This window comes from Callorhinchus milii, unplaced genomic scaffold, assembly GCF_018977255.1.
Source record: "Callorhinchus milii isolate IMCB2004 unplaced genomic scaffold, IMCB_Cmil_1.0 Scaffold4, whole genome shotgun sequence".
NCBI classification, from domain to species: domain Eukaryota; kingdom Metazoa; phylum Chordata; class Chondrichthyes; order Chimaeriformes; family Callorhinchidae; genus Callorhinchus; species Callorhinchus milii.
Window position 1 is genome coordinate 39296436 of NW_024704745.1, and position 72089 is coordinate 39368524.

General features: G+C 39.2%; 2 long non-coding RNA genes across 2 annotated transcripts; both read right to left on the reverse strand.

Annotated features, from left to right (window-relative positions):
* Positions 1-18251: 18251 nt before the first annotated feature.
* LOC121848017 lies at positions 18252-28868 on the reverse strand. The gene is made up of 3 exons (XR_488531.2): positions 28827-28868; positions 28318-28449; positions 18252-19241 (listed from the first exon to the last, which is right to left on the reverse strand). It is a non-coding gene; the product is annotated as an uncharacterized LOC121848017 (long non-coding RNA).
* A 2377-nt stretch (positions 28869-31245) lies between these two features.
* On the reverse strand, positions 31246-41333 carry LOC103184522. The gene is made up of 3 exons (XR_488529.1): positions 41195-41333; positions 32781-32854; positions 31246-31273 (listed from the first exon to the last, which is right to left on the reverse strand). It is a non-coding gene; the product is annotated as an uncharacterized LOC103184522 (long non-coding RNA).
* Positions 41334-72089: the final 30756 nt, after the last annotated feature.

Consider the following 72089-nt stretch of genomic DNA (forward strand, 5'->3'; position numbering starts at 1 on the left):
AAGCGATGAGGTTGAAGAAGGTCACAGAGGCAGGGTGAGGCATTATTACGCACCTTTAGTGTTGATTCCATGCAAACCCTGCAGTGAATACAACAACAGCAACAAGATTACATTTGTATAGCGCCTTTCACGTTGGGAGGATGTCCCAAGGCACTGGACAGTGTACAGCATTTCAGACCTGAGCTGGGGTCAGGGGGGGAGAAGGGAGGGGAGCGGAAGGGGGGTGACTGATGGCATGGTCGAAGAGGAGGGTTTCGAGGCGGAACTTGAAGGAGGCTAAGGAGGGGGTGAGGTGGAGTGATTGGGGGATGGAATTCCAGAGGTTGGGGGCAGAGTGGCTGAAGGCTCTCCCACCAATGGTGGGCCGGGTGTGTCGGGGGACGTGGAGCAGGCCGAAGCCGGCTGAGCAGAGGGAGCAGGTGGGTTGGTAGCGGGTTAGGGGTCAGAAGTAGGGTGGGGCGAGGCCATGGAGGGCTTTGTAGGTGAAGACCAGGATCTTGAACTGGATCCTCTGAAAGATAGGGAGCCAGTGGAGTCAGGCAAGAATGGGGGAGATGGGATCACGGAGTTTGGTGTGGGAAAGGACACGAGCTGCAGAGTTCTGGATTATCTGCAGCCTGTGGAGGGAGGAGTTGAGAAGGCGACAAGCAGGGCATTTGCATTGTTGAGACTGGAGGTGATGAAGGCATGAACAAGAGTTTCAGTGGCCTGAGGGGTGAGGTAGTGGCGGAGTCGGGCGATGTTACGGAGGTGAGGGGTCATGGCTTGGATGTGGGGAAGAAAAGACAGTTGAGGGTCGAATAAGACGCCTAGGTTCCTGACTGGCTTGGTGAGTTGTAGTGTGCATCCATGGAGGTTGATGCTGCCAGAACCTGAATAATAATAATAATAACCCTTGCATTTGATACAGCATCTTATCACGTCTTTGAAATGTCTCAAAGCACTTCACAGAGTATAATGTAAAGTGAATTGACTATATTTTGTGGGTGAAACGCAGCAGCCAATTGTGCACAGCAATATTTCATAAACAGTCATGGATTGAGTGACCAAATTATTTTTTATTTCTTTTGAAGGAATTATTCCCCCCGGAAAAGCGATCTGTAATTGAATAACAACTGGGTTCCTACTTACTGCTATTACTGTACCTGGTAATACATAATTGTGTGCAAGCAGTCATTGACAATAAAGCAAAAGGAAAACAGACATAGGCAGAAACAGAAGACGACAATCCTCTTTACAAAGTGCAGTAGTATATGATAGAGTTTTAAGGTACACTGTAGTGTCATATCTGGAAGGCATACAAAGTGTGGTTCATGAAGACTTTACAGGTTTGTAGTTTCCCTGTTAATGTGGAAACTTGAAGCAATGCATAAATATAAGTTGTTTTAATATATCATGATTGTAACAGTGCAGTGTTAATCTATTTCTTTTATATGATCTCTAAATTCAAATTGTGACTGTGTATTGTTCACACTGTTGTCTTCAAACATTGCTCTTCTGTCTGTTGCATGATTGAGTCTTAGTTAATATATGACTAATGTTCTTAATGAAAATGTATTTAAATTACATAGGTAACTTTTCACAACTGCAGCATATAAAACAGTGTAAGGAAACCCTGGAGTCGCTGCCTTTTACAGAGAATCAAGAAATGCAGGGACTGTAGTAAAATGTTGATGTTTCAGCTGGGTCGCTGCTGCCTCCAGTTTGTTTAACCTGTGCTGTAGGTACGGGGACACTGAAAGAAGGCAATAATATTTACTGTGAGTGAAAGTTCACATGAAAAAATAAGACAATGTAAAACATTATGCAGGGCCCACCAGTTCCAGTCTAGATCCAAGTACTAAACACAATGATAAATGTAATCTCTTGCTTAGCAGTGAACAAGGTAGGAAACAGGAATAAGAGCACCATGTGAAAGATGAGCATTTCTGGGTTTCGTCAACATCACTCCAGTCCCAGTCAAAGCCTGGAAGCAGGCTTCTAAATGCTTTAAGACTATCCATGTCACAAACCAGATTCACTCTTTTTCGCTAACAAATTTAATCCCAAGTGTCATATGCAGATTTGAGTGACAAATATCCCAGGACTTGAACCTGTGACCATCAGATTGGAAAACAAGTACTTCCATACAATACTCATGCTACTGAGCCTCTCTTACATTATTAGCACACTAAGGACTAAACTATGCTAAAGGTACATTTATTTTGTGAGACAGTCACACTTCAGTACCATCATTACTTCTGTATCTTTGGCAGAAGTCTTTTGTGCAGTGAGAACCAATCAGTATCATCTCCAAGGGCCTTTTAGGTCTATAAAGCAGCTATAAATTTCATTTTTGGTTGAGTGGACTTCCAGGTAATACTAGCCCCAAACATGGTCATTTTATACTGCCCACTTCGCATTGTCTTTAATTTACCAGCTTTTCTGTTTTTTGACAGCATACAGTCTGTTGCATTTTACATTAGGCTTAACTTCAGTTGCTGAAACTCTCTTCTCATAAGGTCCAATCCACTTAGCCTGCATTCTCTCCCATGCCAGATTCCGCACATCCATTTCTTCAATCCTCACCAGGCTCCATTACCTCTTTGTACCACAATGCGGCAACTTCAAAATCCTTATCCTGACCCTCACATCCCTTTTCTTCCCATTCTCTACCTCAGATGCTTCCAGGTACTATGTCTCCATTCCTTGGAACTCTCTCCCTAATGTATTTGCCTTGCCTGTTAAAAACATTGTATAAGCAAAAGTTGTACTCAAATTATTCATATCTTTTGGGATCTCTGGAGGGGCTTGATTGCTACTTCTTAACTTTCCATGTTACTGACCAGTTGTTGCCAACTGACTTCAACAACTACTATCAAATATGCTTATTGCTACTTCTGATTCTGTTGAAGAGATTATTAAGGGGTTCATATTCCAAGCATAATGTTTTTTAAGATACAGAACCTACACCAACCACAATAACAATTTGCATTTATATAGCGTACTTCACGTGGGGTAGTGTCTTGGACCACTTAGAACCCAACTGGCATATGCCAAGACTTTTGGATAATCTGTCCTTTTGAATAGGCTTAAATAGGCAGCTGTGTGGAAATCTGTATTCCCAAGCGAGTATTAGATATTGTAACAAAAAGATCAAATGTCATGATGTTTTTGGGCTACAAGTGTACATTTGATCATTCTAGTGTAACGCAAAGGAAGAACTAATTATTGAAAAAAAACTAAATGAACAGCAAGATAATATAAAAATGTGTCATTTCACAACAGGACCAATGTGTGGAGTAAGAAAACTTGCGCAACATTTTGCCCTTTTGGGAATCGAACCCAGGTCACTCACTTGTGAGGCGAGTACTCTAACCACTGATATACAGGACTCCACAAATTGGCTGAGAATTCATGAATAAAGTTTACAAGACTATGCCAAGTGTTAATACTTTAAGTTCATTCGTTCTGTTCGTTCTTTCAAATTTAACAAATCCTCCAATTTTACCTAATTAGATGGATCCAAACCATACTTCACTTTTATAATAATAAACCTTGCATTTGAATCAGAGGCTTTCATGTCATTTACTGTGAAGTGCAGTGACTGCATATTTTGTAGGCAAACACGGCAGCCAATTTGCTCACAGTAATATCCCACAAGCAGCCATGAAGTGAATAACTAATTTTATTTGGGGGACTCTTGGTGACTGGGAGAAACTCCCTTCTCTTTTTGAAAGAGCAGGCAGATGGTACCTGGCTTTAACATTTCATCTGAAGTTCGGAACCTCCGACAATACAGAACACACCAGGCACTTTTACAAGCTGCAAGGGAATGAAGGATAAGGGTGAGGTCACTGGTTTTCCTTTAGTCCATGGTGTGTCAGAAATGGCAGCTGTTGTAGCCCAAGAGAAACTGTCTTTTAATCCACTCTGAAAATGGAGATGACTGGGTGATTAAGTGCTTCTGCCAAATAGGAAGTAACTAAGCTTTCAGCGAGCACAGGTGTCAAGTGCATGACCCCAGTGCAGATGAGCTGCAGACCAAACTACACAACCTGAAGAGCAACCTCAAGGACACATGGGTGAAAAACAGAGGTAAAAGGTCATCCCTGTCCACAAGTCTGAAAGCTCACAGAAGCCGTCTTTTTTTAAAAAAAATCTATAAATCCTGTCACTGTGTGAATTCAATCTCTAATGCCATCTAGAAATACAACACACTTGTGTTTTTCTCTGGAAGCATTCTTCCACTTATGTTTCCCATAAACAGGTTGCATTTACAGTATAAAACTTTAATTATATATATTGTTTACCTTATACAAATTATCTTGCCTGATCCACTCTCCTCTTTACTTCAATCAAGCAACAGCCATTTAGATACATGTAAACACACACAAAATATTGTGACAGTTAATACACCAGTGACAGAACAAATTTTACATTTATACAGCATCTTCCACATCTGGATGCTGTCTCAAAGCGTTTGATATAGACACCCAAGCTGAAGGATGATCGAAAGTGCAAAGATGTAAATCTTGAAGTGGGTATGAAAGTGTGGCATGGAGGGAGCAAACTGGAGGTACGGAGACCAGTCCTAGTTAAGAACAAATTAAAATACTTTCCTCTATTCCATGTGATTCCACAATAATAATCATGGCATTTGGTACACCTTAAGCCTTTCATGTCAGGAGGACATCTCAAAGCACTTCACAGGATTTACTGTAAACTGTGACAGTGACTGTGAATTTGTAGCAGCAAACGCGGCAGCTCACTTGCATTCACCAATATCACCAGTGAAATCACCAATATCACCAGTGATGGGCTTCTGTGGTGAATAATAATAATAATAATAATAATAATCCTTGCATTTGATATAGCGCTTTTCACGTCAGGAGGACTTCTGTGGTGAAAATAGCCTAATTGGCAGGCAAGATGAGGTGGAATTTCAGACCTAACTATGTTTCAGCCAATTAAAAATGTTTGAAAAATGACTCCAAACTGAACTGGTCTTTTTTCCACACATGGAAAGCAAACTTGTTCAAAACCATTTTATGGCGAGAGCACAAGAAATGTTGCAGAAAGATAAAAAAATTATTTTTTNCAACAAAGAAACAAGCCATTAACACCATATCTTTATATTATAGCATGCATCGCATAAGAGAGTCCACAATTATTGTATAGCTAAATTGTCAAACATTCCAGCTTTATTTATTACTCTGTCAATAACTTCGGTCAGAAATTTACAGCAACAAGGCTACTGATCCAACCACTTCAAAGAAATATTTGTGCTTTTGATAAGTACTGTGTTTCGGAGAAATGTGGGCTTGAAAGTATCTCTGGTTTGCAATGGTTAGTAAATGAAGGATCTCCATTTAATGCAAAATTATTTAATTAATTTATTTTGCACAGGAGAGAACCAGTGTTCAGGATTTCCTGAGACACGTATGTCTTTTAAAAACGGGTTTCAAATGGCAGACTGAACTTGTTTTGAACTGCCCCTTCATCCTAATCCCTTTGATGACTGCTGCAGAAGCTCAAGGAAAACATCAAAACATCCTTTCCTGTGAAGGATGAGTCTGCAATGTTTTTATTCAAAGAAACAGTGTAATTTAAACTTCAGCCAGTGAATGGAAACCAAATTTGATTTTGCATTTCAATACGACTTAATTAAAAATAAGTTATTTCACTAACTCTGCTCTTACCCATGAAAGCTTTCATTCAACCTTTGGTGGAATATTTGAAAATTACAAAAATCAACTCCATCAGACATGCTTCAAGTATTCAAAAACCTCTGTGTACATTTGTTTTTAAACTTTTATTTATCCTGCCAAAATTTCCCTTTATATGTCCCTTTAATAAATCTTTAATAAATTAAAATGCTTAATGATTCTGATCTGAAATGAGTGGCTGTTTGATTTAATTCTAGTTATTTTACTTATTTAAAATGTTCGTTATTTTATTGCAGTGTGATGTGATCCCTGGTGTTCCAGCTGGCCTGAGTGATCAATAGTCACATTAGTCCAGATTCATGAAATTGACCTGAAAAAGACAAGAACATTCTGGCAATGAGAAACCAGTGTCTATATTACACTTGAACTAAACACTGGACTCCCAATCTCTGTTTGTATGTGCATGGCATAATATTTAGAATGGCATAAATCGTGCTGTATTTGCATTGTAACTTTAGATGGAGATTTCCACAATTATTTGGCTAAGCAGAAACTTTGGGACTCATAGGAGTCAATGTGCGTGAGGAGAACAACAAAGCAGGGACTTGGTGTTTTCACTACATCTTTTTAATAATGATTCCTATTATTAAAGGCATGGTACGATGATTGTTATTAGTATTAATCATTGAAAATGAACCCCACTTGTGTTTTGTAAAAAAACATATCAGCCGCCAAACATAGAAATCATGCAGAATAGCCATGCATTATTTTTGTTATGCCATCTCTTTCAAGTTGTACAATTTGCAGTGTAATTGTATATAAGCATAAATAACTTATTTGCAATGTAATTGTATATATTTTAAGGTGCTTTCTAATATTCTACCGTTCTGCTTGGTACATACAAGAGAAAGGATAACAAACACTTTTATCACTTTAAATGTTGCTTTATTGAACTACAATAAAAGCATACTTTGTGGCATTGCTATAATTCATTGTATATCTGTTCTAATATTAATAATAATTTTTACATTTGATACAGCGCCATATCATCGAGACGTCTCAAAGTGCTTCACAGAATATATTCTAAAGAGAATTGACTGTATTTTGTAGGCAAAACATGGCAGCCAATTACGCACAGCAGTGTCCCACAAACAGTCGTGGATTGGGTGACCAAGTGTTTTCTTAAGGGATTACTATCCTTGGAAAAACATTCTGCCAATCGACTAACAACCGGGTTCCTACCTACTGAGATGTAAACAGAGGTGTGTGGAGTAAGGAAACTTGCCCAATGTTTCACCCTACCTGGGAATCAAACTCAGGTCCTCTTGCTTGCGAGACAAGTGCTCCAACTACTAAGTGACAAGACTCCACATCAACATCTGTATATTGCATGTTTCACATGTTATTTACATTTCAAGTCTAGTTGTAAAATTTAAGAGGAGAGAGACTAAAGTCTACTTATCATTTTTAATTTTAAAAGCATAATGGGGTTTGTAAAGCTATTATAAGTCTTTATTTTTCTTTTGCAAATAGTGTGGCTGTTGAATTCGGAAGAGACTCTCCATTTCTCTAAACTCCCACAGCCCTATGGAATAAAAGCAGGTTGTGCTTCAGTGTTTCTCTGTGAGCCTTCAAACTATATCAAACGCCTGGTTAAGTGCGCTTCATTCAGCAAAGGGGAAATATTAATTGTAGTCTGGTGCCAGGAAGGGAGGGTAGTTTTAAGAGGAGAATAGAGGTGATCGGGGACTCAGACAGCAAATGCACATTCCAAAGGGAAGTTAATGGACAGGAATAGCAAGCATTCATTCAGACAAGGCAGAGAGGAATTTTGAAGTTGTAGTTTTTGATTTATAGATGCAGAAGAGTCAGAGATCAGGCAAGGGAGTGAATTCTTAAAAGACATTCCAGGAGGGAAATAAGGTATTAATGCTGGTAGTGGTGCTTAACAGTAGTGAAAATTTACAATGTGGCTTCAATATAAAATCACCAGTAAGATTAGGCAGTAAACTGCAGTAGAAGAAATGCATATTTATTAACAGCAACTTTTAAACAGACTATTTCCTGCAAGTCTGTAACCAGACCATGTCACACAATTGACTATGTTTCCAGACAAATATTTGAACAATTCAACTGACATCCCGAAGTGAGGAAGGACTGTGCATATCATTTACAACACGTAAGAAATACAGGTTGGTGGTTAAAGATTGTAATTTTTACCAGACTAAAACACATCTCAAGTAGGATTGGATCTCAAAAGCTGACTTTAGGTTTTTGTTACAACTACAAGAGAAAATTATCTCCCATTAGTTCAGGTTAGAGAAGAACTAATTTAGCCATACATTCAATATTTCTCACGCCGAATGTACCTGGAAGTGATCTCCCACCTAATAACGAAACCAATGACTATATGTGTGAAGTTGGGTCTGTGGCACTGGACTTGTGGATCATGACATTCACCCGCTGCTCAGTGCAATAATGGCTTATTCCTAAATCAAAAACTCGGAATCTCACCCACCCACTAATTGGCAGCCAAATGCCACTATCCATAAGCAGGAGTCCAATGCTGCTGATCAGTTTCATAGACTTTGCGATTGAGAACAGAGTGCATCCAGGTAACATTCAAAGTGATAAATCTTGAACATGTCACTAAGTTGACCCCATTAATTATGCAAATATATTTTTTCAACTGCTTAATCACTGGTGGATTAGTGATGGGGCTATCCTCATTGGTATTGTGGCATAAATCTTTCAGGGTGTATTGATGAGAGTGATGGTCTGCTTGCTTTAAGATTCTACTGGGGGATATAACTTTTCAGAAGATCACTGAAATATTGTTTCAAGTAAAAGGACTATACGGTGGATTTTTGTGGCTCCTCATAAAACACTCTCAACATACTGTCAGCTTGTTATTGAATGACTTGTAAAGCCAAAAGGCATTCATCAGCTCCAGGCTCTTTGTGAGTTGACAGTGAGGAGATGATCATTTTAAAGTCTGAAAGTGAATTGTCTTCCCAGTGGATCTCTCTCGGCGTGAGTCAGGAAGAGTAGATTGGTTTAATTAAAACCAGATTCCACATTTGCAGGTAGTAATAAATATTCCTTACATTTGATATAGCTCACTTCATGTCGAGAGTTCACCTTAAAGTGCTTCACAGCATATATTGTTAAATGTAATGACTCTGTACTTTGAGGGCGAGTTGCTCACTGATTCAGGTAATACTTGAAGGCTACATTACTATAGAGGGCATTAGCTTTACCTTATTTGCAAAAGAACTGAAACTAGCCATTGTGAAGAAGCCATACTATTATTACATTTGGTTTGATGAAAGCCCACCTGTCTGTTCATAGCTAACGGCTCCATTTTACGGTGGAGAGAATGCCATATATTCAAAGAATATGACTAGATATATAGGGATATGAGAAGTCTTTTTTTNCACATAGTCCACAACACCTTGTAAATACTTGGAAGAAAAGTATGAAAAGGTATGGGAAATAGCACACAAATAAATAGTTCAATTTGAAGGATATTAACACCAGCAAAGGGATAATGAGTGCTCTAACCACTTATTTAGTACCTTTTACATCAGGAGGACTTCTCAAAGAGCTTTACATTGCTGGCTCGACAACTGAGGATATGATTCTTTAGCATCCATCTGAATCAGGCAGTTGGAGCTTTGATTTAATGACTTATTGGAAGTTTCTAAAAATAAAAGCTGTGCAAGGGGATTGTGGCAAGGTTACCTCCTGGCTTTGGGGATCAATCAAGTGCAATTATTAATAAAAGCAATCAATCCATTACCCATGAGCATATGATAAACCTCGCTGATAACTCTGGAATCAAGTTCTCTTTAGAATAAAACAGCAAATGACAGCATTATATAAACCCAAGCCACATTTCTTTCTGGAGTCTGTCATACACTGATTACTAAAAATAGCACTTTTCCATAATATTTAGCAAAGTTACTTTAGGGAAAGTTATTATAGTACCTTGGGAAAACTTACACTGCACATGCTCTTACAGTAATTAAAACTGAAGAAAAGTGCCTTTTTGGTTGTTTTGCTATGGAGAATTCTATATGACAGATGATGAATGAAGCTGCAGCAAAATTGGCAATGGAAATATTTAATGAGAAGGGCAAAAATACGAGCAGAAAAACTATCAATGAAGTCTTCAGTTGTAGTTGGTAACTTCCAACTACACGGCACGTTCCTGTTTGCTCAGGTGATTGACTTCATTGCTAATGACTTCAACCCAGCAAATGGGCTCTGTCAATAGTCATTTAATTAACTACACCACCAAGCTTCAAATGGGGATCAATATACATTGCCATTCTCACCACCAATGACAGTTCTGACATGGAACAGGCTCCTGCAAACTTCCCTCTGTTGAAAGCAAAAGGAAAGGATTATTATGATTGGTCAAAGACTTCTTTAGTTGCTCTGCAAGTTAGAATCTATCCTACCCGCTGGTTCTGATTTTTGAGTGAATCCAATGGAATGAGAGGAAAAATTAAAAAAACTGTGTTGGTTTTGAATTGTATCCATGCAGTGGTTTCAAATAAAATCAATAATGTTGGAGATTAGGTATCCTCCATCTATTTTCAACTGTATGCAGAATAGTCCTAGGAATTTGAGAATTGAAATTTACTTAGATTTGTTACTGGAGCAAAAACAAATGTACTACAGTTTGTAGCTCTGTTCTCTCACCTACACCTTTTTGGAGTTCCAAAAGGAAGCCAAGTGAACCACTCACTAATGTGGAGTCCTGTAGCATTGTGGTTCGAGCACTTGCCTCCCAAGCGAGAGAACCTGACTTTGATTCCCGAGCAGGGCAAAACCTTAGGCAAGTTTCCTTACTCCACACGCCTCTGTTTACCTAGCAGTAAGTAGGAACCCAGTTGATGGTTGATTGCCAGATCGCTTTTATGGGGGTAAAATCCCTTCAAAAAATTAAAAATAATAACAATAATAGGATCACTCAATCCACGACTGTTTGTGGGACACTGCTGTGCGCAATTGGCTTCTGCATTTCGCCCACAAAATATGCAGTCAATTCACTTTACACTATATTCTGTGAAGCGCTTTGAGACATCTCGAAGACGTGATAACGCACTATATCAAATGCAGGGATTATTAGTAATATTATTATAACAAACGTGACAATCTGAATCTTGTTTATGGATATAAAGATGCCAAATTAGATAGATTTTTTTATAAATTGAACCCAGATTTATGATGTGTTTCATTCACATACATTCTATTCAATGCGTAACTTCTGCTATAATAATCAGGCATCAACAACAGATTTCATAAAAGTGCAGATGTATTCTACCACTGTCTTCCTTCAACTTGCAACTTCTTCACTTTCCCTACCAGCAGTTGTGAATTATCACACATCTCGCTATCACTGGGCTGTCACTTCTACTCTTAACGTATTCCAATTAAAGTGGGGGAAAGAATTAGATAAGCCAAAGCCGTCAACATTAGAGAGCTGATGCAGGTCGGGAAGAATGAGAACACTGAGTCCACAGTGACGACTACACCAAAGACCTTAGTCATAGAAGCAGAAGGTACATTAATGTCAATGGCAGATTCGGGTGGCTTGTCACCTGTATCCCCTGCAGCCCCAGAGTTAGTTATACAGCCATTGACGAGTTCTACTTCAACTAGGGGAAGACACTGTAAGATACTTGCACAATAGCACGGTGAAATTCATAACATACAACACTCAAACATTAAGCACCTGAGCCACCAGCACTTCAGAACTCTTTTAATACAGTTTGTATTCTGTTATGCTTTCATTGCGCAGAAAATAAAACCATCGTTGTACAAAAGCAGATCAAAGATGTACAATACATAGTGCTGTACAAATAAAGTAGGGGAAAGTAAGAAGGAATTTATAATTGTAATCCTTGCGTTTAATTTAGTGCCTTAACATGTCAAAACTCTTCACAGAGTTCCTGTACTGTGCAGTTTTGAAGACTAACGCAATTGCTCATTTGGACACATCAATGTCCCAAAAACTGCTATGAAGTGACTTTTTTAACCATGGGATTGTCAGCTGGGACATGTGAAACTCCCTTTTCTTTTTCAATAGTGCCATGGAATCCTCAATATCCACCTGAACAGGCAGATGGATGTCAGTTTAACTTATAATCCAAAGGACAGTAACTGCAACAATGCAATGTTTCCTCAATCTTGCATCGGAGTATCAGCCTAAGTTATTAGCTAAATATTAAATTATTGATAAATATATTCAACAAGACTACTTTATAACTAAAAATTGCCTGCGTGTGCATTCCCCTCTGACTCCATCGCGATGATTGTAGCTGAAGCCATCAGCAATGGCTATGGCTTGTGGTATTGGAGGGCCGATTCATGGAATAATAATAATAATAATAATAATCCTTGCATTTGATATAGCGCTTTTCACGTCGGGAGGACGTCCCAAAGCGCTTCACAGAACATACTGCAAAGTGAATTGACTGTATATTTGTGGGCGAATATTAACTTAACTATGTTTTTTTATTTGATGAATTAGGCCTATATTTCATAAACTGGCAATCTATTACCACAATCTGCAGTGGGAGAAAGTATTGCTTTTCAGCCTACTTGTGAACATTAATCTATAGAATTGTAACCAAAATTAATGAGGTCCTAAGAAGTCAGTTAGAACGAAGGGAGTAGATTGGGGCCAGAGGAGTTCATTAAACTACTAGCATGTGAGTGGCTGTGAGGCGCTTGCCTTTGAATCCTGCAGTCCTAATATCAGTTTTCTGCCTCCCTTCCCATCCTCCCCACTCATTCACCAGAGATCACAAAAACAGATGTCATGCATACACATGATCTAATATTCTGGCCATTGACCGAGCAAAAATATTCAGGAACTGGTCCAAGGTTCAGTGATCACCGGTTACACTGTTACTGAGGTCCTCCTCCCATACACATTGTCCTGAGCTCTGTGCTGAAACCCAGCTCTGCGAGGAAGTAATCAGCAAACACCACTGTCAAGAGATTTGTCCCTAATATGGCCCATTGGCTTCTTCGTAACTAAAATTAGGCAGACCCTGTAAAACAATGTATGATCTGATACTTGCTATATAGTGTCATGAAATTTTATCTGTAACCATGATCTCTAGTGACTGGTGATTATTTTGACTCTGATTCAACAAGAATTAAATACATGCACTCATTTGTGAACTATGCCCTGATAGTGGATCTCTGAGGTGGGGTAATCTGCTGGTACTGTTATTGCTGGAGAGATGTGCAAGCTTCACCAAACCACAGGTCATATTCTCTCTCTGCTCTCTCTTCCCTCTACCTCCAATTTTTCTTTTATTCATTTCAACAGGAAATTAGACATCTCAAGCTGTTCCTGATCTTGCAGTATGCAAGTGATGGCGACACTTTCTGACATGTCTCTTTGCAAACATTCATGAAAGAACACAAAAGGTCGTGGCCCACAATTATAGAGGTCAACCGTAGGTCAAAAGGTTCACAGGAAGGCCAGCGAGTTTGCCAAGCAAATAAAAAAGTGCAAATGAAGAGTCATTGTTTGTGCTACTAGTCCAGATAGCATCACTGGCAGACTAAAGTAAATATGCTACAGTTGTAGTCATGCTTTACTGTGCTGACCAGGTGGTACCCATAAGGCTCTGCTTGATCAACCCGAAGCAGTAAGGTTGATCTAATCATGGGTCAACATTGGACCATGCAGGTGTAATTAGACCATAAAGCAATAGACTATTTATAAAGTGAAGACCTTTCACTCCCTCAGGAGCTGTCTGTCATAAACTTCATTAACCCGCACTATTCATCATAGAATCACAAAAAATTGCAGAAAAGAAGGAGGCCATTCAACCCATCATGCTCATGCCTGTGCCAGCTCTTTTAAAGAGCTATCTGTTTAGTCAAATATTACTACCTTTACGCCAACATTTTTTTTCTCCTTGTCAGATAGTTACTTAATTCTCTCTCTTAAAATATTTTGGCTTCTGCCTCAACTATGTTTCCAAATAGGGCATTCCATATTTTAACAACCCTCTGTGTAAACAAGTGGCTCCCAACCTCTCCCTTTGCTCTTTTGGTAATTACTTTAAATCTATGCCCTCTAGTTACTGACTCACCATCTAGAGGGAATAATTTTTCACTGCTATGTTATCCAAACATCTCATCGAACACTTCCTCACAAAAAATCCACTTCCATTTTCTTACTTATGAGTCATGGCTCACCAAACATAACGCTATTTAAAACATGGATAATAGGGTAACCTAAAAGCCTCAAAGGCTGAGCACTTACCTCCAGACTTGCTGGCTATGTTTCAGCCTGAAGACTGTCTGTCTCCCTAATCCATCTATCTCAGACAGTTCCCAGTCAAGCTGTGAGAGAAATTGTTTTGCAGAAGAGAAGCAAACTACTCCAAGATGCAAGAAATAATGGTTTGCATTAACTCCAAGTGCAGAAAAACATCATTGTAGTATTTAGCCAGATATCTGAGTATTTAAAGGAAAATTGTACTTCATTTTAATCTTTGCATTTCATTAATTTACCCACAAGTGTAATCCTTTGCCAAGTACTCTGAATCAATAGCCACTGTCCTGGTCTCTCCAATCAATTCTTATCCCTGCTCAGGGCATTTGATTTATTAAATCTATAGAATTTTTTAGGAGCTATTGTCTAAAATGCCCTTTTTTNATTCAATCCCTTTTAAGTACATTAAATCTTCTTAAGGCAAATAAATGTAAGCAACAGGGCACTGATCATAAACCATGATTTGTGCATGAAATGTTGGGGGTGAAAACTGTGATGCAGTTAAAACTGAGAAATATAACACGATTAGTACCTCGCTAAAAATTATAATGAAAACAGCTAATAGTAGTTGAAACGAAAACAGAAGTCGCTGGGAACACTCAGCAGGTCAGGCAGCATCTATGGTGAAAGGAAAGTGAGTCAACATTTCGGGTCCACAACCCTTCGTCAGTTCTTATCTGCAATATTTTGTGTAATAGTTGTTGAAGTCAGGCAAAGCTATCAACTGTCAGTATTGTTCTTTCACCTATGGAGTGTGGCATTTCAATGATACCTCAAGGGACACTGACTGTGTGCAGCAACAATAATGATGGGGGCCAGAGATTTTGGCCACTTTCAGGTAAAAAAAATCAATGTGCTGAAGTTGACAGGTAGGGTGCAATTCACACCCTAAGGAACGTCCTCCCAACATGAAAGCTGCCAGATAGGTATAAATTGTATTGTATTCTAATACGAGTTGGACCAATCATTTCAGCAGAATGATTGTTGTAACCATTACAATTATCACATCCTTCAGTGCTCATTGTGTGGATTTGTATGTGTGGAATTTCATGTCAGGATAGGTCTGCCTTTGTTGTCACTGAGTCTTCTAATTCACCCAGCAGTGTAAATAGGGTGAATTTTACAGAATCAGAAGGGTTGCATATTACAAAGCAGCTTCCATTGAATCAGCTCTAGAATAACCCTTCTAATATGAACCGAAAAAAAAGACATCTGCCTGTGTCCACATCTTTCCATTATACTCTGTCTGAGCCTGTCCGACATCGAGTCCTGGACGAGAGACAACTTTCCTCAGCTCAACGTGCGTAAAACTGAGGCCCTCCTGATTGACTCGCGTCAGCGCCTCCGCACCTCAGGCGCTGACACCATCAGCATCCAAGGCTGCACTCTCCACCTCTCAAGGCCAGTCAGGAACCTCGGTGTTCTGTTCGACCCTGAGCTGTCCTGACTCCCTCATATCCGCGCCACAACTGGCACCGCCTTCCATCACCTCCAGAATATCGCCAGACTACGGCACTACCTCACCCCTCACGCTGCTGAAGCTCTAGTCCACGCCTTTATCACCTCACGGGGCTCCTAATAGCATTGCAGGATTCAAGGGTCCGTTTTTGGTGGCTTCATCTTGTGCCAGAATGGTCAAAGTCAGTGTACTGAAATTAATTATAGTCACAGGGCCTTCTGGACTATGGGAACTCTCCCCTCGCCGGCCTTCCCGGCACCTCCCTCCACAAGCTGCAGGTCATTCAGAACTCTGCAGCTCGTGTACTGTCCCGCACCAGGCTTCGCGACCACATCACTCCCACCCTCGCTCACCTCCACTGGCTCCCCATCCCCCAGAGGATCGAATTCAAGATCCTCATCCTCACCTACAAGGCCATTCAAGGCCTTGCTCCCTCCTACCTCTCCGACCTACTATCCCCCTACCTGCCCGTACCCTCCGTTCCTCTGGCTCCAGTCTGCTCCACATCCCCCGCCCCAACCGCCCTACCATCGGTGGCCGGGCCTTCAGCCTCTCAGCCCCTAGGCTCTGGAACTCTATCCCCCAGTGCCTTTGCCTTGCTTCCTCCCTTTCCTCCTTCAAGGTCGGTCTCAAGACCTTTCTCTTTGACCGTGCAATCAGCTCCCCTCTCGACTCTCTACCCCCTCCTCGTTCCCTCCCTTCCCTCCCCTCACCCTGACCATTTCCCCCCTGCTCGGGTCCTGACCCAACTGTACAGCGCCTTGGGACGTCCTCCCGACGTGAAAGGCGCTCTATAAATGGAATCTTGTTGTTGTTGTTGTTGTTGTTGTCTTCCCCCAGCTTGAGCCCTGTTCATTCATTCTGCTAGGTGTATTCGATTATGCCACCTGCTGTCTGTGCTGTTCGCCATATCAGAAATGTTCCATCTGAAATTATTCTGTGTGTGAATGTAGGATAAGACAATACAATTTAAATTTACACTAATTCATGTTGAGAAGACACCCTAAAGCACTTGACACTGCTGCACCTGAGCTGGGGGTGGCAGTTGAAGGGGTGGGGAAGGAACAGATGACCAAAATCACAGTCAAAGAGGTATGGCTTGATGCAAACACACAGTAACCTATACAGTGTAACCAAGCATGCGGCAAACAAATACAATTCTGGCTTGTGGCTTATGACAAGCCACAGAAACAATGCTTTTAAAGTTTTGTAGATAGACTTTCAAAGCCGAAAGCTTTTGAAAATGATACTTTCCTCCCGACTCCAGCAACTGGGAAAATTCAGCAGATTGTGAGCACGGGGCTCCTGATAGCATTGCAAGATTCAAGGGTCCGTTTTTGGTGGCTTCATCTTGTGCCAGAATGGTCAAAGTCAGTGTACTGAAATTAACTATAGTCACAGGGCCTTTTGTTCCATGTTAATGATGCAACCTCTTGAAGCATGCTGGGGCTTCAATCCAAAAAGGGAAGAATTCAGAGGGTTCGAGGAAGCTTTAGTGATATATGATGTAACTCTGCAGGCATTTTGTTCAAGAGTTTCTCACAATCAATCGAATCCAGATGAAATCTGGACAGGCATTAAAAAAAGCATGAAGAAAGCTCCAAGCCTTATTAGGAAGGCCGACAATGAAGTAGGCTAGTGCAAAAATAGGATACCAATTGCTCAGTTTGAGCCTTGCGTTCTTTAATTTAGTTCATTGTGAGTATTTTTTTTGGTCACGATCAAACACTTTTACCTGGTTTGCAGACTTGAGGTTCAGGTTCCACCCAAATACATGTTGACATTCAGTACACACTGTAATCTTAGCTGCCCACCTTCCCAGCACTTGTCAGCCAGTCAATCGGCCCTAATTGCAAGTTGCGTGCTTGGAGATGTGACAGGTGGCGGCAGTCTGTCTGATGGGGATCAAGCTGTTGTCGTAACAGAGTACAGTGTCCAGGTACACAGGTGGCCTCTGAATGCCTCCTGGGCTTTTTTTACGCACATTCTGGCACCAAGCGACATCTGTTTGAGAGGCGAGAGTGCACAAATTTGTTTTTTTTAATAAAATGTCAAAAGGTATAATACTGTTGGAGGAAGTGATTAAGCTGTTAAAGAAAAGTCCAATCGTTCAAGTGAGTTTCTAAATCTACCCTCAGATACTGGTATTCGAGTGTTGGATGGATGACATGGATCTGTTCACTATTCTGTGCGAAGATATAATTAAACAGGGTCCAACAGATGCTTAAATTCAATTCTAATTCATGTGGCTAATAAATGATAGTTGCTCACGGCAAAACGGAAGATGATTTAATGCTATCTGTGAGTCATTCTAGCGTTACCATTGTCTGTGCATTGCAGCATACAAAATCATAACCTGTAATTCCCATAGAAAGGTATTAGGATTGAAAACTAAAAACCTGGGATTTGCAAATTGTAACCATTGCAGGCCCTGCAGAAAAGAAAATTGTATTGGAGTTCCTGCAGACTGGGGCGATACACATCCACCTCCAAGAAGGAGTTGCTATTCGTGAAACCAGGTTGTGAACCCATATTTTATTGTCAACATCAATTGCATTTTATATGGTGCCATATCACATTGTCAAGATTTCTCAACGGATTTACTGTAAAGTTTGGTGAGTGTTTATGCTTATTTGTCAGTGAACGTGACAGCTAGTTGCACACATTAATGTCCCACAATCAGCCGTGAAGTGAAGGACCATTTTATTTTACACAAACAGGAGTGTTTGCCAGGATACTGGGAGAAACTCCCTTGTCTCTCTGAATTTTCAACCCCAAAAAGGTAAATATGATTAAAGACAATAAGGATATATTTAAGAGCATTGAAAATATGCAAACGTTTTAATTCCATCAAAAACAAAAGTGAATACAAATCAAGATGTGTACATTTGGGACGTACATTCTGGAGTGTCACAAAGGGGGACCTGGTGTACAGAGATTATTGCTTTTAACTGAATGATGAATTGGGAGGGAGCAGAATAAAGATAATTTAAAGCAAACATTGCCTTTCCCAAACACAGGAAAGAAGCAGGTACCAGCATCGCCAGAAGGAAAGAAAACAATGTTTATGTTACCTGTTGAGTATAGTTTACTGCTGCTCTCTAAAGCAATGTGGTATCCTTCAGTGCTTTTTCCATTGAAATGCCTTTGCATTCAGTGCACACTGATATGGCAAATTGTCTGTCCATTGGCAATGAGCGGGTTTCGGTTTCAAGTTACCACAAATCCTTTCTTCTGTTTCTGACAGGAAGACAGTGGTGGTGTAAATTAACTGGTTTACCGATGAAAAAGCCTGATAAACCACAAAGAATGTAAAAACTATTGAGCTCCATACAGAGATTTAATGATAGATGGGTCCCTCCTACAAAAAAAATGTATCCTTTCCCCTATTGAACAAGACTTAAAAGGCTGTTAACATGAAAGAAGTATTGACTTTCGCTGAACTGATTGTAATGACTCTCCAAAGTTTGCTTTCAGAACAAAAGCACCATGAGTTTAGAGGAATAGGGACAAAGTTGACTTAAAATTTTGATCTGATTACTGAGCGTGTGATCAGGCAACAGCTTTCAGCTAAACAGTGAGGCTTCCAGCAATAGGTATTTTGTGAAGATGCTGTAAAATAACTTTGACATACAGCAAATTCCAAGTAAGAAAATATGTAATAGCAAAAAATAGCAGGGATTTCTAAGTAGGAGCCCGAGGGCTCACTTCAGAGTAGCTAAGGCAACATTATTTAAGAAGTCAAATATCGAGGTAATTAAGACGAGATGCCGATGGTTGTACCAGAGCATTGTCTCTTCTTCTTTCTCTTCATCTCCACCTGTTGGATACAAATCATGTTTGATCATCCTATCAAATGTACAGATAATTGTCCTGAAATCCCAGCTGGTTTTATGCTTAGCACTTTTAATGATATCAGTCGCTAATGGGATATTCCCCATTAGAATTGCACATTGCCAAGAAAGCTGCGCATAACGGTGACCAGATTTTCAGCCCAGGTGAATGTGAATTTTACAGCAATTTTAGTGAATGCAACTTTGAATGGACAAATTATAAACACATCTGTGTAGGGTTGAACCATAGGGGGCAAAATTACATCAAATGATATTAATACAGGTGATATCTCATCATCCAAAAATGAAGTAAAAGGCAACCACTGGGGTGAACCTTTCCCACTATGGTCCCTCCTACAAAAAGGTCAATAACAACTACTGACTGATTTTGACTGTAGGTTTTGGTCATTGTGATAATTATCACTAGCAATAATATTTTGTCCCAATTTTGACCCTGTTATATGTGAGATCTTATCCCTATATTTGCCTATATTACTTGACAGATAGCAAACAAGCTCTTTTTTTTCAAAGTTAACACAATTGCAACACAACAATCAAATAGCTTGTGAATGTCTTTCAATAAAGTTGGTTTGAGGGAATGTCCATGAAACAAGTCTCAAGGCTAGTGTTGAGATTGGCACAATTCGTAATCTAAGTTGGTATAGTATTTTTGCGTTTGTTTCTGCTGACTAGTTAGCAAAGGGGTCCTAAGCAGATCCTCTGTCTGATCTCATTGAAGCATGTCTTCATTAAATCTGCTTAACTAAAATAAGAGATTCCTGGATTCCTCCCCAGAAAAGAATCTTGAAAAGAAATGGAACGCTTACATTGCAGTTAACAGCAACAGTAGGTCCTGGGGCAATGCAACTTTATTGAACATAAATAAGAGGAAGTCGTAATGAGATGACACCAATATTCGCCGCTGATGTTAGTTCAAAACAAATTAAAGTCATGAACTGGGGACAGAAAAGATTTATCTCGTCTCCACTGCTATAAGAGTTTTCAGATCTTTGTTGGGTAACATTGCCCAAAGGCGATAAGGGTAATGGTCACTGGAATTTTTCCCCATTTAAATTAACACAAATTCCTCCTGACAGGGTCCTTTAAATTCCAACAGGAACAGACTACAGTTAAATGAATGAAAAAGGGAGGTGAAAGAGAAAATAGGAATAAATCGACATTCTCAACATACATTGGTTCTGTCACAACATACAGTGGCAAAAGTTTAATTAAGACAGTTTGAGGAAATTGTCGGCTGCGTAGTTGACAATTACTGTTATTTTTCAGTATTGCATTTCTTAATCAGAATAAATTGAATCAGTAATTTGGAAGTTGTCAAATCTTTGACATATTTAAATACTTATCTTCAAGTAGTTTCTTTTTCATGACTTGCCATATACGTTGTATGTATAGGGCACATGCAGTCATACAAACTGTAAAATGCTTTGAAACAGCAGGTACATTGCAGGGAAATGTGGCTGAATGTGGTGCAGTAGATGGTGCAGGGAGATCATAGCTCAGTTAATCTGGAGACCCAAATGCATACAGGAAAGGGTTTAGCCACTGATTGATACAGACAGTCAATTAGTACTTCAAAGGGAACCTGTTTTTTTGCTTTTGCACAGAGAAGAGAGGATAAAAGATTTCAGTCTGATGTCTTGCAATCCCTGTTGCTTCTGTGGTGACTGAGACAGCATGATATCAACAGATTTCTGGGTAGTTGAAATAAGCCCACATCAATTCCTAATGGATAGGAAGTATTCAAACACTGATATTCTTCTTGAATTTGTAACACACTACTACACTAGGTTTTCTGCAGATTAATCTGAATGGGTCTCATCACCACACAGCCAGCACAGTGTCAGGCATCATTCAACTCCATCTATCAATAAACCCATGCAAAATGAACAGTGTAATGTGTTTCCAACTAAAACAAATTCTTGTTCAATCAAGGCATACAAAAAGGGAACTTTTTAAAACTCTAGTGCCCCCGCAATAGTGCTTTGTGATGCGCCACTCTCTCTAATGTAATGTACGTTTGCTTTGGCATTCCCATTAGCTCTTTCAGTGCTGAAGGGCAATTTCAGCATCAAATGGACAAAAAAGGAAATATAATAAGCCTAGGGTTGCATAGATTTTTCTCTTGCTGGTAACCACTGATTTTCGAAAGTTTGACCTTGTAACATCTGCATAATATTCTTACTGCGTTCATGTCTCACCATGAAAGGAGAGGATTGAAGACAATGGCAGTCCATCATCAGATATGCCCACCAAGCCTAGCTTTTCCATGTTGAAAACTGAGTAAACAAAGCACACAAAGCTTTTATTTATTCTTGCCAATTCTTCTATTTATTTTTAATCAAACCTATTCATCTCATACTTTTATTGAAAATAGTAAAAGCAGCAATAAAACTTTATATGCTTTCTCAGGCTTGTTATAGTAGAATTCAAATTCAGTTACAGATTGCAAACATATGCAGCTACAAACATTGAGGGTGTTCTTAAGTTGTTATATTGGGGTACATTGGCATTCTTTGGCTGGGAACCTGGGATGGTTTGGAGGGAGGAGGCAAGAGGAAGTTTATCGAGCAGAGATTTGGGTGGAGTGTGGTCCCTGTGGGAATCCATTTGCTCACAAAGACACAGCTGGATCCCTGTCCTCAGACATTCTTCATCCTGTTCCAGTTCAAACAATATTCAGGGCACAACAAAAAGGTTCAAAGCCCATCCCAGGGCCTATTTCCCTACTTGGGCAGACTTGCTCTTTACTGCGGGCATGTTTCTGTCTAAACACTTTAACTCAAAACTGAAGTAAAATAATAGCCAATAATTATCATTTGCATCCAAGGGTAATCCTTCCCTCCCTAAATAGTGATAAGTAGTGAGATTTTTTGGTCAAAGTGATCATACTTCAATTGCCAGGCTTGAATCTGTTATGAAGCATTATATTTTTAACCCATTATTCTTTAAGACATCAAGTCCTGGATGAGAGCTAACTTTCTTCAGGTCCTCCTGATTGGCTCCCATCAGCGCCTCCACACCTCAGGCGCTGACAGATTCACCATACAATGATGCACACTCCACCTTGCTAAGCCAGTCCTGAACCTTGGCATCTTGTTTGACCATCAACTATCCTTTCTACCCCACATCCATGCCATGGCCCACTCTGCCTTCCCCACCTCCACAACATCGCCCGGCTCTGCCACTGTCTCACACCGCAGGCCCCCCAAACCCTCATACGTGCTTTCATTACATTGAGGCTTGACTATGCAAAACTCCTTGCTTGGTGGCCTCCCCAACTCCTCCCTCCATAGGCTGCAGATTATCCAGAACTCCTCTCACACAGCAGGCTCTGCTCCATGACCCTATCACGCCCCTACTCACCCAACTCCACTGGCTTCCCATCACACAGAGGATACAGTTCAAGATCCTGGTGCTCACCTTCAAAGCCCTCCATGGTGTTGCTCCCCCTACCTCTGTGACCTCTCAACCCCCTACCAACCTGCCTGCTCCCTCCGCTCAACGGACTCCGGCCTGCTTCACATCCCCCTCCTCCCCACCATTGATGGGTAGGTCTTCTGCCACTCTGTGCCTACCCTCTGGAATTCCATCCCGCAGTCCCTCTGCCTTGCCCCCTCCCTTGCCTCCTTCAAGATCCACCTCAAGACCATCCTCTTCGATCGTGCTTTTGATCTCCCTGCTTCCCCCTTGCCCTCCCCCACCCCCAGCTCGGCTCCGTAACTCTGTCTGTCCAGCACCTTGGGACATCCTTCTGACGTGAAAGGCGCTTTACAAGTGTAATTTTGTTGTTGTTGTTGTTTGTTAATATGAGAGGAGAGAGGCAATGCATGTGCGTAAAGGTGCCTCGCTCCCTTCTGTGTGAATAGGTGCATTTCAATTTTCTCATTACAAATAATTAAAATCCCTGAAAATCCAAATTTTTTAGAACACCAAAAATTGCTGAAATTAAACCTTGAAAAATGAAATTTTTAAATCCCGGATATCAGAAGCCCGAAGTATATCCAGTTCAAAATTGAAATGTACATAAATCGCATGTTTGATAGAGCGCCTTTTACATTAGCAGGATGTTCCATAGCACTTCACAGGGCATATTGTAAAGTGCAGTGACTGCGTGTTTCTGTGGATGACACAGCAGCCAACTTGCTCACAGTGACATCCCACAAACAGCCATGAATGGCCAATTTTGTTTGGAGGATTATTGTCCAGGACACCGGGAGAAAATCCTTACTCCTTTTGAATAGAACCATGGGGTATTTAACATCCACCTGAACAGGCAGACAAAGCCTCAATTTATCATCTAATCCGAAGGACAGCACCCTTAACAATGCAGCACATGCCCAGTACTGCATTGGAGTGTCATCCTAAACTATATGCATTCCAAGTCATGAATGGTGGTGCTTGAACCCTGACTCAGAAGCAAGAGTGCTACCAACTTAGTCAGCCTGATGCGCAATGCAAATATGTGTGTTCTATAGATAGTTCACACTGTTTATAACGTTTACAGTTTACAGTCTTCATTGTGCACAAAATTTTAAATCAACCCAAACTCTGCAAAATTTCACATGAAGACTCAGAACAAGTTAACAAAGAATCTGATGATAACAGTTTAGAAAGATCCTTGCATGCAATAAAAAGTACCTTCTTTTGGAGAAATATGAGGTTCAGTTATTCAGAAGGCTGAAGCAACTGTTAAAACCTGTAGAATGGTGATATGCTTGCATGATGACCCGACCAGTCCTGATGGTTGATTTAGCAAGGATTACATGAATACACATTCAGCATAACATTTCAATGGAGACTATATCAATGCCCAGCTTTTGCTGCTGTAAGCTTTATTGGGAAACCTTGAATCATGCTGTAAATCATACTGAGAACCACTACTTAATTTCTATGGTACATGACTTTCCCATTTATCATGTGCAAGACCATTACAGTAGTTCGAAGGAGATATATGGCAGAAAATTGTGAGCTGAATGGTGAATCAAGGCACCAGGAAATATAGATATAGATTCCCTGGAAATCTAAAGTGTGTAAACATTGTGAACCTGTGATATGTTATTTAACGTAGACAATAACATGTAAAAAATTTAATCCAGTTGATCATTAAAGATTGTGACCATTCCCTCCCTCCCCCCCACACACAAACATTTACTCTCGATCACTGGTCCAATATAAGACACAGCCAAAAAGCACCAAGCAATTGATTTTGAAGTCAGGAAACTCATGAGAAAACTGCTATGAAGCAATTTATACTAAGTAGGTGTACTTTCTACTGCTTCTAAAACCACTTCTTCCAGCAACAAAAAAAAATATTTAGTGCAATTCATGCTCCCTGGCACTCATATAGAAATGCACATTTAGAGGAAAATTGTCACCAAAATTACAGTGAATTAGTGCCAAAGTGAAGTATAAAGAGAGCACCATTAAGTTTAAACAATCTGTGCCATCCCACAATATAATTTTATTTACAATTTCAATTTCACTGAGGTTTGGGAATCTTTAATCGAACATTTCCTTCAGCCTTTATTTATGCAGCATTTACAAGATGCAGCAGTGCCGGAATAATGTATAACTTCAAGCAATATGCTGAGTGCTGACATCATGCATTTTGATGGGGGATGTTCACAGTATTAAACACAGAAAATGTATTTCACTAACAACTAATATTAGCCATGCAAACAGAAGCATAATCCTGAAATGAGTCATTGTTGATAGTGCATTTGGAGCCATTCTGGGTGTTATTTACTGAACTACTGTTTTCCAAAAGAACGCTACAGATAAGTACATTACAGGAACTTAAATCTCCTGATAATGACCCACTACAAATGTAAGTACAGGCAAGGCATAGTTATTGATTACACTTTGTGAAAAGAAATAACTATCTTTCTTTAATAGCCACACAACATGAAGGCCAAAATAGACCTTCATCATGAGATCAGGAGAGTTTCTGAGTCCAGCAATGCAGTAACTACACTGCTGAAGATCCCTTAAGGAGATAGTCTGATCTGAAATTTTCCTCTGCACATTGCATTACCTTAGCCCCACTTTGCTTGTTGTATTTTATTATTTCTTTGGGTTTCTATATGGACTGCTGGAATGTATCCAGTTTCCATAGAACAAAGGATTGGTCTTCAATGCCATTGACCTCAGAAATTCCTTTTTTATGATTGTTTTGTTTTATTGAAGCACAACTGCAACAATAACAACTTGCATTTATATGGCATCCTTCATAAAGGATAACCTCTCACAGTGCTTTACAGTGCTGGGGCCATCGATCAGGGGAAAGGCAGCGGGGAAAGGGGAGGTGGCCATAGGTTATTACTACAACATGATGGGATTGAGACGGTTCTTTGCTTGTTTCTCACTTTCCTTCTCTCCTGAATGTACAATATTTATTTGCATTGGTGACAACCACAACCACAATTATCTACTGCTACAAGCCCAAATAACTATTCTTCGTGTGCATGTGTCTGTATTTGACCATTAGAACCATTCAGCTGAGACCAGCCTTGACCTCAAAACATACGTACACACGTATATATTGATGAAAGATCACAGAACAGCAAACAGAAGCTGTACTCTGGATAATTTTCTTGCTGATTTTCTTGCGTTCCTAGTCCAAGGACACTGAGGCCAAATATAAAATCTTTGACTGCTGCCCTGTCTGCCCATCTGCCCTTGTAGAAATCAGGAATGGATCTTAACATGACTCAATGTCACACCTAGAAGTGAAAATGTAATGTTTCTAGCAGATTAATATAGTAATTATATTGATTACTGTTAGGTTATCTGTTATGAAACAGAATGTTTTTATCATAGTATTACACAGCACAGAAGGAGGCCATTCGGCCCATTGTGCCTGTGCCGGCTCTTTGAAAAGATCTATCCAAATGAATCCCACTCCCCTGCGCTCTCCCCATCGCCCTGCAAACTTGTCCTCCCAAAATAATTATCTACTTCTCTCTTAAAAATTTTTGTCAAATCATCTTTCACCACCCTTTCAGGCAATGCATTCCAGGTCGGAACAACTCGCTGTGTGAAAAAATTTCTCCTCACTTCCCCTCTGTTTCTTTTAACAACTATTTTAAATCGGAGTCCTCAGGTTATCGACTCACCCATCAGTGGAAATAGTTTCTCCTTGTTCACCCTACTGAATCCCCTCATAATCTTGAAAACATCTATTAAGTCTCCTCTTAACCTTTTCTGCTCCAAGGAGAATAATCCTACTTTAGCCTTTCCTGATAACTGAAGTCCCTCATTCCTGGTACCATCCTGGTAAATTTATTTTTCACCCTCTCCAATGCCTTGACATCCTTCTTAAAGTGTGGTGCACAGAACTGAACACAGTACTCTTGCTGAGGCCTAACCAGTGTTTCATAATTCTTCATCATAACTTTCTGACTTATCTGAAAGAGGAACTGATCCTGTCTCCCAGCTTCCCATGGTGGCTCAATGTTTAAATGCATCATGGGAGAAAGGGTATGTTTCCCCCTTCACATATGATGCCTTAAAATATTGAACCATTTCGGGAAGTTGAGACATAGGACCCTGACTGTGAACAACACTGCAGCAAGTCTTCACAAGTTGTTATTCAGAATCAGGCCAACAACCCTCAAATGAAACTTGTCACTAATTTCAAAGCTGTTTATAGGACATTGCTGTGGCCAAGCTGATTGTCATGTTCACTTTACAGTAAAAATCCTGTGAAGCAACTTGAGATGTTTCAATGACATGGTAAGGCACTTATCAAATACAAAGATTATTATTAAATCTCTTCAAATTAAATTCAGCTGTTCAGAGATAATAGATAGAAAAATGTGATATTCAGAACGTCACAATGTTCACCCCATTTGGATGATCTGTATAAAGTGCAGATTCCTTTTCTTAAACTCCTGATGACCTGAAGCAAGTTATGAAGGAACGACAGCTTGACTGAGACGAGAATGAAATCTGTCTGCAAAGATTTCAAGTCTGCCGTCAGGGATCATTGCTCAAAAATTCTATGTTTCACCATTTTATAAAAAGGTTTAAATCATCTCAATCTACACTCAAGAAAATAAGAAAGTTCCAATCTTAATGACATCTTTGGTCTTGAAAATATGGGAAAGGTTATTTAATAATAATAATCCTTGCATTTGATATAGCGCCTTATTGCGTCGTTGAGACATCTCAAAGCACTTCATAGAATATATTGTAAAGTGAATTAACTGTATAAACAGTTTTAAACAATGAAAATCAGTATATTAAATTAGCTAAATATGGGCATCCCTTTTGTTGTAAGATTCTGTATGTGGAGTGAGGAGTCAAGTAATTGCCAAGATTTTCTTATTGTAAGGAAAAAGACTAAGCTTCTCCTAAAGAATTAACAACAACAACAAATTACATTTGCATAGTGATGAGGATGTCCCAAGGGACTGGAAAGTGATGGATTTGAACCTGAGCTGGAGGTTGGGATCAGGGGGGTGGAGTGCAGAGAAGGCTGGGATAGGAGGGTGGCCGAAGGTTTGGTCGAAGAGGGAGGGTCTTGAGATAGGCTTTGGAGGAGGCAAGCGAGGGGCCAAGGGGAAGGCATTGTGGGATTGAGTTCCAATGAGTGGGGGCAGAAATGCTGAAGGCCCAACCAGCGCTGGTGGGGAGGGCCAGGCGGGGGACATGGAGCAGGCTGGAGCCTGCTGAGCGGAGGGAGCAGACAAGTCTCTATGAAGTTAGTTGGTTACAGAGATATGAGCTGCAGAGTTCTGGATGATCTGCAGCTTGTGGAGGGTAGAATTGGGAAGAACGACAAGCGGGGAGTTGGCGTAGTAGTCGAGTCTAGATGTGATGAATGCGTGGATGAAGGTCTCGGCAGCCTGAGTGGAGAGGCAGTGACGGATCCGGACAATATTACAGAGATGGGGGAAGGCAGAACAGTCATGACACAGATATGGGATATAAAGGACAGTTGAGGGTCGAACAAGACGTCAAGGTTCTGTACTGACTCAGTGAGACAGAATATGTTCCATTTCTCCCACCCAAAGGCTGAAGATTGATAAATTGACTAACCTTGAAAACTGAGGACACTTTATTTCCATTGGGTTTTTCATTTTAAATTGGTGACTTTGAGTCCTGTGCTTGCAATGAAGGAAAATAGCAGCTTGTTTGCAACCTAATCACTTATGCCTAAAATAATTGTGCCTACAAATACAAAACAACAGTCATTACACTTTATAATAAATCCTGTGAAACAAATGTAAACTATTATTATAATTTCAGTAACTTTGATCATGCTCCCCTCTATCATTTTCTTAAGCAGAAAAAGTTCAGTATTTATAAGACTCTCCTCAAAACCAAGAGCTCTATGACCCAGAGCCATCCTGGATATTCTTCTTTCAACCAAATCAATATTTCAAGTGTTTTGGGGCATACTATAAAATTATAATAATCCTTGCATGTGATATAATGCCTTATCATGTTGTTGAGACATTGCAAAGTGCTTCACAGAATATAAAGTCAATTGACTGTATATCTTGTGGTGAAACACAGCAGCCAATTGTCCACAGCAAATCTCTTACTTTGTTGAATTATACAGACCAGTGGGCTTGAGTTCCTGCTCCAGATTGAAATCCATTGACTCTCTGCTAGAAATGTGAAAATATGAATTAGGTCAGATTAGCTGTAGTGAATTCTCTACACTCTCACATAGTCACACCTTGTACCATTTCCTGTTCTTCTGGGATAGGTTCACTGATGCTGACTATCCTCCTGTACCTCCACTGGGCATTCTTCATGTGAGACTGTAGACCTTAATTCTGATGGGAGGGAGGTTGGGCAGGTTCTGCCTTCACCAGATCGCCACACAAATACATAATACAGGATGGTTACTGGTTAGTCATCAGGAACAGAAGCCTAACTCTGTGCCTCTAAGGTAAATTGTTAGAATCCTTACCTTTGGCCACTCGAAATGAGTTGAGCTAACTCAACACAGATCTGACATAAAATCAAGTTTTGTGCTGTGTGGCTTTCATTCTCCACTGAGCAATGTCTTTACCAACACACCTCGGCTAGCTCAGAAATCAGCTGCAATAAGACATGTAATAGGTCTTCCAGTGCTAGAAACAATTTCCTTTTAGTCTTAGCCGCAGACAAACTGCAGACTGTCTGTAGTAAACTGATATGTATATACTGTAATCTCTATCACTTGGAAATAAAACTGTATATTTTAGTGTCAGCTGCCAGACTCTTTATCCATCTGTAATTTTGTCAATTTAAGATCAGGTCACAGAAACTTAGAATAATCTATTTTGGGAAAATAATTTGGAGAGATATATGGGCAACATCTGGTATATGTATATAAGACTCAGTAGCATATTCATTTTAGTCACATTAACCCAGCCCCTAAGAGACAAAGGTAGAAAAGTTTGACCATGCAGTTTTGTTTTAAGTTTTATATTACACTACGTTCATCCCGATAATGAATGGCTTAATTTAGATTCAGTTGCAACATTAGTGATAAATAGATAAACTACAAATAGTACAATTTTTTNAAATATACAATCAATTGAAATTCATGACAGATTTCTTATTAAACTAGTCATGTGTTAAAGAAGAATTTAACTATAATACTGAGCACAAATTGTTACCAAGGAAGAATATTCTGAATATACAAGACTAGTGTTCTTTAGAGTGGGTGGTATATTATAACATAAACACGACTTCAACTAGAATTGGGGAAATCTATCATATGCCTTTCTGGGAAACTATGTGGAGTCCTGTAGCTCAGTGGTTAGAGCACTCACTTTGCAAGTGAGAGACCTGAGTTCAATTCCAGGCAGGGCGAAAACTTGGGCAAGTTTCCTTACTCCACATGCCTAATAATAATCCCTCCAAAACCAAAAACAATAATAAATTGGTTATTTTCAATCTACGACTGTTTGTGGGACATTGCTGTGCGCAATTGGCTGCCGCGTTCGCTCACAAATATACAGTCACTTCACTTTACAGTGTGTTCTGTGAAGCGCCTTGGGACGTCCTCCCGACATGAAAGGCGCTCTATAAATGGAATCTTGTTGTTGTTGTTGTTGTTGTATTATTATATTATTATTCCTCATGCACACCCTCCTCATGAATCTAATCCTTACATATTTAGATTCTGTGCATTTCCAGACTAATTAAGTACAAGGTAATATAGGGTATTGCAAAGCATGAGTACAAAATTAGTCATTCACTTAATAACTGTATGTGGAACATTACTGTGCGCATGTTGGCTGCCGTGTTTGCCCATAAAAACATATATGTCCCAGTTTAACATTAGTTACATTGTTAACCCTTTTGTTTTAGGTGTTCCGAGACACTATCCTGTTTGAAGGGCCCTATATAAATTCAAGTTGTTGTTGCTGTCTTTATGCCAGTTGGGTATCAAGGCTGCATTAAATAGGTGGAAAGTTCTGTGATCAACTCACATAAATTGAGCTGTAGTAACATTACACAACATGATACTGAGGTATATGTCACTGCATTATAATACATAACCGCTATCTTTACCTTGATCAATAAAAATAAAGATACAAGAGTTATGTATTTTTAAACTTTAATCTTTTTACTTTGAATGGTCAGAGTATGATGGTAGGGTAATATTAAACTACCAAGTCAAATACTGTGTTATGAGGCAATAAAACAATGAATTATTAAGATGAAGGCATAAACTATGAAACTGAAGCTTTAGCTGTTGATCAATGTTAGCTTAAATTCAATATGTTACTGGCCGAAACATATCAGGCTAGGTTTTTCTGGTTTTACTTGCAAAGCTAGCAGTATTCACTTTTTATGTGCTTATATAATAAATGAATAGAAACGAATGAACAGTAGGTTTAGAAAACTTACTCGCCTCTGAGTTAGAAGGTTATGGGTTCAAGGCCCATTTGGGGACTTTGGGAATCATTGGTTTACAATCCATTGCAGTGCTGGGGAGTGTTACATTGTCATATGTGCTGTCTTTCAGATGAACCAAAGTCCTGTGTACCTGTTCAGATGGACATTAAAGATCTCATGGCATTATTCAAAAAGAGAAGGGAGTTTCACCGAGTTTCCTGGCCAACAATGACGCAAGTAAAATTGATCATTCATTTCATAGTTGTTTGTGAAACATTGCTGTGATATTGAAAAATCTCTGGATGTATATTTACTTATGACTCAATTCACTGCACTCAGCAGACAGTATAACATTGTTTACCCACAAAAAAGAAAGGACAAGAAATTTGCATTTAAGTCTAACATGAATCTTTGTGAATCTCCTGATCAGGACAGGGCGAAACCTTAGGCAAGTTTACTTACTCCACACACATACCTCTGTTTATCTAGCAGTAAGTAGTTAGTCAATTGGCGGATTGATTTCCAGGGGAAATAATCTCTTCAAAAATTGAATAGTAATAATATGGTCACTCAATCCTCAACTGTTTGTGTGACACTGCTGTGCTCAATTGGCTGCCAAGTTTCGCCCCCAAAATACACAGTGTACTTTACAGTGTATCCTGTGAAGTGCTTTGAGACGTCTCGAAGACGTGAAAAGGTGCTATAGCAAATGTAAGGATTATTAAATCCACTGGAATCTCTTATCAATCTCCTGAAAATCTCTTTGTTTCTCACTATCAGTCAGGGGGAGCTCCCTGGAGCTAGCTCAAAGCCCTATCAGATATATGGTGCTGGCTGGGTAAGCAGTGGGAAGAATGTATGCCAGACAGAGCTTTCAAGGTAAAATATGATCTTTTACTTGGTTAAATTCCAGCAATACCTTATTATACACTCTGGGCTCCCCAAGCCTTGGCTCTTGACAACCTGAATCTAAATCCCTTAGGTAAGCAGGGTGCATCCTTCCAGGGAGAGAGTGTGCATTTCATTACAGACAGGGATTTTTTTGTATTATTTCATAAGTGGGACAGTCTGGTGTGTATACTCTTAAGCATGGGTTAGGGTTCCACAGGTGTCAGACACCTGGCTGATCGAAAATAAAATCCCTGTTTTTCGGAAAGGCCTAAACCAGAAATTCATCTTTGAGAATTTTCACCCCATAATCTGATTGCAGTAAATAGCAGAGCACCATCTATACAGACTGTTGGCTGCACACTAAGCTGGAAGGTTGCTAGAAATGCTAATTTGCTTTTCTAGAATAAACAGCGCTTGGGTCTTTAGAAAATATCTGTTGCATTCAGCAACACCATCTAGAATAGAGCCCAGTACTTGTCACTTTGCAAGTCCTTGGGTAATACGTAAGTGCCATTATTTCCCTTGACTGCAGTCATTGTTTCCAGAATATAACACTGGCTACTGTGATACATTCAAATAACTTAACTATGTCTGACAACACAAAATAATTTTGATGTAGGACAGATCAGGAGTGCGAAATTTCTCACCAGATTAAGATTCAAGTTATCAAGTATAATCTTCTCTCAAACAACTGGTTTATTGATTATTGAATCACCAGCAGTGCTCTTGCCAATGTCTGCCTCTCTGCAAACAAGAAAAATACTAACCTGGAAACAGGCCATCTTTATATTAAGGTTTTCATCAGCAAGTTGTCCAGGCAACAAAGAGTCTTCTTGCTGTCCTGTAGCAAGTAGATTACTTTGGTTAGAACACAAATGTGTAGCTGAAAGAAGGAAGAGAAAGGCATGAAATGAAAAAAGTATTGTTCCTTTATTTGTGTTATTTGAATTGACCTGTGTTGCAATGGAGACAGGCCTTATACTCTGTCCTTCAGTGCAATTCAAATCTCTTTGTGTTTCATTGATTCTATTTCAATGAGTTAAGCAATTACTTGTACTCTACACTTTACCCATTTGAACTGTTTACACAGATAGTCAGATCTAATGTTGCACTCATAAGCAGGGTTGATGAAAATCAATTTTTATTTTTCTGATTATTCTTGGATAATACTGCAAATTAATGTTAAATAATTTGTATTGATATTTACCAAATTTTATCGATTGTTTTTGAAAACAATTTTCAAACTCGGAGGGCAAAAAAAACAAGACCAACTGACAATCATAATAATAATTAATTCACATGTATTGCCTGTATAAATGTGTCTTTATCAGATACCGCTGCAAGCAAAGAATCAGTCACAGACATCCAGGCCTCCTCAGCTATCTCAACAGTAGAACTAATTTCAGAGTCACTTTCACTGTAAACACACATCTTCCTCCTCCTCCTCCTCCTCCACCTCCTCCTCCTCCTCCTTCCCTTTGCTGACCTCTAAGGCTCAGATCATGTTAATTCACAATTGTTTCAAAAATCAATTTTATTGAAGGAACTTATTTGCATTGGATTGTGGAATTTCTCAAAAAACAATGAATATCAATCCATGTTCACCAATTTTTAACAAATCCATAAAAGCCCATTTGCTTCCCCAAAGCAATCAACAACATATCATCTGAACTCCAAATTAAAAATTTTGTCTTTTTGGAAAGGTCACCTTCATATTTCTGATCAAAATCACTCCAGTGTACAACAAATTCTGTATATCACACCACCTTCCTTATACATATCCATTAAGCTCAGGGTGGGGGGGGGATTGGGATCAGGGAGGGTGGAGAGTGGGGATGATGGGGGTAGTAGGGTGGCCGAAGGCATGGTCGAAGAGGAGGGTCTTGAGGCATGCCTTGGAGGAAACCAAGGAGGGAGCGAGGCGAAGGGAATGTGGGATGGAGTTCCAGAGGGTGAGTCAAGAGTGGCTGAAGGCTTGACCACCAAAAGTGGGGCGGGCCGGGCAGGAGATTTGGAGTAGATCGGAGCCTGCTGAGCGGAGGGAGCGGACAGATTGAAAAGGGGTTAGCATGTCGGAGAGTTAGGAGGGGGGAAGGCCATGGAAGGCTTGAAGGTGAGGATGAGAAGTTTGAACTCAATCCTCTGAGGCATTGGGAGCCAGTGGAGCTGGGTGAGGGTGGGTGTGATGGCGTCACGGAGCCTGGTATGGGAGAGAACACAAGCTGCAGAGTTCTGGATGATATGCAGCTTGTGGAGGGAAGAGTTGGGAAGGCCAACAAGCAGGCATTGGCATAGTCGAGCCTGGTTGTAATGAAGGCATATATGAGGGTTTCAGCCACCTTAGGGGTGAGGAAGTCGCGAGGCAGCAAAGTCGGGCAATGTTGCGGAGATGGGGGAAGGCAGCATTGAAATGTGAGTTTATGCAATGAAAGGTTTATGCACTGAAATGACCAATTTATTATTGTGTTTTTTTCTTGAGGAATTATTATCAGGCATGTGGAATAAAGAAACTTGCCCAAGGCTTCACCCTGCCGAGAATTGATCCCAGATCTCTCGCTTGCAAAGCAAGTGGTCTAATCGCTGAGCTATAGGACTTATCATATCTTTGAGACGACTTTTGAATATACAGCAAAATGAATTGACTGTTTATTTTGTGAGCGAAACATGGCAGCCAATTGCAAATAGACTTGGATTGAAGTGACCAATTTTTTTCTTTTTTTAAGGAATTATTACCCTGGGAAAGCAATCCGCCAAATTGACTGACAACTGGGTCCCTACTTACTGCTAGGTAAACAGAGGCACGTGGTGTAAGGAAACTTGCCCAACATCTTGCCCTGCCGGGAACCATATTCCTTACTTTTTATTTCACTTTAGCTGCAGAATTAGAATTAAAATGATATGAATTGAAAGCAGATCTGATCTAAATTTGAATAATAATGATGATCAAAAAACACAGAAATAGCATGATCAGTTTAGCTCTTAGGGGGGTCACATCCTTAATGTGGAGTAAATGCGTGATGTGATTCATTTAGTGTTTTTGTTATGTGATTTTTTTGTTTATGCAAACAAATTTAATTGGAGCAATCCGATTAAGGTTACTATCCTTCTACAGTAATGCTGGTTGTAGTGAAAAGTTGCTACACCCTATCACATGAAAAAGATCAACACGGGCTGTTATATTTTGAATAATGATCATTATTCTCTCTATTTATATAGCAGCGTGGCCCCGATGGTAGCACTCTTGTCTCTGAGTCAGAAGGCTCTGGGTTCAACAACAATAACAACAGATTGCATTTATATAGCGCCTCACGTCGGATGATCTCCAAGGCCACGTCAGGACTTTGACTCACATTGACGAGGTTGACTCTCGACTACGATGCTGGGGATGTGCTGCATTATTGGAGGTGCCATCCTTCAGATGAGATTTTAAACCAAGTCCCATCTGCTCTCACAGTTCAGTGTTAAAGATCTCATGACACTACTCAAAAAGAGAAAGGAGTTTCTCCTGGTGTCCTGACAAACAATCCCCTAGATTGTCATCCACTTCATGGCTGTTTGAGGGACAGTGTTGTGTACCAAATGGCTGCCACATTTACAAAATGCAGAGTATTTTACAGCAAATTCTGTGAAACACTTTGAGACAACCTCCTGATGCAAAAGGACCTATAACATTTACACATATTATTATTATTTATGAGAAAAGGGATATATAAGTGCAAATTGTTGTAGTTGTTTGTTTACAGAATATTATATGTACGATCCTGTATGCTTCTATATTCCTATCTCTTTTCTACGTTCGGCATTGTTTTACATACGTAATTCTAAATGATCCACTTAGCCAGAGAAGACTACTATCGGTAACATGTCAGTGTAGTGAAATGAAACCTTTACATTCAATGCCAGTGATCGGTGTCATGAAGTTAAAATATTGAGAGACAAAAAAAACACCCCCTTTTCCATGAATTCAGAACTGGACATTTTTCTATTGAATTCACTCTCTTACAGCTACTAAACAGCCCTGTTGTTTTCTGAATTGATTCTGCTGTCTCAGCCACACTGAAGCCTGGCTGCTTTTGGCTTTCATCTGACTGAGCAATTTCCTCGTTTGACACACTGAATTTGGAGTTTAGTCAATAAAAGCTTTACCATGTCCTTTTCTCTCCCAGTGCTCACAAAGGAGAACTAAATTCAATTCATCCTTTCTCTAGTCTCTGTAGACTTTAGCAATACAACTCTACTTGGCCAAGGACATGGCAAAAACTTGGCAGGAACAGCAGCAAAGGAATTTTCTATTCCCATGGTTGCTGCCTTGCAGCCGTGAGGGTGCATGTGAATTTACTGCACTTTAACCATTTCTTTTTGCTTTTATTTTTAAATTATTCAAACAAAAATTCTTCCGTCCATGAAATCTGTCAGATTTTTGTGTGTTTTTCGCCTCTCTCTCCACCTCAAAGTGAAGAAGACCGATCAGAGTATAAAGCTGAGTTTGACGAACAACCTAAACATATTTAATTATGTAGATTTGTGTGAAACAAACAGCAGGGATGCATTGGGTGAATTACAATGGACTCATTACTTCTACAAATGAGGTGTTCAACTTCAACGCTGAAAGAAAAGTAAACAGGCATCCAGCCAGAGCTGCCTTCATCTTTGAATAGTTTGAAAAGGAAAACCTTGAGTAAGATGCATCAACCTTTTTAGTTCATCTCAAATTATAGAAATGCTTCATTTAACTGCAAAAAATAATCTGAGACTTTGGGGGTAAATTAATTGATCAACAAAAAAAACTCAAACACAGTTATGAATGTCACATTTTATGGGGTGAGCTCCAATTTTATTTATGAATCTTAGCCTGGGTTGGAAAGATTTATCAAGAAACAAAATGTTTTAAAAGCCAGAATCTTGCATTAATTCCAATGTGCTAGTTTTTTTTAAAGAGTCACACATGTTCAGTGAAACAACTAGCTGCATCTGCCTGTTCAGTACAGATTAAATTTAATTTTATATGTTTCATTCCAAAGGTATAAGTCTTTATTATGTGTTTCTGATTTCAGTTGAAGAAACGACAGGAAAGAACAAATTATATGTCTTCTATTTTCTCTCTGTGTCCTGGCCAACAATCCTACAGATTAATTTATTATTCACTTTATGGTTGTTTGTTGGCCCTAAGTGGCACAAAAAGTCATTACAAATGGGTTTCCACATTTGCCTGCAAAAGTCACTACACATAGCTGTTTTCAAGACTCGTATCACCAGCTTGACTGGCTTCCAGATTCCTAAAGGAGGGGCTTTTAAGATTCCTATGTTGGTCTTCAAATTTCTTGACAGTTTTGCCCCAACCTATTATCCTGTCCTTCTTTCTTACCCTTCACTCTTTCAACTGACCGACTGCTTATTCTTATCTGCCTGCAACTCACCACCAGTCTCTCATCTTAATAATCCTTGCATTTTTATATAACGTTTTGCAATGTCATGAAGGCATCTGAAAGCGCTTCACAGAATTTTACTGTGAAATTTAATGATTGTGTATTTCAGCCATTCTGCCCCATTATTCCCTGAAACCATTTTCCTTTGCTTTGGGTCTTCGTTCCCTTGCATTCAAAACTCTCTTAAAACCATCTTGCAGAACAGATCGAAGAGTTGAATGGCCTCCTCCTGTTCTTATGTTCCTATCTCCTTAAGCATTCCTTTGGTCAACATTCTCAAACTCCACCTCCTTACAATCTTCTTTGTAAAGCCATAAAAAACATTACTCCAATGTAAAAAGTAATATATAAGTGCATTTTCTTTGTTAAGAGTATTTAACTCAACACATCGTGCCTGAATAAGCCAACTTTTGGGGAGCATGATATTACCTTCCAGATGAGAAGTTAGAACCACAGAAAGCTGCAGCAGAGATGGTCATTCAACCCAGTGTGTCTGTACTGACTCTTTGAAAGGGCAATCCATTCAATCTCATTTATATGTCTTTTCCTGATACTCCTGCAATTGATTCCTCTTCAGACATCTATCTAGTTCCTTCGTGAAAGTTAATATGTATTCAACCATTGCACCCAAACAGGTACTCCACAGTTTCTCTGTGTAAAAAAAATTCTCCTAATCTCCTCCTTTGCTAATTATCTTTCATTAATTGTTAAAATATGGCCCAATTGATGGTTGAGTGAGTCTATACCATATCCTGGCATCATGGTTGTTTGTGGGATCTTGTTGCACACTAAATAGATGCCATATTTGCCTACAAAAGTAGATACTACACTTGATAGTAATTACTTATAAAGATTTTTGAGATGCTTCCGTCCGTCCTTCCTTGCTTCCTTCCTTGCTATGTTTTTATTTCATTTTCCTGATCTGTATGGATCGATTTCACTTCGGAAATGATTTCACCAACTGAGCCATCAGAGCTGCAGCCAACAATATTTAACAGAAATCCCTGTGCAGGGATTTACAATATAGAGGCAAAGACGCAAAGGCATATCTGGTTGCAATGTTTTTCTGTGGCTAAACATTAAATAAAAAGGTTTGATTCCTTAGAGTTACAGAGTTAATGAGTGGATTTAAAGTAGAAATTTGAATCAGATTATTAATAATTACAGCATAATCTGCACTCTGCTTCCACTGCATTTTTTAATTGCAAAACCAGCTCTGTTTCTCAAACAAATCCAGACTTTTGAAAAATGGGCTTAGATTATTAGTTGCGATGTGTACATAATGGAAGTCAGGAAAACCGTTTTTATCCAAAGAGCAAATTTTGAACAACTGAGCTTTTGGCAGTGACATTCATCAAGATAACGTGATTAATTCTGCATGAGTTACATAAACCGTCTCACCTTTTCATGAGGATAGTTTTTTTCCTTTATAAAAATGAGGAAAGTGATTGCATAGGTGTGTGTACTGTATGTCTGCTTTTAGCCAAATTTAATTGTCAAATAACTATGTTGTGCTGGTGCAGCAATGGGGAGAATTCCATCCATTTTATATTGCAAAGAATATCATTTTGCAAAAACCCAAAGCTGTTCAGTTGCACTTCCTAAAATTCAGGGTATTATCTTCCAGAAACATATTTTTGTACGCAAAGCTCATCATTCCTGAATGATAGTCTATGTTTCAACGCAGACTTTCCTGTGCAGTACATTCAGTACAACTCTGTGAGAGGCGCTTAAACATATGATTGGAATAGAAACCAATTGTTTTGTATTCTTGGGAACCAGAAAGGAAATGGACATTCCTGTTAAACATATTCCAAGAACTTTCCTCGTTGGCTTCTAAATGTGGAACTGTAAAATCAGTTAGGTAAAGGCAACAGAAGTAACTTATTTTCCTGCTTCAAATCAGTATATTTCATCACTCTTCAATGTTACTTTAGTCATTTTGTCCATTATGCCTGTCTGACTTCTTTGCTGGGATTATTATTGCTTTCACTGCCTTCATTATTTCATTTTGTAAAAAATGTAGCTTTAAGCATTTAATTATATCATTTCTAATTACAACAATGACAAATTACATGTGTATAGTGCCTTACATGACAGGGGGACATCCCAAGGCCCTGGACAGTGAGGGATCCGCAACCGAGCTAGTGGTTGGGAGCTGGAGGGGTGGAGGCTGGGGGAGAGTAGGAGTAGGAGTGTGACCGAAGGCATGATCGAAGAGGAGGGTCTTGAGAAAGGTCTTGAAGGAGATAATGTAGAGGGCGAGGCAGAGAAACTGTGGGATGGAATTTCAGAGAGTGGGGGCAGAGAGACCAAAGGTGAGGTGGGCAAGGCGGGGCACGTGAAGCAGACTGGAGCCTGCTGAGTGGAGGGGGCAGACAAGACAGGTTGGTAGAGGGTTAGAAAGTAGGGAGGAGCAAGGCTGTGGTGGGCTTTCAAGGTGAGAACCAGGATCTTGAACTATTACACATTAATAAAGTAAAATTAATTCTGTATTGCAATATTATTACAGAAGCCTTTATTGTGGAAGGAGTATAAACAAAAAATAGATACAATTTGACTTGTATATAATAGATACATGTCTCCAAAGGTTATGTTAGGATCTATGTGGAGTCTGTAGCTCAGTGGTTAGAGCACTCGCTTTGCAAGTGAGAGACCTGAGTTCAATTCCAGGCAGGGCGAAACCTTGGGCAAGTTTCCTTACTCCACACGCCTAATAATAATCCCTCCAAAAAACCAAAAACAATAATTAAATTGGTCATTTTCAATCTACGACTGTTTGTGGGACATTGCTGTGCGCAATTGGCTGCCGCGTTCGCCCACAAATATACAGTCAATTCACTTTACAGTGTGTTCTGTGAAGCGCTTTGGGACGTCCTCCTGACGTGAAAAGCGCTATATCAAATGCAAGGATTATTATTATTATTATTATTATTATTATTATTAGAATTGGACAGACCACACTTGGGTGTACTGTGTTCAATTCTGGTCACTATGACACCAATAAAGCATACACAACATTGATTCTGAAAGAGGTTCAAATGCAAAGAATAAAGAACTGACTAGAGAAGCTTAACCTTTCATTTCTGGAAAAAAAACAACTGAAAGAGGACTTCATTGAATTATATAATATTTGATTTGGCTTCTATTATATGTTGGTTTTGTTGTATGCCATGTTTGTAGCTGCTCCAGGGTAGGTGGGGCTGTGCACATGTTGATGGATTGGACTTGGTTGCTCTCTGGACCAGCAAAATGTCATAGTCTTACCTCTCAGGAGTTTTCCATTCTCCCTTTTCACTAAAGAATTCTGGAACTGTTTCATAATTGCAAAATATCCAGAGAAAGCAAGCATGTTAGAGTGCTTCACACACTTGCCAACATTCCAGAATACAGACTGGGACACCGATCACCGGAGACCACTGCTGTTGCATACGACAGAGATAGTAAATTATGAAAAAAATACATTACTTCACTTCAGACTCTTAAGTAAAATGGGAAATAAGAAGAGACCCAGAAAATAGTACAATTTAGTCATCTGTTGAAGAAGTTCAGACAATATTATTAACTCTACAGTTCAAATCCTCACTAGTATCAGAGTCCAATAGTGAAATTACAGCCTAAAAATAGCTTTCATTTACCCATTAGTGCTTGGATTATGAACTGGCATTTCCGGCAGTTAACTTAAATTTTAAAGATTCATTTTGAAACTCTGAAAGAAAGAATTGGAATAGAAAGTATTTGTTGTGTATACTTACCAATTCTGTTCTAAGTAATTTCAGCCTTCAGTCTTCTAAGCAACTCTTTCTCCTACTCAGCCCTAACATACATTTGTCTTCTTATGGCCAAGAACATGAATGTCAGTTTCCTAAAACTAACAAACATTTTGTTCCACCCCTATGCACTGTTGGTCATTCTAGCTGGTGTTACCAAACAGTGCAGTGTTAAACTCCACAGACAATAATATTCATTTGGAATAACCGTATGTCATATGATTCATTTAAAGGTGATATTGTTTTAATTTGAAGAAAATAGTTGACAAGTCTTTATTGTGATCTAATTTGTTATAATATTATGCACAAATGATACAATGTTTTTTGATCTGATTCCCATTCTTCTGTTGTGTAAACAATTGGTGGGGAGGGGAAACTTTTACTAAATTTCCCTTTAAAAGAGCTCAGAAAGATACTCTTTTTTCATTAACATTTACACACAAGAGGCCTTAATTGCTTCATTGGAATACGGGAACTCAGTGCTGTAGTAAAAACTACACTCAATTCAGCAAATATAGATTTGAATAGTTAGGGGCTATAGCAGCAAAGTATTGATTTGAAGGTTTCAAAACCATAATGTCATAAAGGAGTTTATAATAATTTCCAAAGTTCAAGGATGGGAGCATCATTATCACTTGAGGTTATTTCTGTAATTATTTTTGGGTAATTGTAAAGCTTACAGCTTTCAATTACAATAAATATGAATTTGTAAAATTCATGGGCTCAAATCTATTTTTAAAATGGATCAATGAATAAGAACTAACAGGGACCAAAGTAAAAAAGATAATTTTGTGCATTATCTGCCCATCAGCACCAATCGTTGCCCAGGGTTAATAATGTTTCTTTCCTGACTTTCTACTGGCTGCTAGTAAAATAGGCATCCTATTATAAACATCACATTTGGTAAAGTTACCAATAAATGGAAAATAAAATGAGCTCAGCAACTTAGAGTAGTATATTGCAGTGGCCGCTACGCTGTTCAGGAAGAAGCAGTTGTTGAAAGCAAATTTGGGGAACAAACAGATCAATTTTACTGAACTGGGCACAGCAGATCAAAGATAGCCTTATGTAGAGAACGCTCATAGTGAGGGACATCACTAATTATCCACACTGTTTGTTTATCCACAATGGGGCGAGTCTCAGTTAAAGTGGTTAGAGCATCTTTTTATTATATTGGGAATTAAAACTGCAGCTCCCTCTGTGATGGAATTAAAGAATTAACCAGACAGATACTAAACAAACAGCAGTGAAATAAACTAGGACAGAAGGTAGAAAAGAACAACTCAGAAGCTGTAGACATAATGTCTAGAGAGAAGTGACCAAGATTGCTTCTAATACTGATGTGAGAAATGAGCTGCTGTCAGAGAACAAGCTCCAGGACTGGGAATAGGTTTATGACTTTGTATGAGTTTGAAATGTAACTAGTTGACATATGTAAAAAATCTAAGTACATCGAGGAAGTTATCAGATCTCATAAGATTGCCCAAACTTGGAAACTATGTGAGAAACACCTTCTAGTGTGCTCATTTGAACCAATATTAATGAAACACTCAAGATAAGACTGTGAAGATAATTATGGAGAATGGGATTAATTATGTGAGAAGTTTATTGAAGGAATTTTATACACGGTGAAAGGATGGGAAAAAGGCCAAGCTTTAACCTTAAGCTTCAGGATGAATGATAAAAGTTTCTGAAAAAAGAGCTGTAGTGCTGATATTCATTTAATCTGTTTGATATTTAGATCATGGTAATAAAGTAATGGATTGCTTACTGCAAGTTTCACATTTGTAATTTCCTCTTCTGACTGAGAATTCACCAAGCCGGCTAGCCACTGATCCAAGGGGAGCATAGCAGAAATTGCCATGATAGTTTACAAGAGCTAGAAAACTTTGGACAGCATTACATTGGATTTATGAGTGTGGGAAGGAAATCTGGACATCACATTACATTTTCCTAATGTGGGCAAGAGTACACCAAGGGAAATGAAACTTTAAGTATGAATAGAATGCTGGGGTGGAAGAATCCATGTCACTTAAGACATTGAATCATTAATGGGACCTGATAGATAAGATTATAAATAGAATAATTGTATGAAGTTAGGATTGACCAACTTTAGAATGACCGTTGATCTGAAGGTCATACTGAGCTACTTTATATCTCAGTATTATTACCATTGCCACAATATAGCAACACTAATACATTAAATAGTTTCTGTAATCCTCCAAACAAGTTTATTGTGACCCGTCTGCCCTTCCAAATCCTGTGATGAGTCAGATTGGCTGGTCTGTAATCATCAGCCCTCTGAAGCTTTGCAGGCCCATCTGGCTCAGGAAATAGACTGCAGATTCAGTTGATGGTAATGGTGTATTTTACTCTCCTCAGAATAAGACTTGGGCTATCGTGCACGTAATACTACATGTAGAGATCTTTTTTGTTAGATCAATATAATGGGAAGACTGTAGACTAACATTCTTGTCCTGACTTTCAAATCCCTTACAGTCTCAGCCTTCCATAACCATGCACATACCTCCAGACTTATTCCTCTGCTCTTCCGAATTCTGGTCTATACCTCATTCCTCACTTATTTTGTCCCACTATATCGGTGGTTGAGCTTTCAGCTACCATGCCCCTGTCAAGTGGACGCTCCTTCAAAATCTCTTTAGTCTTGTGTCCTCATCAAAACTCCTAGACACATCTCTTCGAATGTGCCTTTGGTTACCATTAAGTCTGCCACATACTTTGAGACATTCATGCTAGCGAAAGTCTCTATACAAGTTATTTTTAACAATCAGCATAAGATAGACTCCAGAATCTCCATCCCATCTTTAAATTTGGCCTTGTTCCAGTTTTAGTTTCATTTTGTTCTATTCTACAGCATCCACCATGGGTCGCATCCTGTACACTGACTAGAGGAAGATGCATATAACCTTGGCTTTCCATTTTCTGACTGGAAACCATTGTAGGATGACACCATCTCAATTCTGTCAAAATGGTCATATTGGTGTGTGTAGTCTATTTACGATATAATCTATCCACTAACTCACTGCATCCATTCGGTGTGCAGTATATTCTGCATATCTGCCCCTCTTAACTTTACAAGGCAAAGAAAAAATCATTTTGGTAATGAACTGTTTGTTGATCTGTTATTTTGGTGAATCGTAATTATAGCCTTTGGCAAATTTGAAAACAATAACAACAAGGATCACATACACATGCGGGAATACTGGGATGATTAATATGGTGGAGAATCTACGAATGATTTTGACCATATTACCTCTAAATGGCACCAGGAGGAAACCTACAATGAAACTGGGATTCCTTTAGAAGAGCATCATTTATTAAGACAGATTTTTTTAATTTACATTTTGCTTTCTAAATTGAATACATTGCATTATTCCCTCCAAGCGCAAAATACTGCAAATGCTGGAAATCTGAAAACCAAAACAGAAGTTGCTGGGAACATTCAGCAGGTCAAGCAGCATCTATGGAGAAAGGAAAGTGAGTCAAGGTTTCGGATCCACGACCCTTTGTCAGAACATCCGTTCTGACGAAGGTCGTGGATCCGAAACCTTGACTCACTTTCCTTTCTCCATAGATGCATTATTCCCTCCATTTAGTTTGAATGGGGGAAGTGGAAATCCCACACCTAGGCGTGCACTGATTGCCAAAATAAACAAGACAAGAGATCACATGACTGAACCTGCAGTAGTATTAAGCTTGTGTTTCTTTCACAGTAATGTTATATAATAAGATTATCAAATGTCTAACTTAGAAAAATATAACATGCCACCATTCTTGTAATGCATTCTTTAAACACTTGTACAAATTTTAAACAGTATATTAGACACACTTTTATAATCCTTCTACGGTATCACTACTATGTTGGTGGTCTATTGTCCCCTAAACACAGCAGAACTTGTTGGTTACTTATGGGACTCACTACACAGCTCTATCAACTATGCTCCTAGGCCATGATAATTACTATTCTGAAACACTCTGCAATCCTGAGACCAAGGAAACACTTCATTTTTGTTACTCACAGTACAATTCTGCAAGGCATAAAAAATTCAGCTATAATAAGCAACAGAAAAGTGTGAGATGATCATTAATTGGTACATGCATACCAGGATCAGTTCAAACTTGCCTCAGGTTTTATATTTATGGGGAAAAAATGCTTGCTTTCTTGACAAATGGAAACAAAAAGCTGTAAGTAATCTGGATCAGTCAGACGTTTCGGGAATTAAAAAGAATGATTTTCCTAGCTTTTAAATTCAGAGCACAGTTGCAACAGTGAATTTCATTCACCTCTCCTTCTTCAACTTATTCATTTTCCTTTTGCCAGCGTGCAGTCATTTTTTTCCCAAAGAGACTTGTTGTTTTTTTCTTTCTCCCAAAGGTGGAATCTTCTGCCAATGAATGTTTCCATCAGAGGGATGAGTCTGAGCCAAGTCAAGTATTTGGGTTGAATGTTAAAGCACTCAAGCTGCTTCAAAACAGGAAGCGTCTACACTAAGTGACAGATAGCTTGCTTTCCTCAAGGGCATACCACTTTGCCTCCAAGCCATACATGGTTCATTTCAGCACTGGCCTCCTCAGGACATATTGAGTTCATGTTCTCTGAGGACCGTGTCCACTCTCTCCTCCTTTTCCTGTGAATTTGATTGACGGAGCAAATCTCTGTCTGCTGGGAAAATAATTGCTCAAAATTTTGGTTGCCTGCTGCCAGGAACCCATTAACATATCTAACATTTGCAGATGTCTGCTGGAAAACTCTGCCTTTTATTACTTTATCTATGTGTGATTTCCAATTCACTAAACTATTTTATAAATTGCCACTGTCCACTGTGAACTCCTATATTTGTAATCACTGTAATTTGTGTGATGGAAATCCATAGACTATAGCATGAAGCATGAATCCACAAGCTTCTGGTGTGGTTTGTTTTGGTGTAGCATTTGTTACTTCAATGCACTAAAAGCAGCAACCAATCTTGTGTCCAGATATTTTGGTCTTGCAAGGTTATGTCCCTGACAGTTATCAATCTACCCACTCAAAAATCTATTCATTAGATTTTGGACACTCTTCCAGCTTGATGCAAAATTCTCTACAAACTGACAGATTTGCTTGTCCTGTTCGTGAATTTTGTGTAAATCTCATATGCAAAGATTTCCAAACTTGAAGTCCCAATTATCTAAACAATTTTCACTTTGTCTATCAAAACCCTCCTCTTCGACTGAGCCTTCAGCCACCCTCCTACCCTCCCAGCCCTCCACCCTCCCCAATCTCAATCCCCAGCTCGGGTCCAAATCCCTGATTGTCCAACACCTTGGGAAGTCCTCCTGACGTGAAAAGTACTTTGCAAGCGTATTTTTGCATTGCACTGTTGGAAAAGAGAAGGGAGTTTCTTCTCCTAGTGTCCTGGCCACAATCCCCCAAATAAAATCGGTCATTCACTTCATGGCCGTTTGTGGGACGTTGCCATGTGCAAATTGGTGCGTGCGTCCACTCCACAAAATTCAGTCACTGCACTATACAACTAATCCTGTGAAGCACTTTGAGACATGGCATGAAAAGGTGCTATATCAAAATGTAAGGATTATTATTATTTTAGTTAATGTATTTTAGACTCCAATATCATTGTAAGGTTTTAAGATCCATGATTATGTGCATTAAATTCTTGGAAATCAGACAACAAAATGATTGCTGTGCATTGTCTTCTTCGGTTTTATATTATACTCACATCAAAAGGCCATGTGTACATCAAAGTCTTATGTAAAATGTCTCTTATTCTTCACAGATGAGTTCAGTACATCCACTTTTTGTCCAAACAGGGATCCATTAATATTTCAGAAAGTGAGGACATCACAGATACAGATTTGAAAATGCCCCAAGAGAATAAAGCTCTATAGCAACATTCCACAGGATTCAGGTCCTTGTCAAGTGATTGCTGCCAAGCAATAGGAAGATATATCATCAGTGACTGGATCCTTCCAGGGCCTTTTCTGGGTTTGAAGATTTATCTATGGAACAGGTAGTAAAATATCAATCCGAAGTGTAGGTCCAAATGCCAGAGCAAGTTTGATCTCTCAGCAATCTTCTCACCCATTATTGAAAAGTAAATCAGTCTCTTCTGTCCAACTCTGTGTTATGGACAACAAAAAGGAAGTACATATATCTCATAGTCTAAGAGAAGTGTCATATCCAGATTCACAACATGCAATTGGCTTCACGCTTGCACAGGACATTTAACCATAAGCATTTAATAATTATTTCTCACATTATTAAAATCCGTTACAAATATGCGTATTACAATTATTTTACCACAGTTTAGGCTGTGAAATAGCAACTTATTTTACAGTGTACTATTCTTTAATTTTTGGTTTAATTAGTACTTAATAACCATAGAAACTCTTACCACCATACAGTGTATTGAGACTACCTGGAATCTCTAAATTACAATAATAATCCTTGCATTTGATATAGCGCCTTATCATATTTTCAAGACATCTCAAAGTGCTTCACAGAATATATTGTAAAATGAATTGACTGTATATTTTGTGGACAAAATGCGGCAGCCAATTGCTCATAGCAGTGTCCTACAAACAGTCGTAGATTGAGTGATCACTTTTTTTTAAATTGTCCATAAAAAGCAGCAAACACAGATGTTTTACTGTTGATGGAGAATTAAACTTTTCAAACAGTGCACCTCACTCCACACCCAAGTTGGGCCCATTTGGATTCATCCGTAACATGCTGAGATCTAACTTGATGCTGAGATTTTAGGTGGAAAGATTCCTGTCAATACCTGTTCCTATCACTCATGAAAGCACATGAATAACACAGCATATCAATTAGATTGCCTTCCTGGAACTTGTGATAGAGTTTGCAGTGACCCAAAAGCGCTAATTTAGTTCTTTTTAATGACATCATAAACTATTGAACAAAGCTTGTACAGCTTATTAATATCACTGAAACACAGGGGGTGGATTACGTTACACGTGGGCTACATTTACCCTATTCATTGACAAAAGCTAACAAAAGCTTACAGCAATATCCCATAAACAGCCATCAATCGCTCTGGGATGCTACCCTGAGGGAAGGGTGCTATGTAAATGCAAGTTGTTATCATTGAACTGAATGAGCAATTTTATCTGGAGGAATGTAGGCCAGGACGTCAGGAGAAACTGCCTTCTCTTTTTGAATAGTCACATGGGATGTTTAACATCCATCTGAACAGGCAAACAACACCTCAGTTTAATATCCCAATGTTTCTCAAGAATGGCAACTCTGACAAGCAGCATTCCCCCAAAACTGGGGTCAACTGTTATCTGAGATGATCAGCTCAAAATCCTGACATGGAGCTGGAACACACAACCATTTGCCTCAGAAGCAAGAATTCTACCAATTGAGCCAGGCTAATATCTGTAACATGGGGTTAAAAAGGGACAATGCAATTATACTTTCAAAGTTGCATTAGAGTTATTATAGGTTAACTGCAGCAAACTTTTTAAACTTCATGAATGAAGAATAGCGGTTAGTCCACATCAGCAAATGTGCTAAATAAAACTTAAAGAACAGAATAACTCCAAGATTAAACTGAAGCCTTAAAAGAAACAGATGAAAAAATGTTTATTTGAGGTGGCAAAGAGCCATAGGAGCCATGGATCATTCTATTCATAATAACATCTTGATGTCTTTAATTCTTAGAGTCCTGGCAGGTCCATACTGATTTCCCTAGGACAGCCAATTCTGTCCAGTTTTGCTTCAACCGCAGTGATGCTGTAAAAAATAGTAATAATGCTACTAATACATCGGGATAGTTTTATTATTGTAATATTAACAGTAACCCATTCAAATAAATACAGTAAACCTCGCATAAATCTGATCTGTACAAATTGCATAAACTATACATCTGCCCAAGTCCCGTTCAATTTCCTATTAAGTCCACTTAAATTTAAATGCACTGGTCATATTATCAACCGTATAATTCATAACGGCACTGACGCACTTGCCGCTACAGAATTTACCGGCTGCCAAGTCAAAACTTTGTTTCCTGCACTTACATCCAACAGAACACCGCACATGTGCACTCTAACGCTCTCCGCACCCTTCTGCCCACACCCTGGAGTATTATTATTGTACTATATATTACTGTACAATTTTCTAACTATTTCTAATCTACTTTTTTGTAACTGCCCCGACTTCAAAATCTGATTCTTACCTTTCTTGCTTCTTGAATCTCGTAACACTGAGCCAAAAAGCAAATTGCTTGTTTGTATCCCGTTCTATGCAGAGTTAAGCATTCTCACCTGGAGCAGGACACCTAGGTTTGGAAACGGTAAAATCTTTCAGATTTCTTGATCTTGCAGATCTCTATCCACTGAACCCTGCTTGAAAATGTACATGTGGAAATCATGTGAATAGAGGATTGAGCACAGCAGTGATAGCATCCACAGTCAAATAAACTGCCACGACTCACCAAAAGGCTCATAAAAAGAAAATGAACACCTGGATTAGATAGTGGAAGATTGTTAGTTCCAGTGAAAATTTACCTGCTCGAGATTGCAATGAAGGAAGCAAATCTTGATGGAACAGAGTAGTTTTGCCACCGTGCTAATCTACCTAGAAATGTAAAGCATAGAACATGAGAAGACAGGATGCCTGAAAGATAATGCTAAATGTCCAGTTTATCACTCCTTAAAACATTTAGGATTATGTGGCAGGTGAATGGAACAAACATCCACTTTAAACAAGAACAAACATTAATAAAGACATGGGGAGTGTACTTTGATTAAAATATAGTGCAAATCTGGTTAGCGATAGTGTTGAAATGCAGTGGATACACCAGCTGTCAGTCTGAATCCAGTAAATGAAACTTTGAAAATGTTAAGGAGGATTAACCAGAGGCTGGAAAACAAGAAACATAGTGCCATTAGTGGAACTTTAAAAGTATTCTCCTCCACCTCCTGTGTCGGCATACTAAAAAGGAGGGTAACAGAGAGTGTCACATGACCCTATCTAAACATAAAGGACTGCAGAACACCTGAAGCTTGCTGGCATCATGAAGACTTCCTGTGTAATTCTGTTGGACAACAGACACAAAGCTAGGCCTGTAATTATATCCCACCCTGATCTACACTTACAATCATGTAATTAATACTTCCTGTGAAGGAGTGAATAATTTGAAGAGTAGATTCAGTTCACCTAAATCTAAAGCAGCAGACAGAGCGGCCCGGCTATGGGATATTTTAGCTACAGGGGAGTGCCCCTTTGTTTCCATCTGTTCAGCTACCTTTTAATTAGCTGTTTGAAGCCTTTGTGCCAATGGAGGAAAAACGATACTTCCTTCCTGTTGGGTGGAGGGGCGTATTCTAAACCAGAGAAACTGCCTTGAGGGGTGCACAATGGTGCTTTTATGGAAAAGTCAGGTTTATTTCCAAAATTACATTTTAGTTTCAGCCCGTCATGGGGAGCTTGGATTGTTAATATAGGTGGAACCCAAAATCCTGCTTGGGGAACAGTGAAAGCTTTTGTAGTGAACTTTAGGCTGGTGACCTCAAAGCCATTCACTGGAGAAGGGGAAAAAAGTTTATGATAATCTTATTCACAATTGTAGCTTTGTCACATTTTTTAAACACAGTCCTGACAGCATGAAATCCTCAAACACCTGCTGTGGTATATTCTGCATTTTGAAAGTTACAGCATCAAGGTCACTATTTTCAGCTTGCTTACACATAGTCTCCTGAAGCTTACTTACATAACTGTTTACAGCAAAATGCATATATTTAGGCCTTGCAAAAACACCCATTTCACAGCATTAACCTACATTTTGTAGCTTTAAAAGCTTTCAGCTGTCGATGCAAGTTGAAAAGCCATGAATATTCTTGACGATTCAGACATCTGGTTCAGGCAGCCGATCCAAGGCAGAAAACACCAGCTTTGGATTACAGTTTGGTTTCAGTGCCTTTGGTTCACATCCATGAATTCCTTTGCCAAGCCAGGATGCTCCTTATTTTGAGTTTGTCCTATATTTCCTGCAGTTAGTACAACCTCATGTGTGTAATTATCAGAGTAGGACAAGGAGAAAATACAGACAGGCTAACTAGGAGCAGAAAGAAAAGCAGATCACAAAAACAATTGCATTTGAAGGGCAAATTCAAATATGCTGGTGCAAATATTACACTATTTCTTAATCAGATTTCTTCATAATAACTATATGCATTAAATTTCTAAAACATTACATTTCATATTCTAAAATGTGATAATTACACATTTCTTCATTTTGTTTCGATATTTAAGAACGATCATATATTAGACCCCATGATGCATTATACTCTGCCATTTTTTCAGATTGCTAAACATTGGATCAGGGAAGGAATTAAAAACTTCTGAACTATGAACTTTAATTCTCCATCCTTCTTTAATAACTCCAAAGCTATTTACATTTGTTTCAATTCCTTTGTTTAGAAAGGGATTAGCATGATTAGCTGATCTTTCCAAAATTTGTAGAAAGTTGTCTTTGGGGCATAAAGTTAAGAGCTGGTTAGAGTTACACTTAAGATTCTGCAGGCACTTACTGTCAGCATTATCTTTTAAAACTCACATTTTCATGTCAGACAAGGATATTGGATCATGCTTCAAGTAATGTGCACAAGAATAATGTAATCCTGCTTCTAAATCTTTTCAAATACAGTGCATTGATTCATGTTTGGGAATTTTTTATTTGATAACCAATTGACAAAGAAAGAATTTGTATTCTTACAGCATTTATACCTAAAGATTTTCAATGCACTTTACAGAATTAATTGTCAAGTATAGTGACTGATTTTCCAGGCAAAATTAGTAGCCATTTTCACCCCCTGAGTAGATCTCACAAACAGCCCTATGGGTAGAAATTTCATTTTGGTCTAGAATTACTTTCTAGTTAGAATAACACTCTGTCTTTCTCACAGTGTCACAGATGTAGCAATAATAATATTAATCCTTACATTTGGTCCAGTCACTTCAGGACACCATCTCAAAGTGTGTCACATGATATACAGTAGGAGGATTGTGGATGCTGGATTCTTTTTACTAATGTTTTCCTGATTAAAATGTTCCAAGATTGGCACTCTTCAAGAGCAAGCTGAGTAGTTATATCCAGTCGCATGCATTATTTCCAGTTTATAAAGTGTTTTTGAGGTAAAGTGCTACCTCACAAGTTGTAAGCTTGAATCTCACTGTCACCTGCCATTAAAGCCCGCATGTCTCATTTGGGGAATTTCATCAGGTTAAGCTGCTAAATGAAGTGTCACGAGGAGGTGAGTCGTAGGAGGATGACAGGGAAAAGGTGACGTTGATTTGTTTGTTGTGCATGACATTCCCTGTCAACATCATATAATGTAGCATGATCATGATTGTGAAGAAACCTACAAAATAAGCTGTCCAGTCTCCTGGGACATATGGGGGTCGTCTACCTGCAAGATGAGTCAAAATAAAATAAAAACAAGTCTTCAAAGTTAATTAAAGCAATAGCATGTAACATAAATTAAATGGACAATAGGTTGTCATTGGAGTAGAAACAAAATTATACTGGTGAGGAATAATATCCTTGACAGTCTTAACCCTCTAATGATTCTCTGTTTATCTTTATTTGCCTGGGAAGCACTTCCCCTGAAGCATGTTACAGCACGGGAATAAAGCTGAAGACACACTTGAATACCTCAACAGGCACCATCCTAATAATAATCATCCTTTTGTGTTGTGCCTTTCATGCAGGAGGACATCCCAAAGTAAGTCGCAGGATATACTGCAAAGTCGTGTGTTATGTGCTTTTTGTGGGTGAACATGGCAGCCAATTTATGCCCTGTAATATCCCACAAACAGCCATGAAATGAATGACCAATTATTTTGGTGATTGTTGGCCAGGATTCCAGGAAAGAGAAACTGCCTTCTCTTGTCGAACAGTTCCAAGATATCTTTAACATCCATTAATGGGCAGATGGGGCCTTGGTTTAATGTCTTATCCAAAGGACAGCACCTTCAAAAATGCAGCACACCTCAGGACTGCATTGGAGTGTCAGCCTAGGCTGTGTAAATTCCAATTCCCAACATGGGATTTCAACGCACAACTTTTCTACTCAGAGGTGAGAGTGATACCAACCAAGACAGGCTGACACACGTGACATGACACAATATTCTATCGTATCTTCCAGCAGATCTTTCAATAAGTTCTAATTCCTCCATTTAAATATCAGTTCTCCCTCTTAGGCTGTTTAAAGACAAAAAGACTATCACCACCCTTTCTGCTTACTGCTGCAAGCTACATGGTAGATAGGCTTGAATGCAATGAGAATATAATGTTCAGATTGTTCCAAGTCACTGAGAAATGACGTGGAGAGATTGGAAATGGAACCATTTACTACTTTGTGTCAAAAATGAAACAAACAAATGATACATTCTTTCAAGGATCGCGTTTACATTATCGGTATTACACTGGATAATCTGTTTTGTTCAGTGTGAAATAGGAAGCAAAGAAATAACTGGTTAAATGTAAAATACTAAAAAGATTACATTATCATATACCATTTTAAAAACAACATCAACAACAACAAAATTACAATTGTATGGCTCCTTTCAGGTTGGGAGGTCGTCCCAAGGTGCAGGACAGACAGAGTTACGGACCTGAGCTGGGGGGTTGGGATGGGGGAAAGTGGAGGGCAGGGGGAGGAAGCAGGGAGCTCGAAAGCACAGTCGAAGAGTAGGGTCTTGAAGTGGGTCTTGAAGGTGGCAAGGGAGGGGGCGAGACAGAGGGACTGCGGGATGGAGTTCCAGAGGGTGGGTGCAGAGTGGGGAGAGCAAGTCGGGGGATGTGAAGCAGGCCGGAGCCCACTGAGCTAAGGAAGCAAACAAGATGGTAGGCGGTTAAGCGGTCGCAGAGGTAGGGGGGATCAAGACAGTGGAGGGCTTTAAAGGTGAGGACCAGGATCTTGAACTATATCCTCTGTGTGATGGGAAGCCAGTGGAGTCAGGCAAGGATGGGGGTGATAGGGTCATGGAGCCTGGTGCGGGAGAGGACGCGGGCTCCAGAGTTCTGGATGAACTGCAGCCTGTGGTGGGAGGAGGTGGGGAGGCCAACAAGCAATGAGTTTGCATAGTTGAGCCTCGTTATAATGAAGACATGTATGAAGGTTTGGTGGCTGAGGTGTGAGACAGTGTCGGAGCTGGGTGATGTTGCAGAGGTGGAGGAAGGCAGAGCGGGTCATGGCGCAGATGTTGGGTAGAAAGGATAGTTGAGAGTCAAACAAAACCCCAAGGTTCCGGACTGGCTTAGCAAGGTGGAGTGTGCAACCATGGATGGTGATGCTCTCAGCGCCTGAGGTGAGGAGGTGCTGACAGGAGCCAATCAGGAGAGCCTCGGTCTTGTTGATGTTCAACTGAAGAAAGTTAGCTCTCATCCAGGACTTGATGTCAGACAGACATTCTGTCAGGACAGCAGTGGTCCTGGAGTCAAGGGTGGAGGCAGAGAGATAGAGTTGGGTGTCATCTGCATACATGTGAAAGTTGACCCCATGTCTACGGATGATGTCACCAAGAGGGAGCATATAGATGTTGAAGAGGAAGGGACCCAGGACAGAGCCCTGAGAAACACTGCACAAGACGGTCCAGGGGCTAGAGGAAAAGCCGTTTGAGGAGATGAAGTGCAGGCGGTGTGAGAGGTATGATCTGAATCAATCAAGGACAGGAGGTTGAGGTGAGAGGAGAGGCGGTGGATGAGGATAGAGTGGTCAACCGTGTTAAAAGCAGCAGAGAGGTCAAGGAGGGCGAGGAGACAGAGGGAGCCCTGGTCGCAGATGGACAATCTAAAAGGAAAGCTAAGCACCAAATTTTAGCACTAATCACCACTGTTAAACCAGTTCAACCAGTGTTATTTATTTTCTTTATAGCTGGTAGGACGTGACCTGCTTTTCAACAAGAGTTTAACTATTGATTGCCTTTGGAAATCAGCAGTGACTGCCTTGCAGTCATTGTTTTGTTCCTGACTACTCTTTATCTTTCGAGCTTAACAATGTCAACATATTTAATCTTCATAACATTCACTAGTAGCCTCTTATCTCTAGCATTTAATGCTCTTACTTTCATTGTTCCAACAGTAATGCCCATGAACTGGTGCTTCATTCTCAGTAACTGTTCCTTATGGGTTAAATTATATAAGTTCATGAAATAAACTGATAACCAATGGCTGAAGGTCAGTGAAGGTCAATGAAAAGAATAAAGCATGAATGCCTACCAATACATATTGAAATTGATTATGCAAACTTCTATTTAATTTTTAATAAGATGAAAGCTTAAACATAAAATAATAAAAAGATTACCTTATCATACCTAATTTTTTTTAAAATCTGGAAGGAAAGTATCCACCTCATTTTACCATTAATCACCACCGTTAAATCAGTTCACACAACTCCAATGGAGGCTATTAGATGCTTTGGGTCCAACCATTGTGCCGAAGTCTGGAGCAGAGAGAGGTGCACAATGTGGAAGTGCTACTGTGGCTCTCACTATCCCAAGTCTAATATAATAATATAATAATCCTTGCATTTGGTAGTAATGATTTATCAAGTTGAAACATCTCAAAGCACTTCACAGAATTTTCTGTAAAATATGGTGAACGTGGCAGCTAATTTGCACACAACACTGTCCCATAAACAACCATGAAGTGAATTACGAATTATTTTTATCAGTAGAATTGTTGGTGAGGCTCCAGAAATACCCTTCTCTTTTCAAAGAATGTCCACCCCACCAGGCAGACGGAGCTCGGTTTAATTGAAGGATCAGCCTAGGTTATGAGCTCAAGTCCTGACTTGAGGCTATAGAGGAGAAAAAAATAATTCATGGTTTTTACACATGATCACAATGAAGTGACCCCACACCACCCCACGCACCCCCATACTGAAAAGTTAAGAAACATTCAGCAAGAACAGGATTGGGCTCGGCGGTGATGCTCTCTATGATACCCTCTGTGGTATCCTCCATTTGACTACATTAGCCGGATGATACTCAGACACAAGGCATAATAATGATAATATTTTAATCTTTATAATATTTGCATTTGATACAGCTCCTTTAATGTTGAAATGTCTAAGTTGACTTTACAGATAATTGCTGTAACATGAAGTATCCACATTTGAAGATAAAGGCAGTTATCAAATTGTTCACAGCAATGTCCCATAAACAGCCAATTTATTAGGTTTCCTGGTACCTTAGCAGTCAGTTACATCTTTATATTAAGATTTCTTATCTTTGAATCAATGGCAGCTTCAAGAGGGGATAAAATTGAATGCACAAAAGTTCTAAAATCTTGTTTCCGTTTTTTCCCTCCTCTCCAGCAGGCTCTAACTCATTCTGTAGTAAAGTTCCTCTAATGCCAGTAGCCAATAAAACCTTACCTGAATCACCTTTTTAATGTGTGAACTTTAACAGTGAGTGTTGCCAGGCCATTTAACCTTGAGAAGTATTGTGTCTGATTCTGAACCTGTCTCCACTTTATATCTACATATGCGCATTTCCAGCAGGGGTTATTGGATAATGAGAGGAAATGAGAACAGACATCAATGTGAAATGAATACCAAGGACACAAATATTCTATCCATATAAAAGGAGGTAGGGTGTGGCGGCTTACAAGGCATGCTGTTTGTGACCTGCACAATGAATGAAGGAAACACACTCACACACCCTGGGTAGTAGCTTGATTGCTATGTAGAAAGGTAAGCTGCTGAAGCTCCACAACTCCAACCAACTGGTGGAACTATTGTTTAGTAGGTAGGGATATGAGTCTGAATTTTGGGCTGGAAGATGGTGGCAATTCTCTCATGCTTTTCATGCTGAGCTGTATTGCTCTCCAAAAAGCTCACAGGGAGTTCCTGGTGTCTACTGTCCACTTGTGGATGGCTCAAACTTGCATTGCCATATGTCAAATGACCAACTGGCAACTAATCTCCTGTGGAGGGAGGTAATAAAATAAACTTTACATTTGATATAATAATAATAATATAGCACTACATTGTCAAAAAAGTCACAGAATTTTGACTGTAAGGCGCTGTCACTGTATATTTTTATAAGTGAACGTGGCATCCGTTTTGCACATTGGAGTTTCTCATAAACAGCTATAAAGTGAATGATCAATTTTGTTTGGATGATTTTTGGTCATGACACCCAGACAAAGTCTCTTCTCTTTTCAAATAGTGCCAATATCCATCCTAGAAGGCAGACAGGACCTCAGTTTCATCTGAATAGTGGTATCACCCTCCTAATGAAGTAATTGAAAATGGTCTTTATAAAAAGAGAACTGGCCTTAGGTCCCGGTATGTGTGTGTATATGTGACATCTCACCCGGATTAATTGTTCTGTGTGATTCTGTTGATTTTTTTTGTTTTATTATTATTGTTAATAATAATAATAATGGGATGTTGTTTATCCATGTGTGAATAAAATGGTTGTTTTAGTTCTAAAAGCGACTTCAAATGGTTTGTTTGTGGCCACAGTAACACTGTCTTGCAAGCATAGCAATACAGAGGTTACTTCCTTTTCATCACAGATCAAATTCTCTAGCAGATTGTAATAGAGGATTATTGAGGGGTAAGGGAAGAGGCTTAGCTGATAGCTGCCTTCAAGGGAAGGACAACTAGTGAAAATTGTTACTTATCTATGGAAATATACAGGATCTTAAAAGATGAATCATGCCGATAATTAGTTTGTCTCAAATTTCTACCTACTCTGAATATATATTTCAATACGTACCAACCAGTTCAGCACTTAAAGAGGAAGTGGTAAGTAAATTGATATTGCTTATAATACATATGTATCAATGTCAAATTGGAGATGAGGACGTGGCATGCTATATATAAATTATTCAGAAATGAATTACCTATGATAAGTGGCTTGGTCTGGGACTTAAATGGGTTTCTTTTCAACTTATAACAACAACAACATGATTGCATTTATAGAGCGCCTTTCACGTCGGGAGGACGTCCCAAGGCGCTGGACAGTTGGGTCGGGACCCGAGCAGGGGGGAAATGGTCAGGGTGAGGGGAGGGAAGGGAGGGAGAGAGGAGTGGGTAGAGAGTCGAGAGGGGAGCTGAAGGCATGGTTGAAGAGAAAGGTCTTGAGCCGGCCTTGAAGGAGGAAAGGGAGGAAGCAAGGCGAAGGCACTGGGGGATGGAGTTCCAGAGACTAGGGGTTGAGAGGCTGAAGGCCTGGCCACCGATAGTAGGGCGGTTAGGGCGGGGGATGTGGAGCTATAAACTATAAATAAGGGCTAGAACGGAATTTGTTCTGCTGAGTATTGTGAAATAGTAACTTGATGCAAACCTTCCCTTCACTTCCTCTTCCCTAACATACACTTAAGCAAGTAGAAGGTGTGCTCTTTATGGTTTCAGTGCCTCTTTCGGCAACAGCAATATAAATACTACCTATGTGGGCTCAGACCACCCACCAGTGGCTTGAGAGTTCAGACCATCTGTACAAGCCAGTAATGTCCTTTCCCATCAAAGGCCTATAAGGTTGTCTGTTTGCCAAAAAATATTATCCACTGGCCCAAAAATAAAAACACTAACTGAACACAATTTCAAACTAAGTTTGCATACGCGCAGTTTGCTCCTGGTGCAGTGGAATCAACCCTGCAGGATACTTCACTGAAGCCGAAGATATTGCAGAGCCACCTCTGGAGCAGCACCATGCTTTTAGAGCTGTTACAACAACAACTTCATATGGGGTAGTGTACCAGAGCACTTACAACCAATTGCCTTTGCAAAAGATGTTGAAACATCAGATCACAGGAACTTTAGTTTGCACTGAAGAAGGGAGAAAAAGATTATAATTGTGTGGAGTCTCTAATGCGCTATTTATACTGCACAGTTAGTGTTAAATCAGCACTTAAGGGGCATTAGAAAAAATTCACAGTGATTCAATTCTAGCCCACTCCCAAAACCATTTCAAGGAATCAAAAAAATTGCAGTGTCTCCAGTATAAATCTGGTTTTCACTGCAACCATTTTTAAATATATGTTTGAAAAGTTATGTTTAAATGTTCTTAGTCCATTATGTTATTATATTAATATTATATTAATATATATAGTCCATTATATTAATGTTCTTGAACAGCATTCCTGGTTCTTTTGTAATATGAATGAAACTAACCAATTAGTCCCTGTTAGTAGAGCTCTGTTCATGCAGAGAGCTTCCCTCAGCCCCATGGCCAATATAATTTTGAAGCAGGAATTATAAATTCTTTGTTCCCACTCCCAATCTTTTCACTATTAGAAGAGATAACAAATCACTTTTGTGATATAAATTTAGCACATGTGTGGTTCCAAAAAAAGGAGTGAGTCAATCTTTCAGACTGAAAATGTTATGAGACAGTAAGTTAAATAATGCAGGGTGTATCAAAGAAAATTAAATAGTGCAGAGAATGGTGTTTATCCTTACCGTTTTAGATTCAGGTGGTCAAAGAGGTGCCACAGAATCAATTTGGTTTGGTTAGTCAGATATCTGATGCATGTAGAAGCCCATCTCCATGCTTAAGAGTTTCATCTATGCCTTCTGCGCATGGACCACCATTAGGGTTTTCTGAAATGGAGGTGGATGGTAAGCCATAACCACTAATATTGAAAAGCAAGTAATATATTTTGGGATTATTCTTTTCTCTGTAATAAATGTATTGCCTTTGGCACCAAAACCATATAATTCTCCCTCACTCTGTAAATTTATTACCATTTGTCAGTGTTAGCTTGTAATGGGAAATGCCAAAGATTGGTAAATTCACCAGTAAATGCAATACTTATTTAAGGCTTATTATAAAGGGTTGTCACTTTGTCTAAGTCACTTTGACTGTTATTTAAATCTGAGAATGAACAAACACAATGACAAATAAACTGCATTTGCATTAATCATGCTCATAATTATGTAGATTTTTTGTAGCACCTTTTCTACATAATTTTAGTTTTACCTTTGCCCACTAGTACAGACAAAGCAAATACAATGATGTGTATATGTAAAATAATTCTGCATGGGGAAAAAATTGTCTGCGAAAAGGAGGGGAAATCAACCAGTCAAGGTGGTAACAATTCTAACGAACGGTCATGGACCCGAAACATTGACCAACTTTCCATTCTCCATAGATGCTACCTGGCCTCCTGAGTGTTCCCAGCGATTTCTGTTTTTGTTTCAGATTTCCAGCATCTGCAGTATTTTGCGTTTTATTTTGGTAACAATTCTTTCTGAGTACATGAGATTCCCATGTGCAGTTGGACTGCTTGTTTATTCTTTCCCTTTAAGTGTCCCTGCAGTAGTCCAATTGCTGAGGTGGATTTAGAGCCAATTCAGACAGATGGAGTTTCACCCGTTTAAATTTTAATACAATGTAAACCAAATGAGACTCCTGATTCTCATTCAAAGTTTAATGTAATCTACCTGTAATGTTTACTGTACCCTCTTATATTTTTATTGAAGGAAATGAATCACAAATGAATGTCCAAGCACCATATTTTTTATTTCTCAGTTCTGTCAGAATTCAGCTGCTTTGCACTTGCCTTAATAAAAGCAATATAAACTTGCCTGACTGCCTGTGATTGACAAAGTGCCCCATGCACTGTGTGTTTATGGCAATAGCCATAATCTCTGGGCAAGCCTTTATCAACAGGAAGCAAATGCAATGACTTTAGATAAGATACAGTTATCATTGTAAACACTCAATAAAATTACACACCAGTCAGGAATATTCACAACTGTTAATTGCTCACAGCAATTATCAAAATACTTGTTAGGTTATTAAATATCTGAAATCCTGTTTAAGGATTGTGACACAAGTTACCAGGGCCCTGGAGAACCATTTTAGAATTGTAGCCTTCATTGGCCAACAATACCCCAGATAAAATTGGCCATTCACTTTATGGCTGTTTGTGGGGCAATAGCTGCTGTGTCGCCTACAAAATATGCAGTCACTACACTTCACAGTAAATCTGGCTCAAAAGGCGTTACATCAAATGCAAGGAATATTATTATACGGTCACATTTACTAGAAAGCGGAATATTAAGATAATATATTACTATTCTTAAATCTACTGAATTATTGCACTGATAAGGACAGAATTTTTTAAACTAAATATATAATTGCCTTTAAGTGGCTTTTATCTCCATCTAGCTGTATGTGACTGATGAGTAGAAGAAAGGTTTGAGGAAAATTCACCCCTAGTCCTACATATCCTGAGATTTCCACAAATCTGTTGGTTTTATACTGTGGACAATCAAAATCATGGAGTGACTTTCATTCAGTTATTTTGTACATTTCCCTGCTGCCAATGCACAATGTTATCTGTGTCGATGCCTAACAATCACACTGAAGTATGTTTGTGAAATAAGTTCACCAAGCAATAATCAAAAGGATCTGTCATGTCCTACAGAATTATTACAGTTTATGAAATATATGTTCACTCTTTTTTGTTACTACAACCTGAACAAAGGCACATCAAATTATTCTCATCACTAACCCTGATGCCGTAAATAGGATGCAGTAAATTGACATTCAAGCTTTATTCATGAGTTATTCACCAGTTATGAAATCTAACTTACCTTAGTGAAGAAATGGGGTCGTTCATTGCTTCCCACTAGATACCACTTGTTTAGCATGCTACTTGGGCTCAATGCAATATCTGGGTTCAATTTCATTGATGCACATCAATTTGGCCATGATTAATGAAAGGAGAAAATGTTCTTCCGCTTCAGTACTGTAATAATCTTCACTGATATAGATATACCTTGACAGCACATTATTCTTTTTAGAAACAGAAATGGCTTTTCTGGCTGGCAGCCATGCTTAAAATGAGAATGAGTGTTATTAATAGTAATAATGGATGACTTTCCACAGGACAAAGGACAATTCTTGCAGTCATTCAGTTTGATTGACTGCTTATATGTTTATGTGAGAAACTGGGGAATTAATGATTAGGGAGACCTTCAATTTGATTAATTCTTCAGTTCAAGAAATCTTAAAGTTATTTTACCATTTTTCTTATTTGGGCTAAAACAGGTTTTTGTTTTGTCTTGTTTAACTTTTATGATTTCCTCTGTTAAACTAATATTCTGTTCTTTAGCTGAAAGTGAAGGAAAAAACAATGAATGTTTCAAGTTTGGGTGCACTTGGTTAACATAAATCACTTTATTTGCTCTGAAATACTTAAGCACAAACATTGAGTGAATATTAATAGAATAAATTTGAATATGAATAATATTCTATAAGTTCACAAAATTGTTCTTATGTTTAATAAAATACCCATCTACTGACCAAAACACTATTCCCTTCTGCCTTCCCAATTCACTTGAACCTATTCTGACTTGATTTGCTAAACTCCTAAACCTATACCATCAGCCATAGACTAATCAGCCAATTCCCATGACGGGATCCAATGCAATGATATCCCAGATATAGAGGGATTGTAATTCTGGTAATTGAGTGTTTTTTTTTGCACTGGTTGTGTGATGCAATTGCTGCATAAGTAGATACTTAGGAGGAGTGAGGCTGGTAAGCCAAAACAATGTACGTCCACTTTATGATGGGCATGCAGAGGTATACAGAGGTAATAGGTACACTTCATATAGCACAGCGCATCATACAAGCATCCCTAGTACCTTGCAAAGATTATGAGGTATATGCTTGTTTCTAACATCAAATACCATCCTTGCTGTAAGATTTAATGCAGTGTAATTTTTTCACAGCGGTGTTAATGAGATAAATTTACCAACTGAAGGACAAAAATGAGCAAGTAGCTTATTAGAGTCACCATGGCTCAAACTGTTTCAAATCTGTCATCAAACAGATAGGGTCTGTATAACCTTTCAGTTACGAGGCAACATGAACCTCACCTATTAACCTGAACTACTGATGAAAAGAGATTTTTACACAGGAGATCTACCAATTGTAGCTTTCTGACATTGGGTTCTTTAGGGGATCTACAGCTCTTCATGTGATTATGGCAGTGCATCTCAATGCATCCTGGTCTATGTACTATTAGTGTGCAGCAGTGGATGAATATCAATTCATGGCATCAGAAACACATGAAGTTTATGAACTTGCCACAATTCTGTAGCGATTTGGTGAAATTTCAGGCCTCAGTGTTTGCAGACAAATGCTAACAAAATGTCAGAATTGAATTTTACGATTAATTGTCATGTTGATTTTAATTGAACTTTGGTGCAATCCTTACAGAGTTAACATAGAGTATTATAATAATAATAATCTTTGCATTTGATATAGCGCTTTTCACGTCTTCTAGGCGTCTCAAAGCGCTTCACAGAATATGTTGTAAAGTGAATTGACTGTATATTTGTGAGCGAAACGCGGCAGCCAATTGCGTACAACAGTGTTCCACAAACAGTAGTGGATTGAAAATGACCAATTTATTATTGCTTTGTTTTTTGGAAGGATTATTATTATGTGGAGTAAGGAAACTTGCCCAAGGTTTCCCTCTGCCTGGAATTGAACCCAGGTGTCTCGTTTGCAAAGTGAGTGCTCTAACCACTGAGCTACAGGACTCCACATGTCTCATTATGGCATGGAGGCAGAGGCCAATCAACTCAACTAATTTGTGCTTGTGTTTATACTCCACACAAGCTCCCTCCCGTCCTATTTCCAACTCTTATACCTCTCTATTCCCTTTTCCTACATATGTGCATTAGGTTTTCTCTTACATACATCATATTTTCTTTTAGCATTTGGATTGAGTTAGACTTAAGGAAATAATCTCCTTTTAAATTTCACTTGAGCTGGGATTGTGGGATTAAAGAAATCCTATCCTTGTCGAGGCTATTTCTCTACCCTCTACAACATTGCCTGCATTTTGATGTCTCCACTTGAAAATGAACACCATGATTGTGATAACAGGTGGCAGGTACAAAGTTTATTTTCATATATATATAATTATTTTGGAAGCAGTGCAATATAAACAAGTGGAAGATTTATGAGCGCATCCACCCTGGTCTTCCCACCCTTTATACTACCGCGTATCTATAAGAACAGAGACATATTACACTGTATCTGAAATGTGATACTTGCAGTATATGATATGCATATAGACACTATGTGTAAGCACGCACACAAGAAAAAAATCAATGATAGCCATGGAGTGGCCCAATTTGCTATGTGGCAGCAGAATAAAATGAGCCATTTTCAGGAGAACAGGCACAAAAAGAGGAACAAAATAAGGAGAAAAGGAAAAATTATCAAAAGACTGCTTAGTATTCTGAAAATATACGCAGATTTCAATCTGAATTACAGATGAGTTAGTATCCTTGTTGCAAACAGGTTATTTTATTAATTGGAATTGACAGTTACTGTTTTATTGTAATAGCATTAGAAGGCAACCATGGCCATGCAATGTAAAGAAAGTTCTTTTTTGATTATAGTAGCACTATATGTGACTAAACATATATTACTAAAGTATCTTGAGTGATTAATTCATCTTGCTGTTAAGAGTAGTGACTTGGTCCCAAAATCCACCTTCCCTTAATCCTTGAACCCATTTTGTTTTACAATTTTCTACAATTCAGCACCCCAATTAAAATTTCAAGACAAAGTAGTCTCATGGACTGAGACTCGGGGCCAGTATCAACATCGGGCCTTTTGGGGAGGGTCACATTAAAACACGAATCAGCAAAAAAAAACGCACATTGTAGCAAGAGGAATATGGGTCTGTGTCACTCGCTGAGAGACCACAAGTCACCGTGAATGATGGCTTGGTAACTTTGTCCGTAGGTTACTGAGATGGGAGGAGCGAACTCGGTGAATTCATGGAATTATCATATCAGACCTAAAAGGCAAACATATTATTTGCATTGGCAAAATATGGGTACTTCAAAGCCCTGCCATAATGAATGCACATTCTTGCATTAATTTAAAATGACCATATTTCAAACACACATTGTGTGCCAATTCATTCCATAGCATTCTAGTCATTATTGCCTCATCAGAGAGGTTTTTTTTCTGAATCACGTTGTCCCCAGCTGTGCTTCTGACAGTTTGCCAAAGATAAGCTGATTGTATTTTTTCTTGTAAAGGAAATTGTAGGAATTCAATTTTTTTTAAAAAATAGAAAATTGAACGCCTAATCAGCTACGCAGAGATGTGACTTTGAGTTCATAAGTTCACAGACAAATGATTCCACTAATCACAGTGCTTGTTTTAATTTTGTCTGGAATCATAGTCAGAGACCCACCCGGTTGTGGTTCAACTATGATGTATAATTAATACTGTAACAATCCTATGTTCCATTTGTTTGGTGTAACAAAGACAAACAGGAAAGGGAAGTATTCAAATACCCGAGGAATGGTTAGAATATAAGCAATTGCACAGGAAGGGATTTGAAGCCTAATAAGCACTGTTGGCTTTTTTCATCCAAAATATCCAAGAGGAAACTGGGGCCAGAGTTCAAAAGTTATTATTATGCATTGAGGCTGTTTTAGATCCCATTAGTGAAATCACAGAACATACTGATTTTTAAAAATCTCAGAGACCTCCATGAACCAAACAACTTACAGTTACTGGGATATAAAACTTTTTTCCTCCTCCTCACTCCCCTCCCTCCCCATCCTATGATCATTGGGAATGATATTAACAAGTTGTTCTGGGAACCAGGAAATTCTACTGCTGCAGGAGTTTTGAGGCCTCAAAATATAAAACGTCACAGCAGAAATAATTATCATCCCAGTTTGACACTTTAATGTAAATATCCGGTCAGTAAATGTCTTAATTTATCAACTAGTCTGTGATTATGATCCCCCAACACACACACGCACACACACTCTCTCCCCATTGACTTCTTCACAATATTTGGGCCCTAAGCCATGGGTGTCATGCATTGAATTAAACTACTGGTTCATAGAGCACGGCATTGAAGTGGGAGTTAGCAGAATATCGTTTTTCATTTGATTGTTTTGTTGTTAAGGTCAGTTGGTATCTCAGTAACATGTGCAAGCTAGCTATTCAATGTCACCATCCACAGGCTGGCTTATCCAGTCGTCACCACAATAGGATTGGGTGAACTGACCACCTGGTTTCCTGGCCATCAATTCATCAAGTTAATTAATTTATGTCCTGCACTGTCTGTCCCCAAATGCAAGATGGAGTCTTCTATATTTGGTCCAACAACAACAAGACAACAAGCTTACATTTTAAGGGGCCTTTCACGTCGGGAGGACGTCCCATATTTGGTCCAGTTTCACAATTTACAATAGAAGCAGTTCTTTCAAAGCATAAACTAAAATACATCAGAAATATATCTATCTATCAAGGATACTGATATTGCACATCTGCACAATTCTGTATTTCATTTCCGATTCTGTGTGTAATCAAAATCTAAATACAGTTCATTTTTACATTATTTATTTGACAAGATCGGCTTTAAGTTAGAAAGAATGGCCAATTCTAAATGAAATAGAAAAATCCTCTTGCGATCATTCCTGGTACCCATTCCTCTTCCCAATTCCTCCCACAATAACACTGCTACCTCACCAGACGTTATAGAAACTCCTTTCTCAAACAAAAGACCACGCTTCCTAAGTAAACTCATACAGAAGCTTGACAGAACCTGGCAATTCTCAATTACTTATTTACAGTGCATTTTTGATCTAAGTACTGAAATATAATTTAAAGTGGTAAGGACATTCTTGGTGACACAAAGTCTATGACCTGGGTGAGTTACTGAAACACAAAGGCAGGAAAGGATCATGTGGGTCCTGGAGGGGGAACCTACTGATACATTGAAAGGGGAGGAGATTGAAAATTCCTTAATGTTGCAACAGTTATCATGTTCTGGATAGTGTAAGTTAGGCAAAGGGCTAACGACCAATAAAACACCATTGAGTTTGCTATACAGTGCTTCGCAAGTTTCTGTAAAGATCAAGGAGGGAGGGAGGAAATACAAGCAGATTATTGATGAAGTTAGCTGCCTGGTAATGAGAAGGACGCTGATGAATGCGCAAAAAGGCATTGGGATTATCTGTCATCGTATGTATATTCTCATTAATTAAGTTTCACTCAGAGAGGGAACTTGCATGATAAGGAGAAAGGACTGATACAGAGGCTTTGTCATTACACGGGTATACAATTAGCGGTGAGAACAAATTGCAGTATCCAAACTAGACTGGGAGTTGCACATATGTATTTCACTAAACTTAGTGAAAATAGCAGCATATATAGCTCAGAGCAGATATCCAATTCAAGTGAACAAACCAGAATAGTTCATTTTATTTTTAACCTTTATTTCAAATGATTTATAATTTCAAGATAAAATTAGATCAGAGGTTTGGATCGTGCAATAGGTGAGCAGATGTCTTTTCACTTATGGTACTTGTTTTCATGATCTGGAAGAAAATGCAAAATTCCATCAGTGTTGATATATAAATATCAGCAACATAAAACAAACATGTTATCATAGCAGAATCAAACAAGATACTCAAAATAGCTAAAATGGGATTATTTAATTGCAAGTGTATCCCACTGCTAACATGTGGAATCCGAGTCCTTTGTTGTCTGATCAGTGTTCTGTATGTTCTGTGTGCTCTGGCTGATCGTAACTTGCACTGCAATTTAAAAATGTAATGAAAGTTCAGATTAAATATTTAGTATCTGGATGGGAAGAACCCATAAAGAGTGAAAGTAATATACCTGAAAGTATGAGACATTTTATATAACCACAATGCCTGTAGGATGTCTTGGATATTAAACAGTGAGACTTCTTATGTGGCAGATCAGAACAATTCTTTGGTCGACACCCAAAATGTATGTTACCTAAGATAAATTTTATTTTCATTTCATTTCAGTTCTCTCATTAATCCCCCATTATAGAAGGTACAATATAGTCAGCCTGGCTCAGTTGGTAGGCCCTTGCCTCCAATTCAGAAGGTTATGGGTTCAAATCCCATGTTTGAAATAAAGTTTAGTCAGTCGTTAAAGATCCCAAGACTTGATTTAAAAAAATAAGGGTGTTTTCTTGGTGTCCTGGCAAACAACAACAACAACAAAATTACATTTATAGAGTGCCTTTCATTTCGGGAGGATGTCTCAAGGCGTTGAAAACAGTCCTCCAAATGAAAGTGCTCAAAAATCTTTGTGGCTATTTGTGGGACATAGCTGTGGACAAATCGGCTTTTTCTCCTGCAAAATACAGTCACTTCACTTTACACTATATCCTGTGAAGTGCTTTGAGATGCCCTATCGATGAAATATAAGGATTATGTAGTGATTATAGTACAGAAAACTGGGCAAAATCATTTATCTATCATTATTGAAACAAATAAGACTCTTTACATTTTGCGTATTAAATGGTAATACAATTAATCTGAATATCAGACAAGTAGTTGTCATTATACATGCTGTTGCTATATGTAAGCAGATCAATCAGGCTATCAGGGGTAACAAAATTGGAAGAGGATGACGTACCAAACTCCGCTGCCCAATTAGCCCAGTCTTTGCCAGACTGTACTGGCTGCCTGTCCCAGAGAGGATCAACTTCAAGGTCCTCACTCGTTTTCAAATCCCTCCACTTCTCTGCACCCCCCTACCTCTCTGACCTCCTCTCTCCTCACAACAGTGCCCGTTGCCTTCACTCCACCGGGCCTTGCCTCTTCCTTGTCCCCCGAATCCTCTGCTCCACCATCAGCGGCCGTGCCTTCAGTCACTACGCCCCGAGGCTCTGGAACTCCCTTCCTCACTCCCTCTGCTTCGCCCCCTCTCTTCCTACTTTCAGGTCTCGGCTAAAGACCTTTCTTTTCGACCGCGCCTTTGGTCACCTTCCTACCCCTCCCCCTGACTCAGCCCCGGGATCTGTTACTGTAAAGCTCTCTGAGACGCCGCCCGGCGTGGAGGGCACTATATAAATCCATGTTGTTGTTGTTGTTGTTACATCCATGGACCAAATCAATGTTTTAGTTTTCAAATGATTGCATTTTCAAAGTTTGTGATAATTATCTTCAGTGTCAATACACCATGTGTCACAATTTTCGCTATATAGTTCAAATTCACATGAAATTCATTCTGGTAATCACTGAAATTTAATTTAGAGATACAATACCGTACAATTTACACTGATGTAGAGCCTTTCAAATTAGGAGGATATTTCAAACGCTTAACATAGCACCCTGGCACCCAAAGGGGAAAGGGAGGGGTAAGATGACCCAAAGCAGGGTCAAAGGGGTAAGTTTCAAGGCAAGTTTGAAAGTAGGGAGGGAGACAAAGAGCAGGACGGTATTCAGTGTTGATTCAAAATTGCTCATTACGTTTTATTATTATGTTAAAAATGTTGTGGTTTTGCTGGTTTGTTGTCTTGCAACTTAAAAAAAAATGCATTAACATTTGTTCATGTTTACATCTTAACTTAATAAATTCTGTCCGCATCCAAGTCTACCATAAGTCTGAATCCACTCTGAAGACTTGGTTTTGGCTCCTTTTTAATGGAAAAAACAAGTTTTTAATAGTTATTAATAGGTAAAATCAGTTTATATATTCAAAAACCTATGTTATGAATACAATCTGTCAAATACATGATTAAGAACTTAGCCCTAGAAGGAGACCACACATTTTTTTAAATAAATATATTTTTACAAAGTCTTTAATCCCTTAGTGAGCATAACTGCGTAAGTTCATTTACAAGTCACAAGGAAATCAACAGAAACATGCAATTTTTGGCTTCAGGTCAGGTGCTTGTGAACACTTGGAAAATGCTATAATTTTACATTTGAATGAAAATGTAACAATACAGGCTATACAGCTATTTCCACTAAGCTTTCCATTTATGCTGGATTTAATTATTTTTGTTATTTTGTGAGGGGAAGCAGGGAGATCGAAAGCAAGGTCGAAGAAGAGGGTCTTGAGATTGGTCTTGAAGGAGGGCAAGGGGGAGGATGAGGTGGAGTTGCTCTTTGCTAGGACTCGCACATTATGCATTATTGTGAGCAAGAGGGAAAGTAACCAATTTGTCATAAGCTCCACTAATGTCAAGCTGAGCTGGCTGCAAAGAGATGAACAACAGTGACCCGGAGACAAGTCACTTTCCATCTTGTGGAGAACTGGGAACATCATTAACAAACTTGATTATTCTTAAAACAATGAATAAGGGAGGACGATACTTTCTGATTAGCTCTCGTCAGCGCCTCCACACCTCAGGCACTGACAGCATCACCATACATGGATGCACAATCCACCTTATTAAGCCAGTCCGGAACATTGTTGTCTTGTTTGACCCTTAACTTTCCTTTGTACCCCACATCCATGCCAAGGCCCACTCTGCCTTCCCCCACCTTCGCAACATCGTCCGGCTCTGCCATTGTCTCTGCAGCCTGCCGAAACCTTCATAAGATTGAGCTTGACTATGCAAACTCCTTGCATGTCAACCGCCCACAACCTTCATAGGCTGCAGATCATGCAGAACTCTGCAGCCCATGTCCTCTCCCACACCGGGCTCCATCACACCCATCCTCGCCCAACTCCACTGGCTTCTCATCACTCAGAGGATACAGTTCAAGATACTGGTTCTCACCTTCAAAGCCCTCCATGGCCTTGCTCCCCCCACCCTCTGCAGCCTCCTAACCCTCTACATCCTGCCCGCTCCCTCCGCTCAGCGGGCTTTGGCCTGCTTCACATCGCCCCGCCTCGCACGTCCCACTATTGGCTGGCAGGGCTTCTGTCACTCTGCCCCTATGCTCTGGAACTCCATCCCACAGCACCTCCACCTCGCCCTCCCCCTTGCCTCCTTCAAGACCCATTTCAAGACCCTCCTCTTCAACCTTGCTTTTGTTCATCCTGCTTCCACCACTGCACTCCACCCTCCCCAATCCTGACCCCCAGCTCGGGTCCTAAACACTGACTGTCCAGCACCTTGGGACGTTCTCCCGATGAGAAAGGCACTATACAAATGTAATTTTGTTGTTCTTGTTGTTGAAGGATTCCAAAGAAATTGACACAACTCTGAAAATCTGAAGATTTGTACCTGCCTTAAAACACTTTAATTTACATTGTAATAGTCGAAAGTATTTTAATATAAAATAATACTGTTGGTACTTCAGACAATCGAGGGTTATTTTTCACAAAGTGGATTTTACTTGAATGCAAGTGGTCTATACTGCATGGAATCAAGCCATTTGGCCCAACTAGTCTGCTGGTGTTTATACTTCACATAAGTCTCCATCTCTCTTTATCCCTCTCCCTTCACTTTTGTTGCATTAATTGCAACTTCTTGTTTGCAAACATTTGCAGCCAATGAATCTCAAATCTGGAATTTCAAGTTCAAAAATTCAGGAAAGAAAAAGCTGGCAAGCAAAAGAGCTAGTCATTTTCCATTGATGAGCACTTTGCTACCTTCAGATTCACTGCCCATGAATTCTGCAAACCTAGAAGTTAAACGCAATAACCTGGAAGATAAACGCAATGAATCTGCTTTGTTGATATGGCAAATTAGACCCAAATGTCAACATCATTGCGAATGAATACAAATGGCACATGTTACATCTTTTCAAATTCAATTGTTTTCCTCTAATTTTATCAAACAGAAAGTCAATTCCAATATCAAAGTGAAGGCTAAACATGGTCACTGATAAGTGGCTTAAAACAATCATGTGGTTTATTTCAAATGTGAAAATAATGAGCATTGAAATCCCAACATTGATTTGCACTTTCTTTATCAGTGTCTTCATGCAATCAGTGCCAAGTTGTTGTGTAAAAGAAACACCAAATACAACATAAGATCACAATTCACTAAAGGATTGTACACCAGAGGTGTGCAAGTGGAAGGACAGACTGTTTTAAACGCTTTCTTACGTTCTTCCATTCTCCTCCATAGTAAGAGTTATTCCATGATAA